The 63,890-nt window shown below is 31.0% G+C and overlaps 5 protein-coding genes across 7 annotated transcripts in view; 3 read left to right on the forward strand and 2 right to left on the reverse strand.

The window, feature by feature from the left end:
* Positions 1-10,558: 10,558 nt before the first annotated feature.
* Positions 10,559-12,166, reverse strand: LOC118044853 (uncharacterized). Its single transcript, XM_035053336.2, has 2 exons — positions 11,552-12,166; positions 10,559-11,198 (listed from the first exon to the last, which is right to left on the reverse strand). The coding sequence occupies exons 1-2, from the start codon at positions 12,088-12,090 to the stop codon at positions 10,790-10,792; spliced, it is 948 nt and encodes a 315-aa protein (XP_034909227.1). The 5' UTR covers positions 12,091-12,166; the 3' UTR covers positions 10,559-10,789.
* A 9,514-nt stretch (positions 12,167-21,680) lies between these two features.
* Positions 21,681-22,886, forward strand: LOC118044750 (uncharacterized protein At1g27050). Its single transcript, XM_073411726.1, has one exon. The coding sequence runs from the start codon at positions 21,856-21,858 to the stop codon at positions 22,600-22,602; it is 747 nt and encodes a 248-aa protein (XP_073267827.1). The 5' UTR covers positions 21,681-21,855; the 3' UTR covers positions 22,603-22,886.
* An 8,795-nt stretch (positions 22,887-31,681) lies between these two features.
* On the forward strand, positions 31,682-36,888 carry LOC118044554 (protein PTST homolog 2, chloroplastic). Of its 3 annotated transcripts, none has more exons than XM_035052904.2 (8): positions 31,682-32,683; positions 33,267-33,432; positions 33,736-33,931; positions 34,014-34,252; positions 34,938-35,107; positions 35,213-35,360; positions 36,175-36,243; positions 36,320-36,888. In XM_035052904.2, the coding sequence occupies exons 1-8, from the start codon at positions 32,127-32,129 to the stop codon at positions 36,413-36,415; spliced, it is 1,641 nt and encodes a 546-aa protein (XP_034908795.1). In that variant the 5' UTR covers positions 31,682-32,126; the 3' UTR covers positions 36,416-36,888. The 3 variants fall into 3 exon arrangements, with proteins under 3 accessions (XP_034908795.1, XP_034908811.1, XP_034908803.1); XM_035052920.2 differs by having other exon boundaries at positions 31,684-32,683; positions 35,019-35,107; XM_035052912.2 differs by having other exon boundaries at positions 31,691-32,683; positions 34,962-35,107.
* Positions 36,889-39,578: 2,690 nt separating this feature from the next.
* Positions 39,579-43,666, forward strand: LOC118044571 (protein NRT1/ PTR FAMILY 2.13). Its single transcript, XM_035052933.2, has 4 exons — positions 39,579-39,851; positions 39,997-40,214; positions 41,342-41,934; positions 42,692-43,666. The coding sequence occupies exons 1-4, from the start codon at positions 39,695-39,697 to the stop codon at positions 43,539-43,541; spliced, it is 1,818 nt and encodes a 605-aa protein (XP_034908824.1). The 5' UTR covers positions 39,579-39,694; the 3' UTR covers positions 43,542-43,666.
* A 5,812-nt stretch (positions 43,667-49,478) lies between these two features.
* LOC118044579 (AMP deaminase) overlaps positions 49,479-63,890 on the reverse strand; it is a 15,456-nt gene continuing 1,044 nt past the window's right edge. The window contains 17 exon segments of the mRNA XM_035052945.2: positions 49,479-50,005; positions 50,075-50,173; positions 50,585-50,665; positions 50,743-50,916; positions 51,320-51,430; positions 51,505-51,558; positions 52,566-52,718; positions 52,994-53,134; positions 53,611-53,724; positions 54,928-54,989; positions 55,293-55,435; positions 55,549-55,616; positions 57,092-57,271; positions 57,353-57,480; positions 58,510-58,561; positions 58,737-58,909; positions 60,287-60,473. Coding sequence (XP_034908836.2) covers positions 49,937-50,005; positions 50,075-50,173; positions 50,585-50,665; positions 50,743-50,916; positions 51,320-51,430; positions 51,505-51,558; positions 52,566-52,718; positions 52,994-53,134; positions 53,611-53,724; positions 54,928-54,989; positions 55,293-55,435; positions 55,549-55,616; positions 57,092-57,271; positions 57,353-57,480; positions 58,510-58,561; positions 58,737-58,909; positions 60,287-60,473 — 1,989 coding nt within the window. The 3' untranslated portion in view covers positions 49,479-49,936.

The following is a 63,890-nucleotide window of genomic DNA, read 5'->3' on the forward strand; positions in this document are numbered from 1 at the left end:
ATGATGCTAACAATTTGCAGCTTTCTTAGCCAAACAAAAAAACTACTAAGATCTACGTACCCTCTCTAGTTCCTTTTTCTACTGTTAAATCTCGTTTTGATTCTTCGTAAATCCATTCTCTTATCTTGGAACTTCGAGGAAGCCAAGGTCTGTCTCTCAGATTTAGAAATTTCACATATTCATCTCCGATAGGTATCATGGAGTTTTACAAGGGTGTTTATGTATATTGTTCAGGGCTGGGAGAATTAGAATGGGTTTTCAAGTTATTGTTTTTTAATTGGGACTGTGTCAACAACTTCCTAGATGCTATTTTGTATTCTTATTTTTTGTTTTAAGTTAATTTGAATGTTTTAATTCAATTTGTATTAACTAAACTAACTCTACAAGTCCTGAAATCATATAAGTTTTCAATACCCTAAAAAGATTCAAACCGTAACTAGTATCTTATTCTCTTATCATACAATGGTATTTTTATTATGATTTTATCATGATAAATAATATTCTTCTTTTTTGGTATTTTTTTTATTTGTCACTTTCTATGTTTATTACTTATTAAACTATATAAAAAAAAATAGTTAAGGATATTAAAGCATAATTTCTTGAAAAGGATTAAAGCAAGTGTTGCCGCCTCTTAAATTATCGCGAGAGTTTGAATATTTTTTCTAAAACCAAAAATCCATAAAGATGGTTATAACTCCAATCTCTTAAGCCATTTTTTTGAAGTCCAACTTGCTTAATCATGATAAAAACAATTGAAAGAAAATTAAAAGAGCCGAGCAATTAATAATATCAGAAATAATCACAAAATCTTTTCAAGAAAATTGTGTAAACCCAAACCCCAAAATCCAAATCCTATTTGATTAAAAGTAAAATAATGAAATATAATGGGTGGCTATTGGGCCTTGAATGAGAAGAGAGTAATGGTCGGGAGGTGCGGTTAAGTGGATAAATGTTATTCCGGGGGTCGGTAAATTGCGTGAGTTAAATGAGAACTGATTAGTTTTAGAATTTTACTTAATAAAAATCAAAACTTTTAAAATATATTTAACATTTTAAATGAATATTCATAAGAAAAACAATGCCTTATTATAAGGTAAAAGGTATTTTTTTAAGTCAAAACGTCTCATTTTTTGTTCTGTGCTTTTTTATGTTTTGACCAAAAAGAATATCCTTTTTATTAATAACATGATTTATTAAATAAAACAAAGCAATAAAATGAATATGCATAAAAATTCCAATATTTTAATTAAAGAGGAAAATATATATTTTTAATTAAAATTAAAGAGTAAAAAATTATAATAATAAAAATATATTTTATTCTCTTCAAATATAATAAGCAATCTTTTTTAAAATGTATTAATATATAGTTACTTATAAATAATTGTTAATATTATCATTAAAAACTTGCTAATCTATTGAAACTACAACATAAATTGGATTTTTAAAATAAAATTAAAAAAGAAACAAAACAGTCAAGCTTCATTTTCAAAAAAGACCTTGCATTCTTGGGTCGTTGCAGGTTGAGTCTGCACACCTGCCTATTATTATTATATATTTAGGTCAATATTTTTATAAACCAGTTATCTCCACACACCATTGAGAATTTATTTGTAAAAAAACTTTTAAATTGTGATAATTTAATCAAGGATTGCGACATAATGGTAAATATTATTTTTAGAAATTTGAGGAGGGAAAATATAATAAATACAAGGGATTAGAATTCTAAATATAGAAAAATCAAGTAGAATTTGATACATTAAATTTATAAACTATATTTCTAATGTTGGTGTTTTTTCAAAGAAAATAGGTAATATTTAGCCATTGATATGGTCATTTCCCAAGTTTTTTTTGTGGTGTGTGTTTTCATTTTTTTCCATTCCTATATGGAACTATGTTATGTCTCATCTTTCAATATTGACTTTTTTCTTGATAATCAATTATTTTTCTTATTGCTTATGTATAAAATTAGAGAGCTAGGAAATATATATATAATAGTAGTAGATATACAAAAAAAAAAAAGTTTATTTCACAAATGTGCCTAGCTAATTCTTATTCTTATTAATAATAGTCGTGTACAAGATTTTTGATTATTATAGTTATTATGATGATGTGGATTAATAGTTTATAGTAGAAACACCGAACCAATTAAACAACTTACGGTTTTGTAATCAATTCAGTTCTTTAATAGAGCTGATTTCAAATTCTTTCAATAAGAATATATAGCCTCAAAATTTTCTATGTAAATCTTTTCACACAACCTAAGTTAAATATATCTATTTACTAAAATTATTCTTCATATGTATACATCTTTTAACCAGAATCAAATTTTCAAAAATGTAATTTTTTAGTGAAAGATTTTATAGTATTTCCCGAAGATTGAAATTTCTAAACCACTAACAATATCTCTAATTAGCGAGTATCTTTAAAATTCTCATAATGTGTAATTGTTCTATATACTCGAAGCAATTCAATTATGAGTCCACTACCACTAATGATGGAGCGACCTTGCAATATTTAAAGACTTACGTCTCAAAATATAGAAAATAATATAACATATCAAAAGCTGTATCTATCTATATGCTTTATGTTAATGATCCTAAAATTCACTTAAGAATTATTTTAGGTTTTAATTTACAACTTAACATTTACATAAGGTGACCAACAAGTTGTACGTTAATAATGCGATAATGCTTTTAATCCTCGTCCATTTATTTCATTTGCCATTTCTCCTCCAGAATTTCCCTTATCCTATTAATAATATAAATTGGTGTGGCACAAATTAGGATTATATTAGTCGTTCCTAATTCTCGTAATTGCCTTTGCTCTTCATGTGTATAGCCCCCTTATGTTTCGGATATTTAAACAATTTTTATATTTGTTGCTTGATCGAACATTTTTCCTATTAGTTAATAAAAGTGTTTTAATTCTCTCTATTTTTCTTTTTTCTTATAAATAAATTTTATCTACTCTGCTTTGTTCAATCATTGATCTAAGCTGCAAGCCAATTTAGTGCCTCATGAACTATCAAAATAGAGTACTGTTATTAAATATAATTTAAAGAGTTATACAATTTTTTTAAACAAATATAAATATAAATATTCGATTAGTAACTGTTAGTCGAGATTAGAATTTCATCTATAGTACCATTCCGAGCATTTCTTATAATAAAACAACATCTCATTTTACATATGAGATTAATATAGAATAAAGTTTAAATGTTAGCCATCCTTAGCACGTAAAAATAAAAATATGCTGTCTTTAATTATACAAAAATATACTTAAATGATCAAAATCTATGGTACAGTATATCAAAATCAGACACAAAAGTCAAAATTAACAAATACGATTGAGATGAAAATAACAAGATTTGAGAATAAAAATAATTACCTCACAATCTTGCGTCTTCAGCATACTCTAGTCTCTACATATACGCAATACATATAGACGAAATACCACAATGAAATCGCCGTTATAAAACGATATGTAATACTGATTATCTATTTAATATTTAAATATATAATAATAAAGTGTTATATATATGATCATCATATAAAATATACAAACACACCAAATGCGGTGTAATAAAATTTTTATATTTAAGCAATATGTTTAAATATTAACAGAAGCAACAATTTCATATTATATATATATTGAGCGACTGTTAATAACAATTTATCATTATGTAAGAAAAGAAACGTAAGGGCTTAGTGCATATCTCTCTCGACTCACAAGAGCACAATCATAATTATTTATATTATGTTTAGTAATTTTGTAAAGTATGAATAAACTTCATAGAGCTCTGAACACGTTTTCATATCAACCATCTCATATGTATTATTGATTATAAATCACTAGAGTAAAAAATGATTACAATGGTATTAGTTTTTGTTCATCTCTAACTTATAGTGAGTCAATTTCATCCAATCATTTTCTATTAATAAAAAAAACTAAATTAACAGTACAATTAATATGTATGATTGTGATATTCTATTATATATAATTACACAAAATAAAAGAGAAATAATGCAGATATATACCTTATTAAGCAAACCCTAAAAGTTTGCCTTTGATAAGTATAAAAAAAGACCTTCAAGCCATTGAGTTGCGTACTTAGATTAAGAACCATCACTCAATATAGAGAATTGAAATATTTAGGCGACTATGCGTAACGAGAGTGGTACATGATCTATCATAAGAGTATCTGTATATAAGTTTTGTTCAACATAATAAAATGCAAAGTGAGGACACCATATATTGTGTTTGTTATCTATTCTTATTTATCATTCTTCATATATAGATACACAATAAAAAAAAAAAAGCATAACCATATAAGTAATGCAAAACAAAACCAATTATATTTGTATTTCGTGTGACCAAATTTGGCTACCATATAGATGTCTTGAAAATCAGCCATGGTTTTTTGACTAAAAAATATATTTTTCACTTAAAAAAACACCTAACAAACGCACTATGGAATCTCATTAAACAAAATTTGCTATAACCTCAAACACTCTCCTTAATCTATTCAAAATAACCACAAATTAAGTAAAAAAAAAAAAGACCATTCCTTAATTATGACTACCTCTATGCAAGATGAAAACTAAAAACACACTCAATGAAATTCCTCTATTAAGAAAACTTATGCATTTAAGATTAACTATTTTGTAGTCTGAAATGTGGTCAACCATCCATTTCTCTTCTCCATCCTTATTTCTAATACTTCCCACTTTCTCAAATTTTAAGGAACTAAAACAAAATATAAATAAGTTCATGAGACTAGACGTAAAAGCCTCAAAAACAAGACCCAAAAAAAAAAGAAAAAGCAATTAAGGGCCAAAGTGAATAATTTGTCCTCATGAACAATAAAAAATTAAAAAAAAAAAAAAGTCTGCCTCTGTATTTCTTTTAAAACTTTTATTTTTTCGTCCTACAAACCAAAACACTAATTTGAAATTGATTTTACCAACAAATACGAAAGTTTTTACATCAACAACATGATATAACATGTATCAAAAAAATTTCACATGAAACTGTTGTGTCGATTTGACCCCATATAAACAAAAAAAAAGAGAGAAAATACAAAAAAAAAAAAAATGTTGAAAAAAAATATATAATCAGTTGAGAAGAATTACCAATTATTATTATTATTATTATTTTTTTTTATTTATGTGATTAGTAGACTATAATCCAGGTTACATACTTATGTAGTATTCAAATTATTATTGTAAGACACACCAATAAACGAAATTTATAAATTTTTACTTTAAACTGTATCTTTTGCCTATATATAACTATTTACCTTCAAATGATAATTTCTAATTGAGTTTAAATTATAATCTTTGTATTGTTTTTACCTCACAAAAAAAATCAAAAAAGATAAACAAATACAAGAGGGATACAAATAAAAAAGACCATAAAATTGACCAAGTTGATGATGATGATCAAAATAACAAGTGAAAAAGTTAAGGACTAAGAATTATAATATTATCAAATTAGCGACCAATTCTATTGACAAAAACCCATTGGTGAAAATATTTTTGATTTGAGTAAAGAAAATACAATTTGATGAGTAAGACTCAATGAGGATTTGAAAGCTTATTATTATTTGAGGATTTGATTGCAAGAAATCTAGTTTATGGAGTCAATTTGACTTTAATGAAAGAAATTTAAAGTTGGGAGAATGAAATTGATGGGAAGTTTATGGTCAAATCAGGCTTAATTGGAAAAACCAAAATTGAAAAAATTAAGTCTTGATTTAGATATAAAATCAACCAATGACCAAATCGTAAAAGGTTCGAGACTTTAATGTTTAAATTGACTAAAGTAGGTTCTAAATTAAAACTTTTAAGTTGATGTTAATTATGGTCTCTAAATTGCACAAATCAAAAATGAATGCCAAGATGAATGACCTAAACTTGGTGAGATTGAGTTTACAGGGTTATACATTGAATTAAGTTGGAAAATAGTTAATTAAAACATTGGAAACAATGACTAAAATAATTCAATCCCAAATTTAAAACCCTAATTTCTAGAACCCAACATTCATGTTAGCCTCTATTCATACTTCTTCTTTACAGCTCATGAGAGCAAAGTACCTCTAAAGCTTGTTGTTGTTTCTAGATCACAAATACATGCGTTCTTTTGCAAATGAAGACCCTCTACAACTTTATTTATAATTAGATGTTTACATCCAAATTCTTACATGGAATCCCCACATCTTATCCCTATTAGTTGTTACTCTATTTTAAAATTCTGCTGATGAGTTAACCTTAGCGAATGAAGTGGGCTACAACCCAAATTAATAAGTTGATCAAAACCACAAGTAGGCACCTTACCCCTTCAAGTGGATTCCAACGATTGAATGACGTTTAGGTTGCTCCTAGAATTCTTATCCAGGGATAATCTTCATCAAAATTAGAATGGAAATGCATGCCTTATCTTCTAAGCAAAGGAAAACCACCCTAGGCCAAAACCCACAATGCAAAAACCATTGAAGACCACATGTTTGACTTGTGAAATTATTCTAGAAACTCTCTCATTTGATAAAAAACAACTACAATCGATAATCCAAAAAACCCTAGAAAAAGTAATACCCGAACAAGCTTAAAGAGGAAAAGAAAAAAAAGAAGAACTAGCAAAACCATCAATAGTGAAGATATACCTACAAAGCCTCACGAAAGCAACAAGGCAACAAAACTACAAAAAACAAACATCGAAGAAAAGCACAAGACAAAGAAAACAAAACGAAAAAACTACAACCCAAAGAAAAGTAACAAAAAGCAAACGAAAATCTAAGCAACAAAGATAAAGAGTCACATGCAGATTATGTTAACAGAAGAAACAGAAACCAATTAGATGTAAAACTCAGACCTTGACTTTACCAACCATCAAAGATGAGTTGAAATTTTGATTTAGAAAATGAACATATTATATATCTAAATAAAACAATGTATATCATTAAAAAAAAAAAAAAGTGAACAGTGTGTTATTTATCTATTTTTTTATATTAAAAAAAAAATAAGCCTCACTTTGTTAAGCAAAAACCTAAGTTTATTTAAAAAAATATAATTATAAATTTATCTTTAACATAAAATTATTAAAATAATATTTAAACAACTCTCCAATTATATCATATTTTTCAAGAACATTAGTTTTTTATTAACGCAATTATCCTATGGTTAATTATATGTTAATAATTATTCATATGATTAATTATAGATTAACCCAATATACATTATTTTTTTTAAATGATTCTCTTTAATAGTCAATACAGAATAGAATATCTATATTTTATATTTATACTTATAACGTTTTTTTATATAATTTACTATACTTATTATCCACTTAGATTTATATGTACAAGTGAGTAAAAAAAATTACATTTTTTTCTCTTTAATTCAAGTTATTAAATTTTTTAAAAGTGTTTTTAATCACCATTTTTTTTCCTATCAAAACCATGTTGTTGATAAAAAAAAAAGGAAAAAAAGAGGTATGTTATTGTCCAAAACAAAAGAAATTACATGTGAATAAAATATATAGAAGTATACAATTGTTACTAAATATAAGAAAGGAAAAATATTTGCAAGCTCCAGAACAAAGAAATTTCCTTTTTTATTTATTTGGAGACCACAAGTAGAAAACGTAAACCATGACTAAAAATTTCTTTTTTATTTTTATTAAACACAGATATTTTTAACTAATTTATCACATATTTCAATTAATCTCACAAACTTTAAAAATTAATAATTATATAAAATGAATAGAAATTTCTTTTATTTGCTGGTGGAGGAGAGAGGAAAAAAGAACAAACCATGACTAGAAACGTAAACTACTGCAGAAGAAAGGTTGGTTCGATTTATCAGTGTACCTAGAAAATTATAAACATGTTGAGAAAGAAAAAAACAGAAGGACAGAAGAAAATTCAACCAGGAAAAAAAAAACATTTAGACAGTATGAGCAAATAAATATTAATAATTGCAGGAGCGAAAGGAAGGTATATTGCACAAAATGATTTTGGAAAAGACTTGAAACTCACTCGAGCAAAAACAATCAAAATTCAACAAGAAACACTTGTAAAATTATATTCGGCCTTCTCAATGATCTAAGCAGTTGCAGCATCGCAGATTGCAGCGATCATAATAATAAACAAAAGCAAAGTTGAAGAAAGAGATCAAATTCATCACCTGTTTATATAAAAATAAAACAGAAAAAATCAAAAGCCACTTCCGAACCAGACCAGAGAAAGGCCTGCTCGGAGGCCTTTGTCAAGAAATAAAGCATGCAACCCCATCAATTCAAGAAGAAGAAGAAGAAGAAGATGTACGTCTCTTAAAGGCTTTTTATACTGAGGAACTGGGCACAAGCAGCGTTGGATTGTAGGAGAAATAAATCCTCACACAACAACATGGCATTGAAACAGAAAACAAAAAAGGGAAAATGGCATGAACAAACACACAGTCACACGGACACCAAACTAAGTTGAAGAAAGAGACCTATAATATGGCTAGACCTCGCTCCTAGCAAGAACCAAGCTCGATTAGAGCAGAAACTAGAAATGGAATTTTAGAGTCCAGATCAAGATAGAACCCAACTCAATAGACGCTAACAGCTCTCCCAGTTATGAACAGGACCAAGTGCATTAAATGCTCACTAATGGTTGTCGAGGCTAACAATCTTCCACTTGAGCCAATACAAAGCCGCAGACTAGTGCGGTCAAACCATGCATGCCTAACAAAAAGTCGATTCATACATAAAAGATTGAATGAACTACCACTCAACTTTGATATTAACTTAATTTTTGACATGAAAGACTTTGTTTTATAAAACACAACAACCTATCTCTAATGCTCCTTTTGATATCCCTACTACATTATACTTAGTTATTAGCATAAAAAAGAATATAAGTGATGTTACTTTTGAATATACAAATTGTTTTTATCAAGGATGATGAACTTCAACGAATCTTAATACATGAGTTAAATGATCAAATTCATACTGTACTTTAATTATCAAAGAGACATTATAACAGCTTAATCATGATTTTTTAGAGTATTATTGGAGCCATCTTAACATATACTGACAAGGTCAAGTTCTTCCAATCTTGAGAGAGTTGATGGAGACATCAATTCTAAGACTTTGTTTACACGTCTGAATGATCTATAATGACCGAAAATAGCCTAAACCCCGAAAATTAAACCCTTATGTTATTGGATGGAAAGATTAGGCTCATCCAAGCCCAAGTTATTAAATTTTATTTATTTTTATTATTGTACTTAGTTTATGTTGTTTTATTAGACTTTTATTAGTTAGTAGATTTTAAGTCTAATTTTATTATGATCAGGTTTTCATTATTTATATATAATTTTCTTGACATTTTGACAAGTTTTAATGAATTGAATAAAAATTTATAAAGTTGGAGGCCTTTCCAACCTTTATTCTTCTTCTCTCTTTCTTTGGCTTCTTCTTTTCTTTCTTTTGTTCTGCATCGGACATGCTACAATATCCAACACTAATAGGCTCGAGGTTTATATCCCTTAAACACAATCTATGTTTCAATGCTTAAAATTAAACTCGTAGAAAATCCAGGCCTCAAGTGTAAAACTCACATGGATTCAACTAGAACTAGCATTATTCAGGTTTTTCATTTGAGCATCATGCGGCCCAATACTTTACTGAAACAAAGGTCATCGATTTGGGTGGATAGAAACCTTGATGACCCAACAAGTCCAAAGCACTCATTGTCATATTAAACCCAAGATGTCTATAAAACTCAACATGACAACACTCCCGGAGAATATTCTTTTTTTTCTCAGACTTGAATATTCTCTGCATCTAAATCTAAATACACACATGCATAGTCTCACAAGGCTCCTACCTAAACTAACTTAGTCATCGAGGTCTTTAACCCTTCTAGGAGACTTGCTTTGCAGGTGTTTAGGTTGTCCAAGCACAACCTCCTACACCTTCCAGTCCATAACGTCTTGGAAAGATTTTAAAAGGTTTTCAGCAACTCATCAACTGCTAATAAAAGAACTAAGAAAATTCATCTACCAGAAAAAAAAAATACGGCCAAAACCACATGAAGATGACAACTAATGACAAACTTCACCACAGAATCCTGCGAATAGTGAAGATAGGTTGTCGTAAAACTGTTTTCACACGCTTATGATAATATTAACCCAGAAAAACAAGATTCCACGTCAAATCAATGAGAATTGGTCATTTCCTTGCTTAAATGTCAAAGATTTGCTGACGACCCTTACATTAAATCGAAGACTAAGGTTGTTCGTTTTCACACAGCTCAGCACTTAAAACAGGTAGCAAACCAAGCAGTCTACTACTGCTGCACAAACCACTCGTTACTAGGAAAAATCGTCAGGTGCTCATACTTAGTGTATTCCTCAGTGCCCTTCATTAAAAACGAGAAAATGTAATTTCCAACAAAATTAGGCACGTTGACCTCATGCAATAATTCTTTCTAAACAAATAACTGGAACGATCATAACCTCAAGAAAACTACAATCTCCCTACCTGAGATTTAATTAGCTCCATAACGATCGAGAAAAAAAAGAAGTTCCACATGGTTTTCACTCTCAGTTTGAGAACATTAGATCTCTATGACGCAGGAGAATAAGAGAAAGCAACCTCCAAAACAAAATCAAATATTGAAACAAGGGAGGTAAGATCTTGGCATGTCCTAATTGACACAACATAGACATAGATAAGCAGAATTGTTGTCTTACTATTGAATGAAATGTATATATAAACTGGTCCATCAGTTCGACAAGCTTTACAAGCTCGAAGACTTGCTAATATGTCGGAGGATACTCCACATAAAAGTTGATATAAAGAAGAGGATGATACCAGTAATAGTTGCATACTTGAGACCTAGGTTCACCAACAAGTTTACCAGGAGGCCAGCCAACACAACACCGCAGAAATTTGCCGATACAGCTGACCAGAAAGGCATATCAAGAATCGAAGCTATGATGGCTCCAGTCCATGCTCCTGTTCCAGGGAATGGAACAGCCACGAAAAGCATTAGGCCAAGCCATTGAAACTCTTTCACAGGACCAGATTTCTCTTTGGCATTCTCAAATAGCATGTCAAGGAACCGAGATGCTGACTGGTTCCTTCCAGCAAGGAAAGAAGCAAATGGCTTCAAGTAAAGTATGATGAAAGGCACAGGAACCATGTTCCTGCAAATAAAGCCGCAAATGACATTAATTATCTGGACTTGATTTCTTTTTTTCTGAAAGAGATTGTGCTTTTGACGAACACTAATGTATGACAACATAATTAATCGCCTATAAATAAATTACGAATTTCATCAGCCAAACTTAACAAAAAGAAATACAAAAGAATTAAAATGATCAAACTAAATTAATTATTCATGAAACTCAATTAATGTGGCTCTAATTATACTTCGAACAGCATTATTTTTTCAAATGGGTTTAAGGTGAGTGTAGAAAGAAAGAAACACATTTTTTTTACTTTTAAACAACTCTATCTATCAGCATCCATGATGATGGCAAAAAAAAAAACAACTAACCCAACAACAGATAAGATAGTGAGCATTATAGGCTTGAGTTGCATCCAATAACCAACAGGAATAGCCCCACGGAGCTCAAGCACGGGAAGTGTAGCAAGAGCAAAGACCACAGCTTCATCAGGCCAGCCAAGTCTACGAAACGCAGTAGCAATCTTTAGACCAAAGCCGGAGGCTTTGATGGAATCGACAGCTGCATTAGCATCGCCAGAAGCTGCAAACCAAACAAGAGAAAGAGACGCCCAAAACGCGACCCAAAAGAGAAATTTGGCAGGCTTTGGCTCAAAGGACGGAAAAATATCCTTGTCTTGGGTTGTATCGAAAAACCCATTTGAAGAAGCTCTAGTTGAAGTAGATGACGAAAGAAAACGAAGACCGTCCAAACGATGAAATGCTAAGAATGATGGCTTTGACTTGAGAAGAGGTTGTTTCTTGTGAGTAACAATGGAGAGCTTTGTCGTCACTTGGCCAGATATGATTTTGAAACGATTTTCTCCAAAAGATATTGAAGACAGTGATAATAGTGACGCTGAAGCTGCCATTGAACAGAACAGAGCAGAGGGAGAGTTTCTGCAAATGTTTGGGATTTTTAAATTTTGTCTTGCTGAAAATTAAGGAAAAGGGGTTGATAAATAACAGGCAAGGTTTCGGCCTGATTTGAAATGTGATTACTTGTTTTTTTAATGTGTTTTTTATGTTGGAATATATTAAAATAATATTTTTTTATTTTAAAAAAATTATTTTTAAAATTAATATATCTAAATGATCCAACAAAACAAAATAAATTAAGGTTTTTAGAAATACGGGTACAACCACATTTCCAAATACTCTTGAAAAGAATTTATTTAACTAATATATATAAAAATAAAAATAATTATTATCATAGTTTTAAAACTTAAATTGATTGTTGATTTGAAGTGATGCTCAGGTCATGAGTGTGAGTTACCCTAAAAATAAAAGTAGTTATTATTAGGGTTAAGCAAAAAAAACCAAAAAATTGATTAAACCAGGAAAACAGGAAAAAAAAAATAATCGAAAAAACCGAATCGTAAAAAAAACCAATTAAAAATTTGAAAAAATTGATTGGTTCTGTTTCGGTGATAAAAATCAAACCAAACCCAAACCAAAAAAACAAAAAAAACGAGTCAAACTGGTTTTTGTCCTAAAAAACCAAAACAATCCGAATCGAATCCAATCGGTTTGAACTAGTTTAAGTTCGGTTTCGGTTTTTTTAAAAAAATGTTAAGTTTGGTTACTTTTTTATAAAAACCGAACTGAACCGAAAATAATTACCTCTAGTTATTATCATAGTTTAAAATTTGATTCGGGGATCAATCCAGGCAAGACTCGGGTCATAAGTAGGGTTGACCATTGACGTTGGTCAACATAAAAATAAAAATGATTATTATCATAGTTTTAAAATCTGACTAGAAAGGTCAACTTGAGCTAGGGCCCTAATCAAATGTCAAGAGAGTCAACCCAAGTTGACCCGGGCCAATAAAAAATAAAAATGGTTATTATCATAGTTTTAAAACTTGATTCGAGGGTCAACTTGGAACAAAACCTAGGTCAGGTATCAGGAAGGTCAACTCGAGTTGACCCGGGTCAATATGAGGATAAGAGTTGTTATTGTCATAGTTTTAAAACTCCACTTGAAGTTAACCGTGGCAAAGCCCAAGTCACATATTAGGGAGGTCAACATGGGTTAATCCAAGTCAATATATGGATAAAAATAATTATTATCATAATTTTAAAAACCCGACTCGGGAGTCAACCCAAGACAAGGTTCAGGTCACAAATCGGAAGGGTCAACTGAACTAACCTAATTTTTTTAAAAAAATAATCAAAGCAACCTTGTTTTGCTTAAAAAAAAATTTTAAAAAAAAATCAATAAGTTTTTCACTCGTGTTTTATCCCAGGTTGACTTGGGTTTCTATCTAAGTAAGGTCAAGTCAATCCTTTTTTTATTTTTTTTTCTTAAACTCAAATTAGTTCAAGTTTCAAGTCGACCCGTCAAGTCATTCTTGGTTTTATCGAATATATATATATATATATATATATATATATATATATATATATATATATCCTTTAAAATATATAAGTTTGGCAACAATGTATATTAAAGGTAAAGTAGGTTTTTTCTTATTTTATTCTATTTTTTACATTAATATCAAACATAATTTTATTTTCATCTTTTTTGTCTTGTTTCTTTTATCTTTGTTTTTTTTCTGTCTCAAGATAGTAACTAAATATTATCTTAGAAATGGATAAAGAAAATTATTTTTTTTATTTAATGATGAGTGATGTCTTTCAATTAACTTAAACCTCAATTAAAATTATTTTTTTAATAATTTAAAAAATAAACCTTCTACATCAACGCGATATGATTAAAGTGATTTAATAAAAAAAATTAAAATAGAATTCAATAAATCAATAAATGAAATATATCATCTTAATTAATAACTACATCATTCTTTTAAGATTAAAATGAGATTGATTTGTGTTAGCTGATATGGAATTAACAAAATTTTTATTTTTATAAATGGAATACAATTTAAAGATGTATGATTTACTCTTATAATGCTTTTTTTGAACTTGACAATTGACATGTAGCCTAGACAAATATTTTTATTATAGTTTTCTAAGATATTTTTAATGGTTGTCGTACATAGATGAGTGACGTCAAGGAATGGCTATCTAATTGTTTGGTTCAGGATCACTAGAAAATCCGAGTATATTGGTCTTATTAGAAATTTTAGTGTACAAGTTTGGTTATGGCTAGGGAAGGTATTAGTACTCTTAGCACAATTTACATGAGGTAAGCTGTATTGTGTGGTTTTCATATGGTTTAAACGTTTTGATGAGTTTATAACCGATGATCAGTCCTATGACTCAGGATAAAAATTTTCTCTTACAAATAAATCTAATATTTTGAATTTATTAAGGGCTCGTATACTTAGATAAATTCTTATAGAAATGATCCATGTAGATGCCCTCAAATGGTTTATCTATCCTGAAAGGCGAAAAGGTTTTCCACGATTTGTATATTGTGGTGAAAAACACTCACAATTAAAATTGGTGAATATTCTGAATAATTCTAAGAATTTTTTGACCAACTTCTGGTATTTAAATACTAGTCTGCTTGTAAGTTCAATATTTATACCAGAATGTTGACCATTAATTCACATGAAAAATTTTAAGGTGGTTATTGAAATATTGATCAAGTTCTCATTGATTTAATAAACTAATTATTAAATCCAAAATACATGCCAATATATTTTTATATATAAAAAAGAAAATGCTAAAACTAACCATATATATTTTTTAAATATGATTTATTCTTATTATAAAAGACTTGGTCATATGCACACAAAAAAAACACATTTATATGTTTTTTAAATGAGAATATATTTTTTTTAATTTTTTACCTTTTTTTTTTTATTTTGGTGGAAAACGAGTATTTTAATACTATACTCACATTTTACAGTATAAGTATACGATCTTGATATTAAATGAAAGTGTTGGAAAAAGGTGTGAATAAATAATTTTAAATTGGTCTTAAAATTTTATGGAATTTATTTGGGATCTATTTGGCAAAACCCAGTTTTATTAAAAAAAAAAAAAACAAAGAAGTACAAATAAATCATAGAGTGTGTTTGCCAAACAACCCCTTAGGCTAAAAACTCTTTCACAAAAATATTAGCAAACCAAATAGGTCTTTACCAAGTAACCCGACCAGGTCTACCCCGAAAACATCAATCCAACCATAGGTTGAACCATAAAACAAGGTTAAACAGAAAACTAAATCAAAACAGAGTTTTAAACCAAAATAAAATCAAAACTAAGAAAACATGAAGATCATAGAAATTTCTTACAAAAACATATCAAACATCAAGAAAACAAAGAACATGAAGAATATTTAAATTCAAACTCAGCAACATAAACATAAACCAGACCAGATTTCAAGCAATAAAAGGCAAGATTTTGTTCACAATCAAGCATAGATAAAGGATCAAGGGTCAATTTGCTTTGATTATCATTAAATCAACACGATTTCATCAAAAAATGGTTTCAGTCTGAAACCAAAACCCTAAGATTAAAACACTTAAAAGCATGTTTTTAATGCATGAAGACCCTAGATTATTGTCTAATGATGCCATACGATTGTGAAGATGCAAAGAAATGAAATAAAATAGGTCAAAAACTTGTAACTAAGGCAATGTTCTTGTGAAGAACATGAAGAACACCAACCCAAATTTTGCCCAGAAATGCATCAGCCTACTGCCAAACCCAGAAATGCGTACCAATCCTCAAAACTGAATCTTTTTTTAATTACACAAATCACATTGTCATAGTCATATACATTTGAATAAAAACAAACAATAAAAAATAACAAATCATGAAAAACATGCATGAAATCCTATTTTCCAAAACTAGCAAATAAAAACAACAAGCTTATCCATGCAATTTGCATTAAAAAATGATTTTAAAACATGTTTTGATCATGACCAAAGCCTTATAAATCCAGGATTAATAACATGGCTTATAAATGCATTAACAAAATTAAGAAAATAAAAATACTATTTTATCAAAAACTAACTTAACTAGAAGGCTTTAGAGAACAACATCAAACCATAGAATAAAAAACTAGAACAAAAAATAAAAGCATTTCCCTACTTTTAAAACATTCCAAACAGATTTTCATACATGTAAACATAAACACAAACCAAATGACAATCAAAATCAAATCAAACAAACCACATGGACTCCACTTTTAGGTTAAGAAATGTACCTTCAAACCTCTAGAACAGCTACTGCCCTTCTTTGTTTTTCTTTGTAAAGTTTTGATTCTGCAAACTTGTTGCCTTTCAAAGATGAAGAAACCCTTATGCTAGGCTCATAAATCTTCATAATTAGGGTATTTTCTTAGTATTTCTCTTCTTTTTTTCTTCTTATCCTTCCCCTCATTTTAGCTTGAATTTCCAAGGGTATTTATAAGTTTTTTCCTAGGGTTTTTAATGGATTTCATCAAAGATTGATCAAAGTTGAGCTTTTTTTATCAAAATGAGAGAGTTCTAGATAAAATTTCACAGTCAAAACATGTGTCCTTCAATGGTTTTTGCAATTGTGGTTTTGGCCTAGGTGGTTTTCCTTTGCTTAGAGATAAAGGCATGCATTCTCCACCTTTTAATTTTGATGGAACGATTCATACCCCTTGATAAGAACCTTCTAGGAGCAACTCTAACGTCATCATCGTTGAATACCACCTGAAGGTGGTAAAGGTGGCACATATCTTTTGTTTTGATTCAACCTTATTCAATTTGGAGGTTTGTAGCTCCACATTCATTCGCTTAAAGGTTCAACTCAATCAGCCCAGAATTTAAAAATTGAGTAACAACTAATTAGGGATAAGATGTTAGGGACTTCCATGTAAGAATTTGGATGTAAACATCTAATTTCATGAAAATAAAGTTGTAGAGGGGCTCTTTCATTTGCAAAAAAAAGAACGCATGTCATTTGGTGATCTAGAACACCACAACAAGCTCTTAGAAGGTGTCAACTTGATCATCATGAGCTGTAAAAGAAGAAGATGAATAGAGGCTAAATGATGCATTGTCTGGGGTTAAACCCCTAGAAATTAGGGTTTTAAATTTGGGATCTGACAGATTTCATTTTAGTCATTGTTCTTCCAATTGCTTTTAATTACACCTTTATTTGTCTTTCAAACTCTTAATTTCATGCAATTTAACCCCTGTAAAACTCAATCATCAACCCCAGAGTTTAGCGTCATTTTCATCTTGGCCATTCATTTTTGATTTGTGCATTTAGACTCATAATTAACCATCAAACTTTAAAGTTTCTTCAATTTAGACCCTACTTTAGTCAATTTAAACCCTTAAAGTCTCGAACCTTTTACGATTTGGTCATTGGTTTTGATTTCTTTAATCAAACTCCTAATTTATTATCAAACTTTTGATTTTTTACAATTAAGCCCCTGATTTGACCAATTAAACTTCCCATCAATTTCAGTCTCCCCAACTTTAATTTCTTTCAATTAAAGTCAAATTGACTCCATAAAACTGATTTTTCTTGCAATCAAATCCTCAATAAAATTAATTAAGCCTTTCAAAATCCTCATTGAGTCCTTACTCATCCAAATTGTATTTCTTTACCTCAAATAAAAATATTTTCACCAAATGGGTCTTTTGTCAATTAGAATTGGGTCGCTAATTTTGATAATATTATACATTCTAGTCCTTCAACTTTTTCACTTGTCCTTTTGATCCATCATCATCAACTTGGTCAATTTTATGGTCTTTTTTTATTTGTATCCTCTTGTATTTGTTTATTTTTTTTCTTGATTTTTTTGTGAGGTAAAAAAAAAAAACAAGTAACAATAATGGTTATAGTTTTTAAACTCAATAAGAAATTTATACAATTTGAAGTAAATAGTTTATATATAGCAAAAGATACAGTTTAAAGTAAAAAAATTTTAAATTCTTTGTTTTATTGTGTTGTCTTTACATATAATTTTGAATACTAGACATAGTATGTAAAAACCTGGATTATAGTCTAACTTGATAAAAAAATAAAATAAAATAAAACAAAATATAATAATAATAATAATAATAATAATAATAATTGGTATATTCTTCTCACTGATATATTTTTTTTTCTTCCAACATCTTTTTTTTTTTTTTTTGTATTTTCTCTTCTTTTTTTTTTGTTTATATCGGGGTCCAAAAATCGACAACAACAGTTTCATGTGAAAATTTCTTTTGACTAGCATGTTATATCATGTTTGTGATGTAAAAACTATTTCATATTTGATTGGTATAATCAAATTTGCAAATTAGTGTTTGGTTTTGTCGACGAAAAAATAAAAGTTTTAAAAAGAAATACAGAGGCAGACCTTTTCTCTCTTTTTTTTTTAACTTTTTTATTGTTCATGAGGCACAAAATTATTCACTTTGGTCCTTAATTTGTTTTTCTTTTTTTTTTGGGTCTTGTTTTTTGAGGCTTTCACGTCTTAGTCATGAACTTTATTTATTTTATGTTTTAGTCTCTAAAATTTGAGACAAGTGAGAAAGTAATTAGAAAATAAGGAAGGAGAGAGAAATGGATTGGTTGACCACATTTCAACTACAAAAATAGTTAATCTTAATGCCACTAAGTTTCTCTTAATTAGAGGAATTTCATTGAGGTGTTTTTTAGTTTTCATCTTGCAATAAGAGGTAGTCATAATTAAGGAATGGTCTTTTTTTTTTTACTTAATTTTGTGTTTTTTGAATAGATTAAGGAGAGTTTTGAGGTTATAAATTTGTTTAATGAGATTCATAGTGCGTTTGCTAGGTGTTTTTAAGTGAAAATATATTTTTTAGTCCAAAAAACCATGGCTCAACTTTTTCAGACATCTATATGGTAGCCAAAATTTGGTCCAATAAATACATATTGTTTGCTTCTTTTTTTTTTAAAAGGCTGAGCAGCTAAACATAAGAAAAAAAAAAAAAAGGGTCAAGCACATATAGGCCTAGTCTTACAAACCCATGCACGTTAGACCATTTATTTTTAGGAGGGCTAGGTTCTCTAGTCCAACTTCTTTATTCCAAGCACTTGCATTATTTCTATGGTTTTTTCCCCTAAGATTTTTATTTTATATTTTGATTGGAATGCACTATAAATAAAACACTTAACATTATATTTAAATTATTGGTGAATTTTATTATAGTTATTAAATAATATTAAACTTTTATAGGAATGCTAACAATTATTTCTCAATTATTATATACATGATGTGTAAAAAAATAAAATAAAAATTTTCACATGGATATTTAATGAAAATAAACTTATATATATATATATATATATATATATATATATATATAGAGAGAGAGAGAGAGAGAGATTGTTTTTACATGATTTCATCACATGAATCACTTTTTTTTTCCTTCAATCATATATGAAATATTGAGAATTATTTCAGGTTTTTTTATTAGATGAGTTTTTATTTAAAGCTCAAGTACTAGAAATCAAACGCTAACAGACAAACTGAAAAAAACAATTTTAAAAAAGACAAAAAAAAACTCGACTTAAGTCAGTATGCTAAATTTGCAGCTTAATCATGAGACCAGGATAACCATGTATAAAAGAAATTGAATAAAACAATGGAGGTCAACTCTTAAGTGAACCAAATAATGACAGGCAAAATCGAGAAAATCAATTAAAAATATATAAAAAAGCTTAAATCAACTTAGGTTAACTCGACTAACCTACAACTTGGTACATTAGATCTGGATAACTTCAAAGAATGGAAAGTGAAAAAGTAACGAAGCTTAAGGTCTAATAACCTAATATCAATGAAATAAAAATAAAAAACCTAAAAAAGATTGAAGTCAAATTGGGATAATCTTCAAAACTTGTGATTCAGGTTATGAGATTGAGATTACCAAATAGAAGGCAAACATGAGAAAATCATGAAGTAAAATTCTCAATCATCCAAATATCAAGGAATGAAATTGAAAAAAAAATCAAACAAGAAAATAATTAAAAAAAAAACAATTGAAATCAAATGCCAAGGAATGAAAATGAAAAACAAATTCAACTTCAAAAAGCATTAAAATCAAAACAAATTACAATCAAAAGAATAAAAAACAAAATTGATACAAATATAAATTTATATTACACATTTTATTTTTAAAAGGGCAAGTGTGAAATTCAAGGCAAGAAAAGAGGAAAGAAAAATAGTTTATCAAAGCCACATTGTTTGTCGTCCGCTTACATGTACACCACCACTTTATAGAGCTTGATGCATTGCTCCCATTGCAATCACAAAAGCCGATGTCTTGCCATCGTGTCACACGCAACAATCACTTTTGGTTTTTTAATTGTATTATATTTATTAAAATACCAAATTACCCCTCAGAACACTTGATTATAACAAAAAAAAAAAAAAAGCTATGATGAAAATATGGAAAATCTCCTAGACACTAGCTAAATAAATTTTGTTTTTAAAAATAATTTAGTTATTTGACAATGCTTTAAACCATGGACAATAAAAAAAGCCCCTAGAAACTAGTTAAATAAAACTTTGTTTTTAATAGTAATTTAGTAATTATATTGTGCTAAAAAAAAGATCAAGTTGTTCCCTGTCACTCTGATAATAACCAGTAAATTATGCAGAAAATAACTTATTACCCCAAATAACAAGTTCCTTTTATTTTATATGAAAAGTGTAAAATCATCATTATACTCTTCCAATCCACGGTGCAATGTTTCTTAGACTGTAGTGAAATATGAAGCTTGATTTTTTTAAAAAAAAAATTTTATGATTGTTGTTGCTTTTTATTCAACAAACTATGCATAAAAAAATGTTTTGCCGTTAAAATAAAAAGAATACTACATGAATCAAAAAAGATAATTTCAATTAAAAAAAATACACATATCCTCCATAATTTTATTCTTTGTCTTTCTTGTGAATGTTTATTTTTATAATGGCATTATTAAATAAAAATATTTTAAAAAATAAAGTTATTAAATCTAACTAGACAAATCATAAATTGGATGGACCAACTTAGTTTAACTCAAGTCAATTTATAATGTTGTCGTTTCAATATATATATATTAAATTGATAGCATTTTTGAATTTTTTCTTAAAAAAAATTAAATTAAATCAATCGAATTATATGTGCACCCACCAAATCAACTGAGTCACATCAGGTCAACTCCCACTTAATTTTCTTTAAATACATTGGTAACGAGAGCCTAAACCACATTAATCACACTATTTACCTAGTAAACTAAAGTGAGTTTAGGATATATTTGGAAATGTAGTAAATATTATTTTTTAATACATCAAAATAATATTTGTTATATATTTTTTAAAATTTATTTTTGATATTTACATATCATAACAATCTAAAAAAACTAAAAATTAATTTAAAACTAAAAAAAACTTAATCTTTAAAAAAAAAAAAAAAAAACAGATGACTCGCAATTTCAAAGTAGAACTTGACATAAAACTGCTGAATAGTGTCTCCAACAGCGCACGGGCAACAACCCGGAATCACGCTAAACGCCATCATTAGCATCTTACTGTTAATAGATAATAATTACATTTTCTTTGGGAGAAATTAGCCATCATCTTTTTGGTGTAAAATTGTTTTCACTAGTCGAATGCAAGGGTTTTTACTTAATTTTCCGTACCAACTAGAAACGGTAACGTTGCAATCCGGTTAGAAGCGTACCTGTTCAAGAGTTCATTCTCTTGACATCACGTGCGTGTCTCCCTCGAACTGAACCACCGGATTATGATGAGTCGCAAAAGAGACAGATCCAACTTCACGCGCCACGACCGACCTGTTCCCTACCCTAAGCGACGGCGTCCTCCTCCTCCTCCTCCTCCGCAATCCCAACCCAACGACATCAAGCCATCTACGAAGCCTCCACCGCCGCCTGCGGTGGTTGTGGTGGATCTACCTCCGGACTGCTCAGTCCTTGATCTGAAGTCGCGATTCGCAATCTACGGCGAAATCTCCCGCATCCGGATCGATCGCGATGGTATTGGTTACATCACTTATCGTTCCAAGGACTCAGCCGAGGCAGCCATCACCGCTTCTCTTGACTCTTCCTTTGGCATCGCTATAAACTCTAAAAAAGGTTACAATCTTATTTATTTATTTATTTATTATTCGGTTAAACTTTCACAAAAAAAATTGAGAATTGCATTGGTAAATGGAAGGTGTTGTAGAATTTGCCCTAGTTCACATTTATTGGTTAGTTTCAATTTTGGATTATTGAAATTAGGGTTCTTTCAGGTCCAAGTGCTACGGGCAACTGATCCGCTTGTGCAATGGAGAGAAGGAGTTGGAGCTGGAAGTAAGAGGGACAGTGGGTCACCATCATCATCATCCTCCAAACTCTTGAGGGGTGGGATACCTTTAAGCAGACACGGGAGAGGTAACAAGCTTGCTTCGGCCGTAGTGAACCCAACAAGTAGTAGCAGTGACGTGCCTTTCAAAGGCAGAGAAATTATTGCTTATGATGATATCCTCTAGATTTTCTTTTTGGTTTTTCTTACCTTAAACATTGAGCTAGGTTTACTGTTAATTGTGGTATCATGTCAAGTGTGGCTAGGAATTACATCGAAGTTTAGCAACTTTAGATGAAGGTAGTGGAAGATGTGCATTTGCTCTTTGCTTTCGTATGTGGCTTCTGTATTAATAGGTCATCGATGAATGCAGTGTTGCTGTTTTTTTCTTCAATGTATGCATTGTGAAGATTTCTGGAAATGGATTGCTTTTTCCTGGTTGGAATCTAGTCTGGTCTTGATTATTCTGAATGGATTTGAGTTGGGCTGGTTCTTGTGGTTAGGTTTTGCATTTGAGGTTCCTCGGAAGTTGATGCCTGTTTCAACTCCAATAGGGTTGTGGACTGGCAAATACAAGAAGCCTTCGCTGTTGTTCTTGCAGGATTTGGTGCCTTTGACCCCAAAATTGCTCCGGCATTGATGACATGCTCGGTGCTCCCTCCCTTGCATCAATGCTGTGGCCAGATTTACCACCCTTGCATCTGCATCATTTTAATTTGTGTTTGATGGTGTCTATTGCCAAGCATGCATTATTTCCTTGACTGTCTTGGTTTTTAAATGTGGATCAGGAGTATTGGTCCGTAGGAAATGTGGGATTTGATTGCACATATAGGGCCTACAAGTATGGAATAGGGTCAAAACAAATTCCTCCTATGAACGAGGGAGAGTGGAAGCAAACCTCTCTCTTTTTTCTTTTCTTTTTTTCCTTTTTGGCATGTGTTAAAGGAAGCAATCAAGACGAGTGAATAGTATCTGATCAGCAGGGAGAAAAACAAGGTAGTGTTGGGTACGCTGGAGTTATTTGGTGTATTTTTGGATAATATAAAATTTATTTTTTATCTTTTCTAATGCTATTCTAGTAGAGAATTTCTTGTACTGCTAAAAAGAGTAAGGTAAGCTTCTCTAATTCTTTATATAATGATTATTATTTATGAAATGACTATACGATATTTTATATAAAATCATTTTGAAAAAAAAAAAAAAGGTTCAGAACAAGAGAAAAAATTCAAAAACAAATTAACATATGATGAATTAACTCAAGTTTTTTTAAGGTCAGGCTAGGTCAATTTTTTCTTTATATTTTTAATCCCAAACTTTTGTTATTGACCTATAAATTTGATTGATGAGTGGTGACTCGACTTAGAGATCAATTAGGGACAAGTCAAGCTTATGATTGCGGTTGAAAGGGGGGCATGCTTTTCTGCACGAAAAGCTATTTGAAAAGCAAGGGGTCAGATCAATATAAAAATAAAAATAGTTATTTAATTTTAAAACTTGACTTGAAAATTGACTCTGATTTTTTTACCACACTTCCAAATACCAGGGTTCGAGGGTCGTCTGATCAGATCATATAAAAATAAAAATAGTTATTATTATAATTTTAAAACTTGGCTTGAGAATTGACTCAAGACAAGGCTTGGGTCACAAGTCATGTTAAATGTAACCCAAGTCAACATGAGGATAAAATTGTTTGTCATTATTATAGTTTTAAAATCCAACTTGAAAGTTGAACCAGGACAAGTCATAGGTCAAGAGGATCAACCTGAGTTGAGTTGAGTCAATGTAAAAATAAAAATTGTTATTATCATAGTTTTTTAACACACAACTCGGAGGTCCATTCTAGACAAGACCTAGGTTACAGATTAGGAGGGTTAATCAAGGTTTATCTAAGGTCAATATAAGGATAAAAGTGTTTATATCATAGTATTAAAAACAACTAATGGGCATAACTTGAGACAAGACTTGGGTCACAAGTTAGGAGAGTCAACCTAAGTTGACCTAAGAATAAAAATGTTTATTATCATAATTTTTAAACCTGACTTAAGGGTTGACTTAAGGTAAGGTTCGGGTCACAAGTTGAGAATGTTAGCTCAAGTTCATCTTATTTTTATTTTTAAAAAAGAATTAAAGCAACCTCATTTTGACAAAGAAAAAGAAGAAGAAGGTCAAGGGATTTTTTACCCTTGTTTTATCCCGGGTTAACTTGAGTTTTTGCTTAAGTCAAGTTTGATCATTCCTTCCTTTATTTTTTTTAAACTTAAACTGGTTTAGGCCCTAGATCTGCTGAGACTCAGGTCAACCTATAAGGTCAATTTGGATTTACGCTTTAGGCTATTTATTATGTTTTTATAATTAAAATTATTATAATATTATTAATTTCAACATTTAATAAAAACTAAAGTGGAAAATATAATATATAATTATTTTTTAAAAAATATATAAATTTGATAATAATACATATTAAAGATAAAATAAATTAAGTTTTTTCATATTTTACCGTGATCTTATATTTGAATACCTTGGGGTCTCAATTTAGAAAACAATATATGTTATAATATACATTTCAAACATTAGATAATAGATGAGTATTATTACATTATGTTATTTTACCTTGTTTGTTGTCTACTAAACATAAAAAAGATAAATTATTCAGTACAGTCCAATATACACCAAACATAAAATAAAATAATTATTTATCTAATTCAGTCAATTCAATCAACATACCAAAAACTATCTAAAGAAATACGATTATCTAATCAAAAGTTAAAGATGCAGGTAATTTAGATTATTTGTTTTTATCTTATTTCTTTGATTGTCTCATTATATAACAATATAATCTCTTCAACGCGGGTGGTATGAAAGAAATTTTATGGTATTTATAGATTAATTAATTATATTTACTCTGAAAAAATAGTTAGACACAAGAAAAAAAAACTAATCATATTTACTTTCTACACACCAGAAATTTTTTATCATGGTCTTCTCATCCGGCCTCAGATAGCATTCTTTTTATTCGTAGTAGATTGATTATTCTTATGGGCAACTCAATCTAAATTGGCAGGGACCAAACGAGGCTAGGATGACAATAAGGTTAATAATTGATAATTGTTTTTTTATTAATATAGGTGTTTAGACTTAGTTTGTATGTATCTCAACTAATTTTACGAGTTCTAAAATTAATAATCATGTAAGTTTTTAGTAATCTTGAAGTTTGTAAAACTCGAACTTAGTAATTTCTAAAAAACAAATCTAAAACCTTATCAGTTGAGATACACCTTTTAAAATTAGTTAATAATTGATAATTTGATATCGAGAGATTATTATTCTTGATTTTTTTTTCAAAATAATAAAAGCAGTCAAGAAAACATGCGATTAAAAAACAAAAAAAAATTATAATCATATGATCAAATAAGATGGTCAAGTATTTTGCAAGAAGATCAAAGTATTTTGTAGTATTTATTCTACTTTATTTTCTTAATTTTCTCATCCCCACACATATATAAAACTTTTTGATACCACCATTGTTATTTTGGTATCTTATTTTACTCAATCATGCAAAAAAAAAAAAAAAACTTTTAATTAGTTAAATAGATTTTGTTTCTTGTACTGAGTGAGTTTTTTCTTTTAATATAAAAATTGATCTCACAGTAATTTTAAATAAACTTATTTTTATTTTTTTTTTTAAAAAAACTGTAATTACAAAAACTACTATGTGAGTTGTAGCCCGCCTTCCCTTCTCTCATTTCAGAAAGATTCAAATCTTTTCTTATGGTGGCGAGGTCGAGGGAGAACATCAATAATATTCTCTTAATCTATAAAATCATATTTGGTCCTATTTTTCTTTTTCTTTTTTAAATTACAAGAACTTTTATTCCATCGCATCAAATCATATTATCATCACGTATGAGTAAAGTACGGATTCTTCATAGACTGTAGAAACTAGTTGGAGTATATATAACCAACCAAACCGTTTTCTGTATTCTGGAGAATAATTAAAAAAAAAACTAATTCTCCTACGAAATGTATTTTTCATCGAGACTTGAATTATTATTCACTGTAATAATATAATTATGATATTATCTATTAATAATAATAAAAAATTTTAAATTAGGTATGGAGGCAAGGTGATTTTTCACTGTGAATATAATTAATTTTTACAAATTATATAAGGTTAAATTGGTTATTTTATCTTTTTATAGTAAAATTATTAATTTAATACTGAAATAAAATAATCTAATGTATCTTACCTAAAGACTATTTTTATTTTAATTTTTTAAAAAAAATAATATAATTATTTTGATGTATTTAAAGACAAAAACATCAAAACTCTCACCCAAGAGATTCTTTGTTATTTTACATTTGTTTTATTATGAATCTCAAGAATACCGTCGGGTGTTATTGTAAACTATATTTATTAAATATTAATTAAAATAACTGATGTTGCGTGTTGATAACCTCTATGTTATTTGGGCTATGCATGTAGGGTTATCCGGCCACCAATGAGGTGGTGCGTGTCCCTAATGTGCATCGAGTATGGCTCCAACATCTTTTTTTTTTTTTTCTTTATCTACACCCTCAAATTTTGCGCCAACCCCTTCAAAAAATAAGACCAACCCCTACAATTTATTTCTCCTTCACATTTGGTTTCTATTTTTTTTTTACTATTTTTTTATTTTGAATAAGTCATTAGATTACAAATGTTTTTCAATTTCACCTACTTTTTAATTTTTAATCTTTTAGATCTGACCTTCATTCTATTTATTATTATTATTATTATTATTATTTCTAATAAGCTCTAAAATTATAAATATTTTTCAATTTCATGCCCTTTTATTTATTTTTATCTTTTAAACTTAGTACACATTATTTTGATTGCTGTTTATTTTGTTTGAAATCATTTTTTAGTTTTTTTTTTCAATTTCATCCTTCATGGTTGTTTTTTTTTTCAAATTTGATCCCCATTTTTTTTTATTTATGTCTTTTTTCTTTGGAAAGTTTATTTTTTCAAAATTTATTTTTTTCATAGATTCATACTTCAAAATAAAAATTGATTGAAAATTAAGCTTCTTAATTAAACTCGTTCAAGGATTTCACGAATTATGAGTTTTAAATATTAGACCGGGTTTATAGGTTTACCTGAGTGGCTTAGTTTTTTTTTTTCTTTTTAAAAGCTAATATTTTTTTACCTTTTTTTTAGAGATTTGCTTTTTATAGGATTAGTCTCAGGTTCATGATCAGAGTCATTGTTTCAAAAGTTAATGTAGATTGACTTTTAAAAAAAATTATTTTAATTCATTCTTAAATATTTAGTTTTTTGAAATTAGTCTTTCTATCTTTTTTTTTTTTTTTTTTTCTATTGAGTTATATCTCAATCCTTTGCTCATGATCTCCAGTTTACAAGTTAACTAAGATTTTTGTTTTTATGTTGCTATAAGGTTAATCGTGGGTTTAGGATCAAGGTCATCGGTTTCAGGATTAAAGTCACAATTTTTCAAGTATTAAAGCAAATTGACCTCTTTTTGGAACCTTTTTTTAAAATTAAGTTATTTTTATTTCATCCTTTACCATTTGATTTATTGAAAATTGGTCTTCGTACTTTTTTTTCATTTCCTTGGATACCCTAATTTTGTTTTCTTAAAATTTTAATCTTACGTTTTTTTATATTAAATTTGTTCTTCATTCTTTTAATAGTTATATTTTTTTTCTTTAGCAAGCTTTCTAAATTGATATTCTTCTCGCCATCTCATCATTCAAAATTAAATTGGTTAGAAATTAAACCTCTTAAGTGAACCTGATTCAAGGGTTTCTCAATTTTCATGATCACAGGGTTTGCGGATTAACCCAAGTTAACTCATATTTTTTTTCATTTTTTTTTAAAATAATTTTTTTTTCTTTAACATTAAGTTGTTTGATAATTGAGCTTCATGATAATATTTAATTTTCTTTAAAACACGTTCACCCTAGTATCACAAATGGATAAGAGATTTTGCTTCTTGACTCCGGATGAGCTCAAATTGAGGGTTTTTTTTTTTTACCCTTTTTAAATTATATATTTTTTTTAATTTTCATCCTCAACATTTTACTTGATTAGAAATTGAGCTTCAATTTTTTTCTTATTATTTTTTTGGAGTTATCATACTTTTATTTGATTTATTAGAAATTGGTATTCAGATTTTTTTTATTTTTTTTCTATAAGATTATCTTAATTTTATTTCTATGTTTGTAAAATTTACGTATTAACCTGGTTTAACTATTTTTTTTTTTGTTGTCTTATTTGTTTTTTTTTTTAATTTTACTTTTTATTATTGAATTGTTTAATAATTCAGGTTAACTGAAATATTAGAGTACTTTAAAACTTTTTTTATCTGTTTATTTATTATTATTATTATTATATATTTTTTAATAATATTATTTAAATTAACTCCGGTCCTCGAATTATTTTTCGTTGACATTCTGTTTTTCGAAGTTGAAAAAGGCTTGTACGGCCTGAGCTAGAGTTATGTAAACAAAGCATTAAGTAAAAAGGAGAGAAAAAAACAAAAGATATCTGAAAAGAAGGATTCGGATGGCCCCCCTGAAGCTAAGAATCATGGAACATTTATCCTTTAAAGCTGTCTACCTTGATCAATTTAAAGCTGTGATCAACTTGATAATTTTATAATCGTCCTCCCGTTTCCCTTGCTAATATTTTTCCCATTTGAGAAAACCCTCTTTATTATTATTATTATTATTATTAGGAGAGGACAGCAAGTCAAGTGTCTCCTCCTCTCAAGACAAGCGAAGCAGGCGCTGCTGAATCACGATAAAATTTTGATTTTTCCAAAAATTGCATAAACTTTAGGGCAACCAAATGTTAAGAACCATCAACTTACTTTATAGATCCAGTGAAATCACATGAACAGCATTTTGGATACATGTCAAGGACGCAAATAAAGGTCGAGAACCCTAAAAAAAAGTTATAAATATTTTTTATAACCAATTAAATGTTACACATAAAAAGGTTATAATTAGGGCTGAATATTTTCGGTCTGATTCAGTTTCGAATCAAAATAAATAGCCGAAACCAAAATTATTATTTTTTAAGTTTTTGAATCGAACTGAAAACTCAGTTCAAACCGATTAATTTCGGTTCGGTTCAGTTTTTTTCTTTTCCAAACTGATTCAAACCAAAATTATTCCGGTTGAGTTTTTTCTGGGCTTTTTATTGACCATATTTTTCAATACTTTTATTTTTGTACTTGCTTTCATTTTCTAGAAAATCAACTCCAATTTTCATTTTGATAGATCCTTGCCTAAAAGTTAAACATAGCAAAAAAATACACAAAACAAAAGGAAAGGAAAAAAAAGAAGTAATTAAACTACAAAAAATCAAAGAGAAAATCAAAAGTTATTGAAATGTAAAATCATCAAAGAGCATGGAGAAGAAGAAGACATATTTGAGAGATGAGAGACAGAGCATGGAGGAGAAGAAGACATATTTAAGAGATGAAAGACAAGAAAAGCATCAATAAGATGTAATACAAAAGCGGTTAAAAGTGCATAGTCTTTGAAATCCTAAAAAAACCCTTTCATGGTAGCAAAACGGATGTGGGGATGTTTGATGGTAGTTGTGTTGGTATTGATTCAAGTAAACTAGTATTAGACTCTCGTAATTGTATGGTTACCTCAAATTCGTCAATGGAATCTAGGTCCAATCATTCGAATTCTCTCATGGAATGTAATAGTCTGGATTCATCACTAATTAATTTGAAGTTAGGGAGATTGGCTGATTGCAAAGATGCACATAATAGTAGGTTTTCGAGAGAGAGATTTTTGTTATCTAAGGAGAAAAAGACAAATTTGAGAGATGAGAAACAGAGAGCAAGGAGAGGGAGCGGCTGAAAATGCTGATTTAAGTTTAGGGTTAGAAGAAAATATACTATTTATACTTTTATTTTTTTTCAAGTACTAGCCTAGTTGAACCGAGTCGGTTCAATTTAATTGATTTTAGATTTTGAAAATCAAAACCGAACCGAATCGAAAATGTTTTGTGATTTTCTAATTGGTTAATTCGGTTTTATTTTGTTTTGATTTTTAATTTAATTATTTTGCTCACCCCTAGTTATAATAAGAATAAAGAATGAAGGAGGCTATGGACCGAATACAAAACAAGAAAAATCTTGTAAATATTTAGTTTTCATATGAATTTAGGGGGTGAAGAACAAACAAAACAACTATCAAATCTTTCCACATGTAAATTTATGTATAAAATAAATTCTAACATGATGTAATGAAGCAATTGTGTTTTTTTTTTTAAAAAAACCATATTGTACCTATTTTAAACAGTGTTCCAAATAGATCCATGTTTGTGTAATTATAGAAATACAATAGTACACATTCTTTTTTTCTTTCTTTTTTTTAAAATAAAGTTACAAGCGATGATAACTTGAGGCAGGTAAAAGGTGTCCTGGTAGCTAGAAATAGTCTTATTTATACTCTATAGATATTTATTTGAAAGAAATGATAATGAAAATTTTTTTTTTTAATTTCTAAGGGAGAGATAAGGAGGGAAAATGATTTTTTTTAAAATAAATATCAATACTGTCATTATTATCACTATGGTTACATAATAACCAATTACACTAACATTAATTATACTTTTTTTTTTTAATAAAAACATATAATCATTATTCAAAGCAATACCACTTCCATAATATTTATTATTATAATCATTACCATAATTATTTTCACTAACGCCTCTTTTAGTACTAATATTATTATCATCATTATCTTTCCCCGACAATCATGATCACCCATTACTATTAATAGAGGTGAAAATTAAAAAAAATAAATTAAATAAAAAAAACCAAATTATAAAAAATTATATGAATAAATAAAAAAATTAGTTTGTTAGTCAACCGCCTCTTTTTTTTAAAAAAACTAGGGATATAAATATTAAAATTTCTCCATGTCTCTCTTAAAAAATCAAAGGTATTGTGGTAGGAGACTTATTGCTTACTATTTTCTAAGGGAGGAGACTTGCTTTTTTGCTTTATGAGAAAATCACTTGATGCTGTGTCTGTAGGAGATCACGTGGTAGTTAATAGATTCATAGGATTCCTCTAAAAGACTAAAACACCCTCTCCCCAGGGCACCACCACGTGCATTAGAGCTGGCTAGTGTAAATGAGTTTAACATGTTAGGGGTAAAGGCATATCACTGTGAACAAATGGTCGGTTTGAACCCTTTTCTTACATTAATTAACCGAATTTGAACTGAAAATCATCAGTTTGAATTATTCATTTTCATTTCAAAAAACAGATATTTAAAAAATTAAATTGTATTTGGTTCGTAGTTGTTATTATAAACACATTATTAGAGCTAAATTATGATTCTTTCATTCTCGATATCTAATTAGTTAATTATTTCCTAATCCATCTAGAACAAAGTACTTAACTAGTCATTGTGGTTTCGAGAACCATGTATTTGTGGGTGGTCAATGCTGGTCAAGGGACCATTTACTTATTTTTAATACTATAGGGGTTAATCAATTAGTTTCGGTAAACTACAGGGACTACTTCTTATAAGTTATTCATATTTAAATTATATGTATGCGTGTTACACTTTCAAGTGAAGTGGGTATTGTTCCTTGCTTGGTCTTACAATTCACTCTCTCCTGGCTTTGTTTTTCTCTTCGCTTGCGCTCCAATTGTTCGACGAAATGCCTGAACCATGCTCTCTTTCACTCACGCGCCTAATTGCTTCATAAATTTGATCCCTCAAATATTTTTTCCCTACACTTCTACTTCTAATATTCAAAATCTTAGCAGAAAAGGAAAAACAAGGAACCAAGAGTTACGCTTTCTTGCAGTGAAGGGGACGAGTGGTAGTGGATTTTTTGAGTTGAAAAACAGCTGTTGGGGTTGTGGTGGTGGATTTGTAAGGAGGTGTAATACAAGGGATTGGGAAAGTAGTGAGGGCAATATTGCATTGGAGACTGAGATTTTGGAGTTCATGAATTGTTCAAAAAATCCAGAGGTGTTTCCAAGCAAGAAGCAGTTGATTGATGCAGGAAGAATGGATCTTGTTGAGGCTATCTTGAAGGAAGGAGGGTGGCTCGCTTTGGGTTGGGATTTCGATGATAATGTTGACGACGTAGATGTTGTAGATTGGTATTCTTCTTTAACGGATAATAAAGAATGTGGTTCTGCTGGAATTCAAGACAAGGCTTTAGAGCTTAATGAAGAGCAAAGCTCTCAGGTTCCTTGCTCGTCCTCTGGTAGATCACAGTGAGGCTTCTAATTTTCGTTAACCACTCTTGTTTTTTGTTGCAATTGTTGTTTCTTATGGTCTTACATTGAATTATACAGCCTAAAAGAAAAGAAGGGTAAGAGAGAGCTTGTTGGTTGTATGAATGGATGCTCTTATCCTTTTGCTCTTGAGTTAGGTACTGAGTCTCAAAGCTTCACTTCCAATTTCCCAGAAAAAGAAAAGAAAAGAAAAGACCTCTAAGCCCTGAAAGTAGGTTTCTTGTAACACATACAATATTTTTATCAGTTAGTAGTCTAGGATAACGAGCATGACTGCAACATGTAGCTGAGAGGTCTCAATTTTGTCATTTCCCCCCTGTTTGCTCGTTGCAAAATAGTACTGCTTTGCTTTTTTTCTTTTCTTTTCTTTTCTTCTTCCACGTTTCAGTGTGTAAATCGGTAAACCACTTATCCAGAATCAAAATAAAACTAACAGATATCCATGACTTTCAATAACTGTTTCCATGCCAAATTCCCATGGGTAGTTTTTTAAGCTTGCTATTTTATCATCTATTCGTAAATATCATGGGTAGTTTTTGATCAATCTATTCTGTGCTCTCAGAGATACAGCGACTGAGGATGATGCTGGGATTGGGGGTATACTGTATCGATTAGAGAAAGAAAGGAATAAGAATTTGGGGTTTGCTTTAAAAGAAATTGAAAGCACTACTCGTGTCCAAAGTAGCAATGTTAACCATGATTTGCTCCCTAAAACCACGAAGAATGGGGTAAGTTTTTTTTTTTTTTAAAATTTAAATCGGTAACCAATATTGCTCTTAAGTTCCACGTCTGATAACTCAGCCATGTACAGATTACATGCTATTGTAGATGTGTTTAGTTCATTAGAGACTATTTAATATACTACTATTTAGCTAATAAAGATATCTTTATTTCCACCACTTCAATCATAATTTAAAACATATATGAGCATATGTTTATATACAAGTATTTTGGTATGAAAATGATTTAATAGTTGGACATTCCTAATAAACCTAACTTGTACTCTCTTTTTTTTTTTTCCATTGTCAAAGACAGTTGCTGGCCTCAATGGTAACAATTCACCTGGATTATTGAACCCCAAGAGTAGTGCACTAAGTGATTTGGGAGGCGGCCTTGATCATAGCAGATCTTTCTCAAATATTGATGCTTCTGGAAATTCGCTAAATCCAGACACATGGAGAACTTGGAGCATTAAGAGGGCAGCGTTTTCAGACTTGCAATTTGAAGGTATTCCATGAGCTGGTGTTCAGGAGGTTTGACTACATTACATTTTGGATCTGCTGACTTCTCTCTGTTTGTCAATGTACAGCTGAAGAACTTAGCTCTAATAGAACTGGTACAGGAGGTGAGGAGAGTGTTTTAGGGGACGAGATAATTGAAACAAGGGAGGGTGCTAGTGAAACTGTCAGCAGAAGGAAAGAAAACTGCTCTGATGGAGGGATTAATCAGAATCAAGTACGAAGTCGCCTACATGACCTGGAGTTAGAGCTTTCCTCTGTGCTGCAATCGTTAAAGTCAAACACTGGTGAAAGTGAATCACAGAAAGTGGTACCTAACCTATGCCCTTGATGAACACAAATTTGTTTAAAAATAGATTTTATGAATCCTTCTCTCTTTATTCTTTTTTTGTATATAAGAAACAAATGGAATTCAATGTGGAACTCAGCTTATACCTGTTTATTGCTTGTTACAAAGTCATGAATCAATATAAGTTGATACCGTGCATGAACTTTGTCTGGCTTTTACTTGTGCCTTATTTGGTAAGTAAGGCAATGCATGTTCCACTTGCTTTTTAGGAAGAACGACCAAGGAAAGGAGATAATGAAGAAATTGACATCACCTCTATGTCGTTTCCTGAATAGAGAACTCTTGTGTGGGATTTATTTTGTTTTGTAATCAATCTCTCTCTCGCTCTCTCTCATCCTTTTCTCTCTGGTGCAAGAAATAGTTGGACTAAAAGGTATTAGTTAACTGGGTTAATCAAATTCTAAATGATAAATGAATTTCATGACCTATACTGGCCATAGAAAAGCTTTCTCATCTTTTGTGTTTTTGGTATTTAATTTAAAGGAGTGTTTACTGGGATAAATTTTATTTTCTTTCAAAAAATGAAAGTAAACGCAGATTCACAATCTTCATTTTTTCTTTGTTTTATTTTCTCAATTCAGGTAGATTCAATCGTGCATGTAGTTTCTTTAGAAACTTGTCCAAAGCATATCTTGAACTCTTTCAGATCATGTTTTATACTCTTCACCAGGATAATGGTAGAGCCTCTGATGATCTGCTGAAGCTTTCTGATGCTTGTGAGTTCCAGGAAAATGAGATAATGAATGCCCAGGATAAATTACGGTCAACAAGGGCAAAAATAGCAGTGTCAGAAGGCAAAATTGCACTTGCGATAATGTATGCTCAGTTCTCTTCATCTAATGGCACATAGCCTAGTGGGAAAATAAATGGTACATAGCTCTAATTTTCTTTTCCATTTGTGCCATATCTGTATTTAAACAGTGATGCACAAAAGGTAGTGGAAGAGAAACAGAAAAGGATCGACGACGCTAGTAGAGCCTTGCAACTTCTTCGCACTGCTTGTATAGTTTGGCCTAGTTCTGCTTCAGAGGTGTTCCTAGCAGGGTCATTTGATGGTTGGGCCACCCAGGTTTGATCCCATCTAAATTGATTTTTCAGAAACTTAGAATAAATAATACTGGCTTGTCTAAATTATAGCAAGGTGATGCTTTGCAGTCATCAAATGCGTTGGCATTCATGTTTGTTTTTGTACTTTGGTTTGTTGAGGCGAAATACCATTTTAAGTTTGCTACTCATATTGAGAGACGTAATGTCAAAAGCCTAAAGCCTCATGGAATATTGGGACATGGGAGTTACCTGGTTGTCTGGCAACTTGTGGGCTGCACTGTCTTGTGTATGTGGATGAAGCATGTTGTGCAACACAGACAGGCTTTATTCATACTGGTTGGGCTTAGTGGAATAGAAAAGGCTTTTATTTATCCAGAGAGTTGGCTCTGATAAAAAGGTTGCTTTCCATGGAAGTATGGATTAATTTGGTCTCTATTCCGCCGTGATGTCTGGATTTATTGATCCTAGTGATCGTTCTGCATCATGCATTTCTTCCTAGTATGAAACAAGAGATTCGGGAACAATTATTTCCCATGGTTTTTGAGAATTATGGGTTGGGAGTTGTCAAGGCTGCATATATTTGTGTTGCTATTGTTACAGCCCAATTTTTATTTTTATTTTTTTCCATTTCTGTTCTTTACCTGCATTTTTATATGTTGTTGCATCAGCAACCAGATCTAGACCAATGCAAGTTATCTGTTTGCTTCATATATAAATAATGCAACGGCATGCTGTTATATTTCTGCTTGTCACATCATTGCGATTTCTTCGCCTGAATAAACATGTCCTCTGTGAGATCATTTAAGACGAGTGAAACTTGCATCGCTATTTTGCAGAGAAGGATGGAAAAGTCAAGTGTGGGCATCTTTTCTTTGTATCTGAAATTGTATCCAGGCAGATATGAGGTAAATCATTTTTGCCAAATTGCATAATCATGTCCCCTAAACAGATTGTATCTCAACACTTAACCTTGTGGTACAGATCAAGTTCATTGTTGATGGTGAGTGGAGGATTGATCCCCTACGCCCTATTGTTTACAACAACGGATACGAGAATAATCTACTCATTATCACATAAAAAAACACAAGGCATGCAATGATGGACACAAGACAGTGAAGGATATACCCCCAGCAGATTGTTTTTGTTTTGCTTTTCCTTTCCACTCTCTCATGTAAACGTATTGATCGAGTGAGACATCATATGCTTCTTTCTTCTTCTTTTTTTTTTTTTTTTTTCTCATTCATTCTTTCACTAAAGGTTAGGAAGTGTAAAAAGCACAGTAGACGCGTTTGTCAGGATTTCTTTTTCATGACAGCCTGTTAGTGCTTTTCCTGTAATGTAGCAGTGCCTGTAATGCTTTTGAAGACTCTGTACTTTTTGCTTCTGTAAAATGCAATGACCCCCTCGAAATGTTGTAATATTGTAGACACCATTTAAAAGTTTGAAGGTATTACAGAAATCCCTTTTTTACGGGGATGGTATTGAAATGTTTAAGGCATTTTGGATATAAAAGATGAGGTTTGTAAAATATGAAGGACATTTTTGTCAAATCATCGAAGTTTTGGATGGTCATTGTAATTTAACAACACTTGAAGGGAATTATTGTAATTTTATCCCTCTTGCTTCATTGAGTCAATGGTCACGGATCCATCATCTTCGAGTTTTGTCCACTTAACACTTGATTTAAGTTAGTGTATCATGAAGAAAGAATCAAATTTTTGAAATAAATTAAGGCTTCGTTTGTTTGCAGAAAAGTGAATTCCTTTTGGAAAGTGAATTCCGGGGAAAGTGAATTCCTGGAAAGTGAATTCTGGGAAAGTATTTTCCGATGTTTGGTAGTGTTATGGAAAATGAACTGGAAAACACTTTCCAGTGTTTGGTTGTATTATGGAAAATGAACTGGAAAATAATTTATTAATGAATTAATTTTTTTTTTCAAATTTATCTAATATATATATATAGAAATCTAAAATGAATCTATATTCATACATAGCTTATTTTATAAAATATAATTATATACATATCATATTATAGAGAAATAAGCTTGTGAAATGTTTTTTACTATTCCATGAAACTATTTATAATTCCATTAAGTACAAAATATATCCGACAAAAACTATAGTTTTAATAATATTTTTAGCATGTAATAAAATTGGATAAAATATTAAAGTTTAAAATTTACTCTAAACTATTTATTTTTAATGTTAAAAAAAATAGCACACTTAAAAAAAAAAAAAAAATCCTACAGGCAAGTGAACAGTGCAAGAGAACTGCACTGTTCACTATTTTTCAGCAAACAGTGTACGCAATACACTGTTCATGTTAATTGCACTATTCATTGAACAGTGCAATTAACATGAACAATTAAGAGAAAATGGCTGTTTTTCAGCACTGGCCACTGTCGGAAAGTGTTTTCCTTTGTTTAATAAAGGAAAACACTTTCCTTTGGCAACACTGATTTAATTGACTGAATTCATTTTATTGACTTTTTTTCTTGTAAACACTGGAAAGTGAATTCCAGGAATTCACTTTCCTGCAATCAAACACAGCCTAACTTCTCATCAAAAGAGCGTCCATCATAAAGAAACTTCACATTTTCCAAAAAACCATCTCGCCGACTGTAGATAAAATTAAAGCTGCATTTGAAAAGGGTAATTTAAATTTTTTTTTTAAAAATTACAGTCAACTTTGGCCAAATGATTAATCTATGATTTTCAAAACAACAAGGACTAAATTACAAAATCATCAAAACATATATGTGAAATTTCGACCAAGGCCCTTCTAGGCCAAGTGGTAAGAACCTCACTCCTAAGGAGCAGGTTGTGGATTCGAATCCCCCAAGAGATATTTTCAAGTGTCCAAGTCAACCTTTCGATATTGCAACGGTGGCCAGTTCAAGCTATCCTTGTCTTTGTTTTTCATATATAAAAATCTTTGTTTCTTCTATAATTAAGGTTGCCCCTGTGCTCATTGGATCGTCAGTCAAATGCATTTTTTTTGCAATTGTTGCCACGCGGTATTGATTTTATTTATATAGAATATATTTATTATTAATAAAAATGTATAAATTGGATGGTTAAGCAAGTATACGTTACTTGATCTTCAAAATAGACAGGTAAATAGACGCTATAAATTGAAATATTCAGAATGAATAAATAATAATTATATTCGGAAATTAGTTATTGATAAATTATTTATAACTTTTTTAATATTTAAAGGATTATGACAGATTACTAAAAATTATACTTGATCTTTAAATATAAATCAATTAATTATTGAATTAATAATAAATAAAATTATTTAATTAATTTAATTTAATTTAATTTAGAATTATGATTTATATTTGGATCAACTTATTAGAGAATCTAATGAATCACATATATAAGAATCATTGGTTATAAATTAAAATGAGATCATTAATCAAAGTGTGACTTGATTGTAAATTAATTTTATAAATTAAGGATTATAATTTAATTAATATATGGTATTACAATTTTAGACATAAAAAAAATTGAATAAATTTCTAAAATAATATATGTGATATTTTGTCATTTATAGTATTTTTAGATTTTTTTTTATATAAATAAAGCGTTATCCCTCTTATTTTTTAAGAGAAGAGTGAAAAAAGTACAATATATAAACACCTAAAACACAAAAAAAAAAAAAAAAACTCTAGTGTATAACAATCTCTCTCCTAAAAAGTTTTAGAAAATTTCTCACGAGTAGTTCCGTTTAGATTATCATTAGAGACTAGATGCTTGAATGACTTATAGTCCAGGATAACTCAACCTAAAATCAAATATTTAAAGTCGGAAAGAAAATCTCATTTTCAGTTAATCTTCATATAAATCCTAAACAATTCTAGATATGTTTAACAAGATTTTTATAAATCTTTAAGAAGTTTAAATTTACTATTTTTGCTATATATATATATATATATATATATATATATATATAGTTGGAGTATCCATACACTGATATGGTTAGAGATGCTGCTATCATGGTTGAATAATGTGGAAAATACTTTTCTTCCACTACTTTTATCGAGAAGGAGAGAGCCGTTTGCGTTTTGTTTTGTTCTTGGCACGAGGGGGTGGTAACAATATAAGGGCAAGGCCGAAAGATCATAGGACACGTCCATATCGTTTTCACAAGGACTATGTGCAGTCACCTTTGGCCCTCGTTTCGTCATCCATACAATCATCTTGTCTCTTCTCATTTATATCTATGCTCGATACCATATACCCCCTTGGGGTGTGTGTGTGTGAGTGTTTGTGTATATATAGGTGATCTTGGTCCTCTTCAGGAAGAGCAAGTTGTAGTCTGAACTTGAGGACTAGAACATAGGATAAGAGGATGGCTGAAGATGAAAAGAAGAGCACAAGCTCGTACAGGCTATATTGCTCCATAAAATGCTTCCAAAAACCATCATCACCGGAGCAGAAGCACGGCAACCTTGCAGAAACCGAGCAGAAGAAGCCCGGAGGATGGAGAGCCATGCCTTTTATCTTAGGTTATTAATTCACCGCCGATCTGACTGACCATCATCTGTGTCTTTTTGCCACGCAGAACGAGACTACTTTCATAATAATTTGTTACAAAAGACTTGTCTTTTAGCAAAGAGAACCCTGCTGATATATATCACTGTGTTTTTGCAGGAAATGAGACTTTTGAGAGGCTGGCTACTTTTGGCCTGTTAGCCAACTTCATGGTGTATTTGATGAGAGTCTTCCACTTGGAGCAGGTGACTGCTGCAAACGTCTTAAACATCTGGTCTGGTGTAACTAATTTTGCACCGTTGGTTGGTGCATTTATCTCTGATGCCTATGTGGGCAGGTTCAAGACCATTGCTTTTGCATCCTGTGCAGCTTTCCTGGTACATTTCTCCCACCATTTTACACCACTCTCTGTTCATACAGTACTTTCTTCCTACTGTAAGATTAAGATTATTTTTCTCATTTGGCTTTTGCATTGATGCATCTGTCTGTGTGCTGTTTTGATTTCTGCCATTACCAACGAGGAGGAAATATACAGTTTCATGTATGGATTTTTTTAAAAAGGAAAATATACCCTTTTATGGGAATTATGGAACCACCATATCTATGGTTTAGGCTTGTTTTCGTGATAATTAATGACCTCCTTCAAGAATATTTAGTCTCTAACGTTGTTTGATTACTCTCTATACTCCATGAAATCACCTTTTGTACCTTAATATACCAGTATTTACAATGGCGTATGATATTGAGAAACAGTAAAGTATATTCATAATTAAGAATAAAAATCTCTAGATTTTCTTTTCAGAGAAATTAATTAAGGAATCAGGGCTTTAATTAAAAAGATTAAGTCCTCGTTATTTTTTAACTATTATTTATTAACGAAAATAAGCAAGACTTGGCTGGGGAAACTATGAGTAATTTAGAAATGTCAAGATTCAAAAATGAAGAATTAATTACTGATCATAATTTAGTTCATGTAGATTATGAAAAAGAATTTAATTAATTCCCACCAATCTTTCCATCCCATATCATCTGCTTATTCTTTCTTTTTCTATCTCTTAAAAATAAATTGAAAAAGAATATAAAATGATTAAATTAATTATGAATTATGGGTTTAAAAACACATAGATCAAATATATGTAATGATTGATTATAATCAACTCCGCAAATGTTGACGGGCAAGTTTTTCCCACTTTCCCGCAGCTCTAATCAAACTATACAAAAATAATATAACGTACGCGCTACATAAACCAAAAGATAAACCTCAGAAAAGCTCCTCAAAACAATAATAATTCCTGATTGAAAATATTATTTGGTTAAGCAATGTATTCAGAGCTGGAGATAATTTAATTTAATTTCCACTGTTGGGTTTCAAGAAGACAAATTATTATTTGTGACTGTAGAATTTATAATTAATTGATCCGCTGTATGTGTCTACGCATATAAAAATAAACTGTAAGATTTAGTAATATACACATCTTAATGTTTATCGAAATGGGCTGGCTAGGGAATGGTGACTGTGACTTTGACGGCATGGGTGCCTTATCTCCACCCTCAAAAATGCGAGCCTGGAGGAGAGCAGCAGTCTTATGGGAACTGTGAAAGTCCCACCAGCATGCAATTGGGTGTTCTGTTGCTTGGATTAGGGTTCCTATCTATCGGAACAGGTGGGATTAGGCCATGCAGCATTCCGTTTGGTGTCGATCAGTTTGACCCTACGACGGAAGAGGGGAGAAAAGGGATTAGCAGCTTCTACAATTGGTATTATACAAGCTTCACGGTGGTGATGTTGATCACTTTAACCGCAGTGGTATATGTTCAAGACTCTGTTAGCTGGGTTTTGGGTTTTGGAATACCTACTGTGCTCATGCTCTGCTCCATCGTACTCTTCTTCATTGGAACGAGGATTTATGTGCATGTAAAGCCAGAAGGGAGTGTCTTCTCCGGCATTGCACAGGTTTTTGTTTCTGCTTATAAAAAGCGGAGGCTTAAGCTTCCTGAGAATTGTGATGGAGAGCAGGTTGATGGGATCTTTTATGATCCTCCAATTAAAGATCAATTAACAATATTGTCGAAGCTCCCTCTTACCAATCAGATCAGGTGAGGTGTCTGCATCCATGGAGATTTTCTTAATATGAATAGTAAATATTAGCTGTGGAAGCTACAAACGATAGTGCTTTTTTCCTAAACACACACACACACAGTACAACACTCCATGTGATTTGACAACCCCCTAAAACTCTATTGGAAAAACTATGATTCCTTTTTCCAAAATCAATTGTTTTACGAATTTAATAATCTAAACATATCATAATCTTCTTCATTATAAATAACAAGACTTTATCCTTATTGGTTAGCGAAATTGTATTCGGATATGTTGACGAATTTAGTTGTATATTTAAGATGCTATTCATATACTATACTAATAAGAGATTTAGACCTGTAATGTAACTCGGTACTACTAGACCATATTCTTATTGGTTATATCATAAAGTTTTCACATTGAAATAGTTATTGCATTGAGTGGATCAGCTACTATATATTATAAATTACGCACACAAACACGTGTAGCAGCTGATTCTAGAGAGTACCTAGAAATGGTGGTGGACTTTTAATGTAGTGGGGTCGCCATTCAGAAGTGCTTGTCAATGATGGCACTAAATGCCATCCAAGACCATCATCCTCATAGCACTGTATATAGTCTCAGGGAACGTAGTGATCACGAGTCAGCTAGTCCATGCTGTCTAGAAACATTGTTGAATTTATTTGTTTGTTTGTCCGTATGGTTGTCAAATGATTAATGTTGTTTGCTTAGAGTACTGATTAAATTTGAAAATTAATAATTTTAATCTTCTAGGTTTTTGAACAAGGCTGCAATGATAGAGAAAGAAACCGACCTAAAGCCAGATGGTTCGTGTGCGAAGCAATGGAGACTGTGCAGTGTCCAGCAGGTTGAAGAGGTGAAATGCCTGATAAAAGTAGGTCCAATATGGGCTTCTAGTATTGTTAGCTTTACTTCAATGATACAGCAAGGAACATTTACTGTGTCTCAAGCCATGAAAATGGACAGACACCTCGGAGAAAAATTCCAAATCCCAGCTAGTTCCATTATCGTCGTGTCGCTGATAACAATAGGAATATGGCTTCCATTCTATGACAGAATCCTAGTGCCAGCCATTCGAAAAGTTACAAAACGTGAAGGTGGAATCACAATTCTCCAAAGAATTGGAATTGGGAATGTATTCTCTGTTCTATCCATGGTAGTAGCTGGATTGGTGGAGAGGGAGAGAAGGGCTGCAGCAATTTCACACCCAGAGGCTGCAGCCATGTCAGTCTTCTGGCTAGCTCCACAACTTGTGGCAATGGGGTTTTGCGAGGCATTCGTTGGTACTGGACAGATTGAATTTTACAACAAGCAGTTTCCTGATCACATGAGAAGCCTCGGCAACTCTCTTTTCTTCTGCTCATTTGCTGGAGCAAGTTACCTTAGTACCATGGTGGCCAGCATTGTTCATAAGGTTACTGGAACGAGACACCATCCAGACTGGCTGACAAATGATCTAAATGCTGGGAATTTGGATTACTTCTACTTCCTTTTGGCAGGAATGGGGGTTGTCAATTGGTTTTATTTCCTGCTTTGTGCTCATCGATATCGTTACAAGGTCAGCACTGTTCTTGTAATGGGAGACAAGCAAATCCCACTATGAAGTGAACGAGCTGAAAAACGAAGATGGGTTCCGGTTCCAGCTGTTGTCTTGCCTGCTTAATGTATCATAAACATAATATATTATTTGAATAAGACTCGTAGATAAGGCGTGGCTACTTGTTCTTAGCTTGCTATTAATGGGCTGATACGGGGAGGGGGAGAGGGAGAGGGGAGAGGGAGACGTAGGCTATTATTGTAACCAAAAGTAGAATAATGGGTTGCATGCATTGGAAAATATCCGTTTATGAACTTTCATGTCCATTGATGTTGTAGATTTGCTTTTTTCAACAAACAATATACATGTGAAGTTCTGAAACATTTAATGAATTGAAAACTGAGAAGGGGCAAAAAAGAAAATAAATATAGTGGTCATAATGATAGCTCAATTATTATTCCTCCAATTTCAGATAATGGTAGATGCTCATCATGATTTGCGTGCCAACTCGGTTGTTAATTGTGGAGAATTTTGGTAAGATATCACATTTAAAAAAAAACTTAATTTGTAAAGTAAAATATGCAGGAAAATAATTAAGAATCGAGAGTTGTAAATACTTTCCAATTCCCGTCTCACAAATATCATATACTACTTGCCTGTAGTAGATACCATTTACAACTTTCTTAACAAAAATATTTAGAATAGTCTATTATGTCACCAGCTCTATGTAAAAAATAAAAATTCACACAATCACTAATAAGATAATTCATAATTTAACCTAAATCAATACTAACATTTCAAATACATAATTTTATTAATTTGCAATCAATAATAACCTAAAATAATTGATAATTAAACAAAATAACATAATTATATCTAATTTACAACTTCAATTATATCTAATTAACCTAATTTCTAATTCAAATCCTTACATTCAATAAAATCAAATTAACACAAATTAAATATAAATTACTTCAAGTTAATTGAAGGAAAGTGTTTAATATACCTCTAAAAGTAAAATGTGAATGGTGATGATAATTATTGATGGCTAGTTTGGTAAAAAATCTAACACCCTTATTGGTAGAGAGAGAAAGCTTAGCTACCACGGGTTTTGACAAGGAGAGAGAGAGAGAGAAAGATGAGTGTTTTTGGGTTGTTAGGGGGGTTTTTGGTGGTGAAAAGAGAGATCTCAACTAATAATAAGAGAGAGAAAAAAAAAAAAGAAGATGTTTAATTTTTAATTTAAGATAAGTTATAGATATTTATTATTTATTTAAGTATGTTAATTTTTCAAATATTTTTTCAACTATTCTGTTTTATCAAAAAAAAAAAAAAAAAACTCTAAATTGGGTTGTTGGTTTAAGATTAGGTATGAATTTTGATACATATATTTAATGTAGATATCCAGACCAGTTTGTATGTACATCTTAACTAATCTCACGGGTTTTAAAGTTAATAACTATATAAATCTCTAATAATCTTAAAATTTATAAAACTTAAACAAATAATTTTTAAAAAATAAATTTAAAATATAACAAGTTAAATAACATCTCATTTCCAATATATAATTTTGAACCAGCAGCAAGATATGGACGATGTCTTTCCTAATTACTGCTGCGTGCAATAAAGGTTGATGGCAACTCCACTCCGTGATGCTGCAGCGTCAGATGGAGAGATAAGCCCACTCGGCGAAAAGCATGGAGCCTCACAATACGTCACCGCGTCGTGGCAATGATTAGTGGCGTGCAAGCTAGCTGGGTGATGTCTTGTTTCCTATTACTCTTCTCTCCTTGTATGTACCCACTCGAGCAAGCTACTGTGGATTAATACCTTTTTTCTTTCTTTCTTACGAGTTTAAACTTTAGAATCATCATTCAATAAAATTTATTATCCTTTTCTAACTGTATTATACTAATAATGATCGTGTACTTTAAAACTTTTTTTAAAAAATAATCTTAATTATATATAAATTAACATAAAAATACTCTTATTTTCAAATAAAATAATAAAAATAGAACAACTTTATCACTATTATGCTTAAACATAAAAACATATATAATTTGGATATCTAGGAATAATACTCGGGTTTGTTCTTTTTAAAATTTGAAGAATGATATATTATTTTAATTTTTATAATTATATTTTAATTAATTTATTTAATAATACACGTGTTTGATCTTTTCAAATTTTAAGAATGATATTATTTTAATTTTTTTTAATTATATTTTAATTAATTTAATTAACCATTAATATATTAATAACAACATTTTTTTTATGGAATCCATAACACATTTCTTCAATGGGTAGAGAAAGATGTTACACCATGCATAGCGAAAGCTAAAGCAATAGGAGAGACATGCTCCATGTAAACACAATTATGAAAAATTAAAGGGGGTAGGCAATCCACTATTTCAATTGTTGAAGCGCCTCACTCAATACTAGATTTGTACAAAGTAATTTTTTTAAAATTATAAAAATTTTTCTATTTAATTCTTCTATGTTGATTTTATTACAACTTCATCTTGATGGTTTGTTTCAATAAGCTCAATGCAGGTTTCTCACATAGTTAGAAAAACATCCCATAATTAGATGGGTGCTTGATTTTGTGAAAGATTGTTTGGGTTTTATATTTTTTAAAAGATTAAAATTAAAGGGACTACAATTAAAAATTATGATAAAAAAATAGTCATTTTCATCTCTGAAGGGAAGAAAAAAGATATGACGTGAAATTCAAGGGGATGAGAGATAAAAAATAGAGGAAAAAAAAGAAAATAAGAATTGATCGTCAAAGCTACATCAAAACTATATAGTCGACACATGTTGTTTTGGGAGGAAGCCTCCACCGAGATGGTTCCAGCAACATCAAGAAAGACCACTTTTGGAGCTTAAAGGAAGTTGCACGCCCTTCCTCGATGTAACAACTCCTACCACATGCTTGCATACATTTTTTTGTCATCTTCATTCAATGCAATCTTTAATTTTATAATAATTTTTCAATGAGCCTAAAATCTCAACTTACTAGAGCTCAAGTCCTATTCCTTTAGTTTAATACTTGATTTTCTAATAACTCTTTAATTTAGTCTCACATTTCATCCCACTGAAGTCCAATAAAAGCTCAATCAAGGAGAGAAGAAGGGAAGGGAAAAGAAAGAGATAACTAGCCCATCGGGTTAGCATATTGTGATTGCATCCATGATATGATTCATATATTTGGCAATTAACTCAAGTTGAGTAAGAAAGATTCAATATCTTAAAAAAAAAAAAAGAAAAAAAAAAGGATGTCATTCTAAAATGGTTTTTTAAAGTCATCCTATATTTTTACTAGTTGTCTTAGTTGCCTTTGATCCCTCCAAATTAACTAGGCCATGTTGTGGAAATCCTCACTTGTTAATGCGCATGTAACACACATGAGAGAAATATTGAAGATTGAAGACCAAGTACACACCTTTGGAAGTCCTCTAAAAAAAAAATCACAAAAGCCATTTAGTTAAAGAAAAACATTGTATGAATAGACTCATTTGCATTATTCATTGGAATTGTATAATGATGTATTTGTCCTTCACACATAAAAATATTGAGTAGGTTGTTGGGGTATTGAAGTCTTTTCACAAGACTCATTAATCATTATTAAATTAATCAGGGACAAATAAGTTTTTTTTTTTTCATTTCAAAAGCACAAGCAGCAACTAAAATGCTCTTGAAAGAAAATTTAAAACTAGTGTCCAAGGTCTTTTTCTTATTTTCATAAAGGTTTTTTTGTTATTATCAAGTTAGTTAAAGGATAATTTGGTATTTGATTAAATATGAAAATAAAAAAATAAAAAAGCATGGTGAAACGACCAAAATGTCATTCAAAGCAAAAATTTTAAAATCAACACCCAAAGACTTTTTTATATTTTCATAATGGTTTTTTGTTATTACTATGTCAACTGAGGGTAAATTTGGTATTTGAGTAAATATAAAAAATAATAAAGGGTTGGTGCGTGTGTTCATATGGGAGTAATTCGTGCCTTTCTGGAGATGCATGTGATGCTTCTTAATGGCCAAAATAAAAAATAAAATTTATTTTATTTATTAATTTTGATCCTCGTTCTTTTAATTATATTTTTTTTAATCCTTTGTATAATTAAATTTATTTTATATATCAATTTGGTTCCTCATTCTTTTTATTATGAATTTTGTTTTGAATCCATTTGTACAATTGAAATTAATTTTTTAATTTTGTCTTTTAATATTTAATTGATTAAGAACTACACTTCATAATTTTTTCAAATAGGATGCTTTAAGTCTAATGACCTAAATCACAGGTTCAAGAAGTTAACACGGGTCGATATTGGTTTTTTTCATAAAAAAAAAGAGCTTTGTGTTTTTCTTTATTTTTTTCTATTGGATTATCTTGATTTTATGACTTAAACCGCAGGTTTGGTGAAATAACCTGAGTTGGCTTAATCTTAATTACTAAGGTTATAGGTTTATCATGTCAATTCGAGTTGACTAGATCATGTTTTTTAGATCATTTTTTTTAACCTCATTTCATCATTTCATATTTAATGAATTAATAATTAAGTCTGTTTCATTTTGAAAAAAAAAAATCTAGATTATCATAATTTTTTCTTTTAAATATCTATTTGTTATTGTTATTTTTTATTATTATCTAATTTAAATAAAACCAACTTATTTGACGTAAATAACTTTATTCTTTTTTAAAAAATATTTACACAGTATAATTTTTGAATTTAACCTAACCTGCATTAGTGCGGGTGAACCTAGCAAGCATGGAAAGCTTGAAAATGGTAAAGGCTTGGGGGCGATGCAGTGTCCACTCGCTGTTTTTTTTTTTCTCTTATTAAAAACCTCACAGCATTTAGGCCGGCCCGCATGAACAGTGGCGGAGCCACGTAGGGGCAAGAGGGGGCAATTGCCCCCCCCTCCCCCAATGCATAAATGTAATTAGTATTTTCCATCCAGTTAAATAATTCTTATTCTCCTCTAATAATCTTGCCTATAATAATTACTCGGGGAGATTTCTCAGCTTCTCTGGTACAACTTTTGCAGCATATTGAAATTTGACTTTGCAGGCTTTAGTACAGGTTTGATGTGCAGCTCGTTTTCCTCGTAGCTGCTATTTTACATTTTTATCTGCTGAGTGTAGTTATTTGTAATCAGTATGTTATGTTAAAATATTAATATAATAATTTTACTGGGTTAATATTTTTTTATTAGCTGCTAATTGAACTAAGTTCTTTATTTTTTTTTCATTATTAATCCCAACTCTTTTCCTTCTATAAAATTTCTTTTCAGGCCTTAAGCTATTAATTAATTAAATAAATAACCTCTTATGTTTTATGCTTTAGAAAAGTTTTTTTCATCTTTTTTATTTATTTCATTATCTAATTTTTATTTTATTTTTTTATAATTAGTTATTGAAAATGTTAGAGCTTATAATAATATTGAGAAAGATATTTTTAATAAGATTAAATAAAAAATTATTATGAAAGAGTAACAATTATAATGTAAGTTTTTTTATTTTAAAAGTATTTTTAAATTAATTTTACTTGACTAGAATTAATATATATATATATATTTCAAATTAATTTTTATATATAATACATTAATGTATACTATATAATAACAAAAATTTATTAATAATTTGCCCCCTTATTTAAAAAGTTCAAGCTCCGCCACTGCGCATGAAGTCCTGCGACCAAGCTAGGCAGCCCTAGTGCCTACAACTACAAGCCTCTACCTTTTTCGTTTACATATTTGTTCCATTTTTTGGAGGAAAAAAATACTGAAATCTATTTCCTCCTCCCCATCATTTCCATGTACAATTTTATTATTGATCTTTTGTTGCTCCGTGTATTTTTGCAACTCACATTAATAAAAAGTAATTAAGAAAAAACGTTTTTTTTTTTTCTTTTAATCTGCAATACATACTTTAGCTCCTGATTTTTTTCACCATGGAAAAGTCTTTCGACGATGACTCATAAGAAATCATGCACGTCCTTTAAAAAAAAAGATTTTATTTGCTAAAAGGTACTCAACCGTGAGCTACTATAGATCAAAATACTAGATGCTACGAGTCCCTAAACAACAAAATTTCATACCACTATTTTTGCAATCAAGACTCACAGCTTGTTTTTTTTTTATAAAAATAAAATGAGTAAAATACATTGTTTTGAAAAAGAAAAGGCAAATTTGCTCGTTTCTACATGAATGCCTGCAGAACCAATGCAAAAAATTGCGGCACCAATCAAGCTTTTCCTCACCAAAAATGGCAATGCAACGATTGTGCTTCATAAAATTGCCTCATCAACCCTGAAAGCTATTTAACAGTCTGCATTATTGCCATTGGTTGCTCGGTAAAATTGCTAAATCCAACTCATCCAAGGATGCTGATAGAATTTCCCACTTGAGCATATGAGACTATTTATGAATTGCTTCATTCTTCAACACCGCACTCAGAAATCTATTTCTTCAGGAAATTTGGCCATCCCCAAGAAAACATACTGCATCTCCTCTTTCCATGTCTGCATATCTCTCAATCATTAGCCATGATAAGATTGCATAGCAAGTTACCAGATACTTTAAAAACATACCTCGTGTCGAAAGACAATCCTTATATCGGGCACGTTTGACTTGTGAATGTTGTTTCCTTCTGGCCCGGGCAAAAAATATTTGCTACCCAACCAATGTAACTGCAGTAAAAACCCAAAGAAGGATCCTCTGAACCTTACTTTACAAGCTATATGGTGTTTTAAAAACAAAACATCACTCATAATTCTTTTACACTTGTAATGAAAATAAATGTCCTTTCAAATACTTACAATATAACCTCGATAAATTAATAACCTTGAATATTATTTTTGTTCAATCCCGACTTAAATTTTAAGTTTAAATAATATCTCGATTAATTAATAAATTTTCATGGTTCCAAGAGTATTAATTTATAGAGGTCTAACTGTATTTGAGAGTTATCATTTAAATCTAATGCCATGAGTTTCTCATAACAGTAGTTTCCTTCGGATACTTGAATGAACATTTAATTTTTCTTCTCAAAAACATGTTTACTACCAACATTCGTTCCTCCTATTTTTCAATTTTCTCACCTTTGCCGCATGGGAAAATCCAGATTGATAAACAGAATTTCTCGCTATCTCGCATAGGTCACATGCACTGAGCTTCCATACCTGAAAAAAGAACAAAATTCTAGAACATGCACCACTACAACTGAAATTACAAATAATAAAATATGGAACTACCGAACCTTTGCTGCAACACTGTACTCTTCCACTAGCGGTTCTTTTGTTAAATGAATTTGCAAGGGGTCATCAGTTGAGAGAGAAACATTCAAGCCACGCTGGAAGAATACAGGAAATGGATTGTGATGATAGTTCAGGAAAAGGGAATTATTGCTCAATGGTGACATAGCCAATCCAATCTGGAAATAAAACTGACAGTTGTTAATCATCAGAGCATTTTCCAACTTATGGATATACAACGGCATAAAAAGCAAGATGACAGAAAAGAAAAGAAAAGGCAAATATTTCTACTCCAGAGTTTTTTAAAAGAGAAAGGACTAGGAAGCTCAAAATCAATTGAGTTCTCACCATGGTGAAGCACTAGTGCAAAGTCAAATGAAGAACATAAACATGTCTCTAGGATTTTAGATGGCAGATAACAGTTTTTTCCCCCTAGCAACAGGAACATATATTAAGATATGCAACAATACAACGATGCTAAATGGAAGAAGATTTCTTCCTAATAATACTATGTTTCGTTGCGAATCACAAGCATAGTCCATTATTTCAACTGCATGTTTCCCAGAGTCAAGTGGAGCTAACCTGAGCAAGGTAATACAAATATTGCAAGACTGGGGATTTCCGCAAATTGATCCCATGAGATATATTATTGCATAGAAGGAATGCAGCAGCCAAATGGTCAACATCACCAGCCTGCATATTGTACTGATCGTAAGCAGCTCAGCAATCCAAGCAAAAATAAAAGAAAGATCAAGAAGAGCAATAACCTCTCCACAGTGTGGACGAAATTTGATTGTAGGCAATCCTTTTGATTCGCGAAGCTGGAAAAGTTGCAGAACAAAACAATTGGAACATGATCAGCATAAAGGGTTGTCCCTCCTTTTATTTTCTATTTTCCAAGAAAGAGCAACATGAAGGTGTAAATGACAAACAAACAAATAAAGCAAACATTGTCATCCAACAAAATTAACCAAGTGAGTTCTTGACTAATGCATTTGTCCTAGGCAAATCAACCTGTTAAGTAATTACTCAAAAATATTCCTCCTGCCAAAATGAAATTGAGGCAACAAATTTATCTAGCATTCTGGTAATAATAGGGGATATTGCATGGTGAGATCTTGGGCTTGCAACACAAGCAGCATGTTCAATCTTGTAAGCATCCATTTCATTAAAAATGCTGAGAGGACTGTCTCAAAAGTCTCCATCCCACTTCAGTAGGACCATAATTTGATAATGGCCTTTTCTGGTTATTTTGATAAATGAACTTGATGAATTAATAAGTCCAGAACTATAATTTGCTTTATATATCATCACATATCCTGGAGATCATCATGCAAAAGTTATAGACTACATGCACCAGCCAACTATACAGCAAGGCAACTTAAGTCAAATTCTTTAATGAAGTAAACATTCAATTAATTGTTAGTGGTATACCTTTCTCAAAGATGTTTCATTGTGTTTCTGAAGATACAGGTTGCCAGTAGTAGAAAGGAGATATTGAGAAGAGGTGCAATGGAAAACAGGAGACAAACAAGCAAAAAAGGAAAGAAAAATAAGCTAAAAGAGATGTTGAAATTTCAACCAGCCCCCGTCAATTGGGTGAAATTCCCTCCCTTTCCCTAACTGAACAAACCGAAAAGGAGAACAATTGTAGCAAAAACCATTCCTCTATTTTACTACCAGACCAAACTCACACTTGAGAGTAGAAACTATCGTACTACTATGGAGCTTGCTATGACACTGAACTCATATCAACATTAATACACCCAATAATTAGACAGAAACAAGCTACATAAAGCATTGTTAAAGAAACCAAAGCAATGCACACCTTGTTAAGAGTATACAAGTTTGCATAACAGTAATATGCATAATAGGAATATGCTGGATTAAACTCATTGGTCCATTCAGCTGGCTTTGGCATGTGTTTAGTTGGACGCCTTTCTGGTCTGCTTTCATCATCAACAATATCTAATCCCACAACCTGCATGAAGATAAGAGCATTAATTTAATTCTCAGAGGATGGTCTCTAACATTTCAGCATGTTGAGGCAGACCTTTTTCTAATAAATGGGTTGTAAATTACACAAGCAAAAGCACAGCAGAGATAAAGAAATAATTTTTTTTTTTTTAAATCATGTTGTTGGACCAAAGAGGAAAACATGAACTTCCTAACTATATCCACTAAAAACTACATGCCAATCAAATTATAACGGATATACAATATGTTCAAATAAGAGAAACTATGAGATAAATTTACCTGCATTAAAAAAACATGTAGTTGAGGATGGGAGCTCGGATTGATTGTAACTTCGAATAGTGGAATGAAAACATTATCAAGAATATTCTGGAACGAAGTAACTGTTCCCATTTGCTTGTATACATTGTAAAGCCGTGGAAGCTGCTCGTACAAGATTTTTATTAAAAAAAAAAAAAAAGTGGTGAAGATAACGGGGAAACCCAATAAAGATTTCACTCCAAGCAAACTCATGAATTGTTACCAGCGAGGACTTGATTCTAGAACACTTAAATTAGCCTAGAACAGTGATGCTCCAAGTGATACTGATGCAACATATTCAATTTTGTCAACTTATTTCTAACAATAGATAAACAATGCCACATGATAGTTCAAGACTTTGATTTACTAAAAAAAAAGGCTTAGATTCTTTTGTTCCAATATAAACAATTTTTTCTTCCTAATATAAACTATCTTGTGTTTAAATAAGTTTCTCATGGTCCAAAGTTCTGAGCAAATACATTCTAATGGTATGAATCATCATGCTCAGGAGAGGCCACTCTAATTAGTTGGGTGGATGAATGACTAAACACACATAACAATGCAGCTTGCATAAGAAAAGGCACAGCATTAAAAATTACCTGGATCAACCAAACAGCATTCTCACTGTAAATTGCATTATTAATGAACCAACTTGCCAGCTGGTCCCATTCACTTTGTTTTCTCCCATATAGGGATACTCTATACTCGGCCATCTGAGTTTATTGGATGACAAATTTTGGTGTCAATAATAATAAAAATGTTTTTATTAGAACTTAAGTCAATAACTTAGCTTACAGCTATTTGTAGCAATTCATAATCATTGGATACAAATAATAAAAAAATAACAGAAAACATTTAAGGGAGCCTGACGAGTGTGACTAATGGCTTGTGGCAAGAGATGCAACTATCATCAATGGGCATGAGCATAGTTGCAAGGGGGTGGCCTAAGCCAGCCCTGGCAACATGAGAAAAAAAAGGAGTTGATCCAGAGCATGACAAGAGAGAAAAACTAAAGGCAGATTGTAAAAGCAACCAGCAGCCAAACTGACAATTACAGGCTAGCAACATTGGTGATGATACCTCTGAAACTGCCATCCTGCCTAACATTATGGCTTATTAGGGACTAAAGGAGAACCCAAATTAGTTTTACATAGTGCCCAAACCAGTAATGTCCATTGTTGAGGACCAGCAAAAAGGATAGTTTAAATATGCCTATAGAGTTCCTAGGCATGTTGCAAATATTTCCAAAGCTGTCCTGAAATAGTAAGGTATATTTTTTTGTCCAGTTTTTATATAAATCTTTTGAGCATCTTCATTCACCACTGATATACATCCAAAAACTTCACAAGGCAAACTAAAAACCGTGACATATAATTTCCCCTGACCGCTAAAAGATCCAAATGTCAATAAAATCAAAATAACAAAGCCTTATGCCATACAGCATCCAATAGCAACAAAAGGTTCATTGATGCAGAGCCAAAAAACCATGCAAATACTTGCTCAAACTTGAGCAGCTAGAAAAAGATTTGATTGCACATGAATCAAGATTTTGGCCTCTGAAATCAATTTCTAGAACTTACAGGGAGCTTACGGACTACATGCAGAAAATGAGAGGGAGAGAACTTGTGAAGAGATTTTTTTTTCAGTTGTATATACATGCTGCCAAAAATATAGGAAGAAGAAAACTCCCTTTCCTACTTTGTGTACAGTACATAACATTTGTGCACATACTTTGAATGACTGAAGAATGAGAAAACAATTGTTAAGGTAGGATAGCAGGATATCAATGCACAAAGGGTCCACAAAGAGACAAAATATGAAACACAGGTGCTCCTTAGAATGTAAGGCATTATCTTTCAGGAAAAAGAAATGGAAAAACTAAAAGAATAGACAAGCACTGGATTGCGAAGCAAAACCTGGTATTTGCTTGCCTCAAGATCTGATAAAACTCTTTTTGTTACTTCAGCCAAGAAACGTCCTATCATAATTCAGTTAAAGTCAGCACACACTATTTTTTCTGTCAAAAACAATCTAATTGAACACAGACATTCACTTCATTAGATGTCTTCAAGTACCAAAAAAAAATAAGAGCAACCACAGAACAGTGCCCAACTCCAAATATTTAACACAATTAAGCACGTACCAATAGTTCAAAAACAAGTCGAGTACATGCAGTGAAAACAAACATCAGAACAAAGACATCGCTCACAAAAATGGCCTAGTCGAAGATAACAATTATGTAGCAATTTATTAGAATGGCTGTAAGTACTACACTAATAACCTTGAATGAGATTATCCTGCTTTAAAAAGATCTCTCTGAGTCTGCTTTGTCCACAAGGATTATATTTGAGGTTGAATTTATCAAAACGGTGAAAGGTGCTCTTATCAGCATGGACATCCAACAAATCAACATTCAAATCATACCTGACATGCAAGTTTAAAATGCTATATCAAAATCATTCCTCACAATGAGGATATTGATAAAACATAACATATGTACCCAATCAAAAAGGATATCAATAGAACATAATACATACACAGTCAAATCTAAACTCTCAAAAACTTCATTTAGTGTCATGTATTTTCCATCTCTGAATATAACAACCTGCAAAACCAATGTACTTAGCAAGTAATAACAGGCATCTAAAGATGACATTTAAAGAAAGAAAATAAACAAAAAATTATCTACCTAAATGATAACGCACCTGAGCTATTGTTACATAAGTTCTATTTACTTTGGATTGATCAACAAATAGGTTTCCTATTCTACGAATATGTTCCAATGATAGGTTTCTTACTGTAGGGGTTGAATTTCAGCTATGGGAAAATTGTGTAAGCGGGGAAGAAATGTAATTTCTGCATATTCTTGCTAAAAATAACTGGTTCAAATTTGATACAGGGTCTAGTCTTATTTGGGATTTAGAGTATCAATTACAAGTTTTCTGTTATGTCTGCTTTCCTTCCCGTGCATAAAACGGAAGCACCTATTCTATGTTAATAGAAGGGACTTTGAAAAATATAATTATGCGTATTTTTGTTTAGTTTGAGGGTTGCGGCCCACAGTGTTCTGCTTCTTCCCTTTCTTCTTGCTATTAGTAATCTCAGATTACTTATCACAACTAAAACAACAATCTCAAATCCTCCTTAATCAATCCCAACTCTACACACAACAAACCTCAATCCTGATTCCAACTTAAAAGCTCTACTTCTCCAAACCTAGCTCACCAAAAATATCTTGTGGTACACAAAACCTAAATTGTCCCACATCAAATTCGTATCAAAGATAAAGTGATACCTCCTATTTTATTTGACTCGGAAACATTTTGGAGTAGTATAAGTTAAAATCAATAATTTCAAAGTTAAGAACTTTAACGTTTGACTGAAGCAAAATTATGATTCAATTTTGTAAACTTTTTTATTTAAGTCAAAAGTTATTTTAAAATGTATTTATGACTTTTTTTTAATCAAAAGTTAAAATACAACTTAAATATATTTGCAAAAGTCATACCAAAGGGAACCTAATTCTTTATCAAGAGGTTTCTAGTCTAAGAACAAGTTTTAATGACAGGTTCAGTGTTTGAGTTTAAGTTATGAATAATCTGTTGTTCGAGGCAGAATTGTTATGAATATTTCTTTTCTTATAAATGTGGTCAAGTCCTATTTACAGATAAAATTTTAATTTGGATTTTACTATTATGTGTGTTTTCCTTTCCCATTTAGTTTAAAACTATTAGGCCTTTTGGTGCATATAAATCAAGCACTTATGCGGTACAAGGAGCACCTTTTCCATTTTCCAAGCCTGATAAAACACCAGTAGGAAAGAAATCTAAAAGCTGAGCTGTCCTTCACACTTTTGTTCCTCTCTTTGCTTGCTACAGTGATCTCGGATTACCATTCACCTTTAAAGTAACAGTTCCAAATCCTCCAATAACACATCATTAATCAATCTCAATTCCACATACATCAAGCCCTTACCTTGATCTCCACCTAGAATCCCTAATTCACCAAAAATCCTAAGTTGTCTCACATCACCAAAGCACACAACTTACATGGTCAAATTGGTGGGAGATTGGGATATACCTCATCTGGTTCTTCTCTAAGTTTTGACTTGATGAAACGCAAGAGATGCTTCTGGTTCATGCAAGCAGAATGATGCACATGTGTATCGACTTTTCTGATATTGTAGAAATCACGGTGGGGTGCACCCTTCTGAGCCATGGATTCCCTGTCTGCATTTATTAACAGATGAAGGCGGAATTTCTGTATAGCATGCAGATATAAGTTACAAGCACAAGCTGAAGTTAATAACATGAGTCCAAAAGGAAGTTTGAAGAAAATTACCTCCTCGAGAAATCATAGCCTGAGATAGCATGCAGAGCGAACATTTCCGATAGACATGATTCTTAAGACATGATGCATATCAGTGAAAAAGGTGGTTGCACTAGCAACAGGGAAAAGTTCTACAGTATCTGGATTAAAATTAAAAAATCCTTGATTAGAAACATGCTAAAAAGTTAATAAAGTAATAACTTTCGAAATTTAAAAAAATAAATACCATCTCAGAAAAACTTGATCTTTAAAAATGTGCAGAATAGCCATGACCCAGATGTTTTCTTCATGAGTATATCTACCTTCAAGTCATTTTTTCAGTTTGGGTTCCAGAAGCTATTACTTCCAAGTTAGATTTCATGGCCACATCATACAATGTAGGCCCAACAAAGCTCTGGGTAAATTATTTCAAGTTTTTTGAGGTATTAGTAGAATTTGAACCCTACACCCGTGGAGTATATTTTGAACTGGAACAGATTGAGTATGGAAGGACTAATGTTTTACCACAGTATAAGAATTCAGGGACGAGCATATAACTACAACGAAACCTCCAAGACCCAAAAGTAATTTCAACAATTCCTCTCTATGGATAATCCTACATAGGAAATGCTACACAGCCAGTGCTAACATATGAAAGTGGTGACCCAACTTAGAGAGTGTTTGGTTGTAAGGTGTGCTGTGTGGCGCACCTCTTAAACAAACACACCCTTAACAATCATTTCAGCAAGAATTACCCATATGAAGCACCAGCATGAAACATGATCAAACAACTCAACATGAAAATCTAATACAATTTTTGTGATTAACAAATGTGCTACAAGTCTAACAATTGCTAACCTAAGAAACACGAGTCAAATTCAGATAGATGTTCCTTTTGTGAAACAAGTTCATTGGTTGGTTCTATGGGAGCATTGTCAAAGACATTTTACAAGAACAAACTTATGAACTGGAAAATATATTGGGACTTGAATCCAAAGATCACAATTCAAAGGCCCATCAAATACCAAGTTGGATCAAATAATTATGTCCTAGGATAATGCTATCAGGAGACTGTGTAAAAGCATAGTTTGAAAAGGAGGTTCAAAGCCATTCCCAATTTCTTAAACTTCAGGGTCGCCAGTGTATAAACAATGATTGATCAAAATGAATAATACCCTGTTACTACATACCTTGTTCACTGGCATAAACATGAACAACTCCATCTTCCATCCTAAAACAATGCTGCACAAGAGTTTAAGATAAATGATCAAAAGAAATATTAAAAGAGCTTTGTGGATAGAAGAATGGCTCCACTGGACTAAAAGGGGAAAAATTTTAAGAGAGAAAAAAGGAAAGAAAAAGGATGTAACTAATGATATTTGGGAAAATTTCAAATTAATAGCTCAAAGTAACTTACTGAAGTTGCTGGAAAAGGTTCAAAGTCATCAGCATTCACCTCTGATGCAGTAGATTCTTCCACAGAATGCTTCATCCATGGAGCGACCTTTTCCGCATAAAGATAACTATTTCTCAGATCCAAACATTCACGAATCATCTTACGCACTTCTTCCTCTTCAACATTTATTGACTCTGAGTAGAAATATTTAGGGAGAAAGAGAACATATGTCAATATCAAAGATTAATTTGTACAAAGATCCCCTGAAATATTGGCTGTTTGGATCACCTCCCCCTAAACATTTATTATTATTATTATTATTATTATTATAGATGAATTATCTGTGTTTGGATTTGCACCTCTTTTGTTAAGTTCCATTCATAAATCCCATAAAAAAGCACATGAAAATCAGGTGTATCACCCCAAACCATAAGAAAAAAATATCCCTCACCTTTTATTTCCTACCTGTTGAAAAAAAGTCAATAATCATTCGAACAAAAAGGAAAATATTTGAACCACCTTAAGTCATTGAGAAAGAAGAAGAAATAATTCAAATAAAAACCATAAGGATGAGCACATAAGCTTTGCTATCTTACTCGTGGGCTCGAAAAAGTTTTCTTGCAATCTCACACTAATCTTTGATCACCTTGATCGAGAAAGATTAGTTAGAATTTTTCAGGTTATTGCATCAGGAGAGAAGTATCTGATGAGAGACAAACCAACTCAATAAGTCGCCAACCAGGTTGCAATCACCTCACATTTATCTCCACATTCTCCATCAACTCACGATCAAAATTGTCCACATGAATCATTGATGCAGGCCCATATGAAAGATTTTTTAGGACTATTTATTTTAGAAGGAAATCTAGGGTTTTTTTAATAATTTTAGGTTTCCTATGCTTTCCTACATTCATTAGGATTTTCCATTTGATTTGTTTGGATGCCTATATATAAACATCCTATGTAGACATTCAGTTTAACAATTACATATTAAGTAAGATAAACTTGAGCTGTCACAATCATTTGTCATTATTCTCATATTCATACTCTAAAGCTAAGGTGAGTTGTGACAATTAGCTACGATATAACCCCTATTAAGACAACCATGGCATTGTATGGAAGAACTTCTACCATGGGAACTGCCACTAAAACGATAATTGGAAAAGGTGTTGCTTTGAATTCTAGGAAAGACTTCTTTTTGCCTAACATTATTATCCCTCTAAAGCCAAATTGAGAAACACGGTTAGATAAATGACTATGAATTGTTACATTCCTTGCGAAGAGAAAATGAAATTTAAATTACAATACTGTAATAATAATTAGAAAACCCACTAAATCAAAGATTGTGATCGTGACAATGGTAGAAAGTGGTAACAACGATAGTGATAATAGCAATGGTTATACAGCAATAAGTAGTGGCGGTAACAATTTCACAATGATGTTTGTGGTTGTAGTAATAATAATAACAATAATAAGAATTATTGTATCTATGGTGGTGGTCATGGTGGTTGTGGTGGTGACAATAATAAAGCAAAAACAAAGATCTCAAGAAAGGACTAGAAATAGAGTACCAGGTACAGAAGTTCGTTGAGGTAAAATCATGGTAGCAATAACTGGATTGCTTCCCACTTGATGACCTGAAGTTGCATGTCCCCTTCTGTCAACATGTTGTTCAAAATTTTGGCCGGGAACACTATTTGTACTATCAACAGAACTAAATTGGAGAGCACTAGAATTTTGAATTTTTGGATCAATATCCTGCAAACCCATTAGCAATAAATATGCACTTATTTGAATGTGTTTTTTTAAATGGCACTCCAAAAGTAAAAAATAAAAAAAGCTCACAAAACTTTAAATAATCAATACACAGCAAGGAAAAAGACATGTAGCAATTTACTAATATGAACACATATTAGCCAAAAATGATGTTTTTGTTGACCTATCTTAACCAACAAACCACAAATCATATGCACATGGCAGCCAACAAACCACAAAACAATTTGTAGGGTGGAGTTGGGACTTGGCTTCCATGATCATTAGTGAAAATTCACTCTAAATGACAAAGTAATCAATTCAAGTCAATAAATAGGTTAAAGCATTGGGAACTACAATACAACATAATCTAAAGCATTTTCACTCCTCATCCATGACTATACGTAAAAGCATGAATTCTATTGAAACATTTGATTTGACCAAAATATTCTTATTATACATTTAATTTAATTTGGTCTGTGTCAATTAATTCAAAACAAATAAAACTCTCCTTTCCCTCCCACTACGTGACCTCAAAGTTTTTATTTTTACTTTTTTTTCATTTTAGGTTCCTTTCATTTTTCTTTCAACTAACTTGAAGTCATAATCTAACACAAAAATCTCATAGATGTAAAAGGCATGATTTCCTTACTTATCATCTTAATTATTTTCTAATATATATATCTATCCTTTTAACAAGAGTTTTCCTATTTTTGACTAGCTAACTTTTTTTTTTACAATTTCTCAATTGATTGCCAGTGTCTTCAAAGAAAACTCATATGTTGTTAACATAGTGGTTTCGTGGGAGCACTTAGACATAATTGTGTACATATTCTTCTTTATGTGTTGAACACAAGGGTTTTTTTAGAAAAGAAATCCCTAAATTCATGTTTTTTAGGTCATATCTTGGAGTATAATATCATTAGATTGAAAAAAAGAAATAAAGCACTTTTATGAAAACAAACATCTAATATTTTTTTTCAAATGGACTTTCAAGTTGTGCAAGTGTATCACCTTCAAGCTGCTAGACAAAGTCCTTCCCTAAACACGATCATTTTCCACTTGGATGACTTCAAGAGAAGTCGCCAATAAATCAGAAACCAAGAAACACAAACTATTTATTTACACTCAACCATCTCTTTGCTATCTCAATAATAGAGTTTACTTGTGTCCTAGACCAAAGTTGTTATGGAATAAACATGTTTGCAATCATTTTGTATTTGCTCATTCAACTTTCTGTGTAGATGTAGGTATCTGGGTTTTTGAATAGTAATATGGCTAATTAGATTCGTGTGAGATCTGAATTTGGCTTTTGATGGATAGCAATTGAAAGAAAGGATCTTGAATTTGATTGTGGTATATTGGACCTTGGTATCTAAAATTGAGGAAAAACTAATTTTACTTTTACTTTATTGACATCATTTAGATAATAGAGTGAAAATCATGATTTTCACATCATTTAACAGGTTAAATAGATAATTTGATATAATGGATGTAAATTCAAACACCTTATAATTCACATGTCAGAGAAAAAAAATATTAATTGAAGGGATGTCAATCTAAGCAGGTAACACTCAAAGGGTTATTTCTACAATGTAGCCCTCAAATGCTATAGTAATTAAAAAACATTCATTGCCTATTGTACCTTTAGCAATTAATTTTTGAAAGTCTTTTAATATCCTAACTAACTTATTGTGTGTATTTTTTTTCCTAGAAGGTTGACCATCTGTATACCCAAGTGACCTACACAAAGGCAAATTCAAGTCTTATAGGAATAGTAATTACTTTAGCTAACTAAAATCTAACCATTATCAAGACCATTATAAAGGGTTGCTTCTCATTACCCCCAAGGCTCACTACCATTACCCGGCAAACTATACCATCTTTTGTTTTTAGTAAAAGCCCTAAATCACTTGAGCTTTGTCTAGGTCTGACTATTTGAGATAATAATGCCTCTTTCAAAAATTGAAGAGAAGAATCCTATGTAGGATAGGAAGATCGACAAGCAAGGTGAGTGCTAGTTCTATAAATGTGCACCACCATTCCCAAGCCTAATGGTCAATAGATAATTACGGATTGGTTGTTCAATCATATAACATGACTTACACACCCTTGTCTGCCAATATCAACATTTTTCCAATGGGATAACCCTCTTTATTTGTGAAGAGGATCGTTCTCTTTTCAATGAGGAGGTTGAGTAGAATGAATAGAGTTAGCAGCCACAAACCGTGTGAGAGCATGTGCTCACACCTTGTACCCAAGCGTGCCTAACATAGCAAAAGGGCTTGGAGAAAGAGGTTGAATTTTTTAGATTGATAGGACTTCTAAAGTCCAGGCACCTGATCAATCTAGCTCAATCCAATGCACGAGCAATTCCTTGAGCAGTAGTTTGTTGATGATAATGACACTCTATCTAAATGACTAAATAGAATTATTAGAATATAACTCTATATTATTTACACTTAAACTCTCATACTCAATATTTTAGGATCCTTACCTTCTTCAATGCTAGTTTATGAATGTATAAGATTGAGTCCAATAACATATTAATAAGGTTATTTTGTATTCATGCTAAAAACATTCCAGTGAAATATACCTAGGTATCCATATTTGATTCAACAAAAGTACCTTTATTATTTTAGTTTAATGATAGAATTATCTATTAAACTTTAATAAGATCTAAATGCCTCTAATTCTATTTTATTGAATTGTGATGATTAATAAATATTTATCCCATTTGATTATTTATTAACATAACAAATATAGATTTTAAAAAAAATCTAACTAAGATGCCAAGAAAAAGAACAAAAAGAAAGAAAAAGGGAGGTAAATACATTAAAAAAAAAAAAACTTGCTTTTCATGTGATTTTATGATAGCCTGACCATCTCAAATGAGTACAACACAATGAAAAAAGAAATAAAAAAAAAAACTTGAGTAATTTTTTTTTCATTTATACACATAAATCCTTAAATCAATTAGCATTTTATTTTTTTTATTTGCCTGCCTCTAAATGTTTATTCAATTAATTTCTTTTAAATTATTAAAATAAGCAACCTGTTTGAAAGTAAATAAATAATCATCGGAAGCTGATTATTTGAAAAAACAAATATGATGAAAATCAATGATAAGTTTGTCACTTGACATATTTAATATTTTCGCCTTTATTAAAATTATCTTGATGAAATTTAATTATATATTTTCTTTTTAAGTAAACTAATTTTTCAACAAATTGAATAATGCATGTGCGTGCCAAAATTACCAGTCCACGAGAAAAGGGATACTAATGGTTTATTTTCTTTCTAAAACAGTCACAAAAGAAACACACATTACCATCTAATCAATAGCATGAGCAACAAGCAATTGCATTATACTCTTTGCAAATTGGATGCTATAATTCAAGAAATATATTAATAATTAGAAAG

Source organism: Populus alba, chromosome 10, assembly GCF_005239225.2.
Source record: "Populus alba chromosome 10, ASM523922v2, whole genome shotgun sequence".
NCBI classification, from domain to species: Eukaryota; Viridiplantae; Streptophyta; class Magnoliopsida; order Malpighiales; family Salicaceae; genus Populus; species Populus alba.

Excerpts from the sequence above, each read along its gene's own strand:
- LOC118044853 (XM_035053336.2), bottom strand. The coding sequence starts at position 12,090 with ATGGCAGCTTCAGCGTCACTATTATCACTGTCTTCAATATCTTTTGGA. Across the intron at positions 11,199-11,551 it reads ACTATCTTATCTGTTGTTGG|GAACATGGTTCCTGTGCCTT; the intron begins GTTAGTTGTTTT and ends CTTTATTTGCAG.
- LOC118044750 (XM_073411726.1), top strand. The coding sequence starts at position 21,856 with ATGATGAGTCGCAAAAGAGACAGATCCAACTTCACGCGCCACGACCGA.
- LOC118044554 (XM_035052904.2), top strand. The coding sequence starts at position 32,127 with ATGCTCTCTTTCACTCACGCGCCTAATTGCTTCATAAATTTGATCCCT. Across the intron at positions 33,932-34,013 it reads TTCAGACTTGCAATTTGAAG|CTGAAGAACTTAGCTCTAAT; the intron begins GTATTCCATGAG and ends GTCAATGTACAG. Across the intron at positions 35,361-36,174 it reads TTGATGGTTGGGCCACCCAG|AGAAGGATGGAAAAGTCAAG; the intron begins GTTTGATCCCAT and ends GCTATTTTGCAG.
- LOC118044571 (XM_035052933.2), top strand. The coding sequence starts at position 39,695 with ATGGCTGAAGATGAAAAGAAGAGCACAAGCTCGTACAGGCTATATTGC. Across the intron at positions 40,215-41,341 it reads CATCCTGTGCAGCTTTCCTG|GGAATGGTGACTGTGACTTT; the intron begins GTACATTTCTCC and ends TGGGCTGGCTAG. Across the intron at positions 41,935-42,691 it reads CCTCTTACCAATCAGATCAG|GTTTTTGAACAAGGCTGCAA; the intron begins GTGAGGTGTCTG and ends TTAATCTTCTAG.